This window comes from Haliotis cracherodii, unplaced genomic scaffold, assembly GCF_022045235.1.
Source record: "Haliotis cracherodii isolate W230 unplaced genomic scaffold, xgHalCrac1.p SCAF_11, whole genome shotgun sequence".
Taxonomy (NCBI): Eukaryota; Metazoa; Mollusca; class Gastropoda; order Lepetellida; family Haliotidae; genus Haliotis; species Haliotis cracherodii.
Window position 1 is genome coordinate 6,209,374 of NW_027266266.1, and position 58,770 is coordinate 6,268,143.

Consider the following 58,770-nt stretch of genomic DNA (forward strand, 5'->3'; position numbering starts at 1 on the left):
TGTCGTATATAAGATTCATAATCAATGGTATATATTTCTTTAAGCTATGTCGTATATAAGATTCATAATCAATGGTATATATTTCTTTAAGCTATGTCGTATATAAGATTCATAATCAATGGTATATATTTCTTTAAGCTATGTCGTATATAAGATTCATAATCAATGGTATATATTTCTTTAAGCTATGTCGTATATAAGATTCATAATCAATGGTATATATTTCTTTAAGCTATGTCGTATATAAGATTCATAATCAATGGTATTTATTTCTTAAAGCTATGTCGTATATAAGATTCATAATCAATGGTATATATTTCTTTAAGCTATGTCGTATATAAGATTCATAATCAATGGTATTTATTTCTTTAAGCTATGTCCATCAATGTCCTATGGTCGATCTGCTTGGTGTTCGGACTTCTGTGTGGTGCGCGGCCGGTATACGCAGGAACGACACGTGTTTGTTTCCTCAATGATCGCAACCCCGACCCCAGGGGTATCTGCAACAATGTCCCTGAACAAGTGTCGAAAATCTGCAGTGTATACGGGAGAAGCGTGCGTTCAGTTGGTAAGTTTGTGTCTTCTGTTTGTTTGTTGTTTAACGTCGCGATCAACAATATTTCAGCTATATGATGGCGGTCTATTAATAATCGAGTCTGGACCAGATAATCCAGTGATTGTTATCATGAGAATTGATTCAGGCAATTATGATACGATGACATGCATCAACCAAGTCAGCGAGCCTGACCACCCGATCCCGTTAGTCGCCTCTCACAACAAGCATAATTACCTTTTACAGCAAGCATGGGTTGCTGACTCGGATAGTCACTGGTAATGTGTCTACTATTAAAACAATCGGCACGGGTGGCCCAGTCGTCTAAGGCGCCGCGATTCGTTGTGCAGAGCTGCGTCCCTTGGGCACGCCAGAAACCTATGATTATGGGTTCGAATCCCGGTTCACCCCGATTATGTTTCTAGGTTTGTCAGCACCATAACCGTACTCGTGGGTTTCACCGAAGTGGTAAACGTCTGAGACCTGCATCACTTCGGGCTTTCCTCCCACATTAAGTAGACACGCCGTGCAGTTAAAAGCGGCGCTAAACCTAACTCACTCACTCACTCACTCTGTTAAAACATTTAGTGTCTAATGACTACACTACAGACAGGAGGCTGCGTGTGTGTATGTGTATGTAATTTTACAGTACTTTGAAATTAAGTAAAAATTCATTTCGATTACTTGTGTTACCTTTATCCAAAGTTGCGTATAGTCTGTGGGGTATATAGAGTTAAAACTTTAATAATTAATAATTAACTTGATTTAAAAAATAAGATAATAAAATAGAAGAAAGTGTGGTTTACTCGATATATATTACGGTAATGTCCCTTCCAAAACCTCCATAAAATTTTGTTTTGTTTTCGTAAAGTTATTAACATATGCTCGTTGCGAAGAAATCAAAACTGTTCACAACGTTTCTATTTTATTCACATAGTCTTACATTTTAAGTTGGTCGTAAATGAACAAAACGTCTTAGTAAGTACGTGATGGTAAATCAACACGAGGCCTCAGTAAGTACGTGATGGTAAATCAACACGAGGCCTCAGTAAGTACGTGGTGGTAAATCAACACAAGGCTTCAGTAAGTACGTGGTGGTAAATCAACACGAGGCCTCAGTAAGTACGGGATGGTGAATCAACACGAGGCCTCAGTAAGTACGGGATTGTAAATCAACACGTCTTAGTAAGTACGTAATGGTAAATCAACACGACGCCTCAGTAAATACGGGATGGTAATCAACACGAGGCCTCAGTAAGTACAGGATGGTAAATCAACACGAGGCCTCAGTAAGTACGTGGTGGTAAATCAACACGAGGCCTCAGTAAGTACGGGATGGTAATCAACACGAGGCCTCAGTAAGCACGTGATGGTAAATCAACACGAGGCCTCAGTAAGTACGGGATGGTAAATCAACACGAGGCCTCAGTAAGTACGTGGTGGTGAATCAACACGAGGCCTCAGTAAGCACGTGATGGTAAATCAACACGAGGCCTCAGTAAGTACGTGATGGTGAATCAACACGAGGCCTCAGTAAGCACGTGATGGTAAATCAACACGAGGCCTCAGTAAGTACGTGATGGTAAATCAACACGAGGCCTCAGTAAGTACGTGGTGGTGAATCAACACGAGGCCTCAGTAAGCACGTGATGGTAAATCAACACGAGGCCTTAGTAAGTACGGGATGGTAAATCAACACGAGGCCTCAGTAAGTACGTGGTGGTAAATCAACACGAGGCCTCAGTAAGTACGGGATGGTAAATCAACACGAGGCCTCAGTAAGTACGGGATGGTAATCAACACGAGGCCTCAGTAAGTACGTGGTGGTAAATCAACACGAGGCCTCAGTAAGCACGTGATGGTAAATCAACACGAGGCCTCAGTAAGTACGGGATGGTAATCAACACGAGGCCTCAGTAAGTACGTGATGGTGACTCAACACGAGGCCTCAGTAAGTACGTGATGGTGAATCAACACGAGGCCTCAGTAAGTACGGGATGGTGAATCAACACGAGGCCTCAGTAAGTACGTGGTGGTAAATCAACACGAGGCCTCAGTAAGTACGTAATGGTAAATCAACACGACGCCTCAGTAAGTACGGGATGGTAATCAACACGAGGCCTCAGTAAGTACGTGATGGTGAATCAACACGAGGCCTCAGTAAGTACGGGATTGTAAATCAACACGTCTTAGTAAGTACGTAATGGTAAATCAACACGAGGCCTCAGTAAGTACGGGATGGTAAATCAACACGAGGCCTCAGTAAGTACAGGATGGTAAATCAACACGTCTTAGTAAGTACGTAATGGTAAATCAACACGAAGCCTCAGTAAGTACGGGATGGTAAATCAACACGAGGCCTCAGTAAGTACGGGATGGTAATCAACACGAGGCCTTAGTAAGTACGTGATGGTAAATCAACACGAGGCCTCAGTAAGTACGGGATGGTAAATCAACACGAGGCCTTAGTAAGTACGGGATGGTAATCAACACGAGGCCTTAGTAAGTACGTGATGGTAAATCAACACGAGGCCTCAGTAAGTACGGGATGGTAATCAACACGAGGCCTCAGTAAGTACGGGATGGTAATCAACACGAGGCCTCAGTAAGTACGGGATGGTAAATCAACACGAGGCCTCAGTAAGTACGGGATGGTAAATCAACACGAGGCCTCAGTAAGTACGGGATTGTAATCAACACGAGGCCTTAGTAAGTACGGGATGGTAATCAACACGAGGCCTCAGTAAGTACGGGATGGTAAATCAACACGAGGCCTTAGTAAGTACGGGATGGTAATTCAACACGAGGCCTCAGTAAGTACGTGATGGTAATCAACACGAGGCCTTAGTAAGTACGGGATGGTAATCAACACGAGGCCTCAGTAAGTACGGGATGGTAATCAACACGAGGCCTCAGTAAGTACGGGATGGTAAATCAACACGAGGCCTCAGTAAGTACGTGATGGTAATCAACACGAGGCCTCAGTAAGTACGTGATGGTAATCAACACGAGGCCTCAGTAAGTACGTGATGGTAATCAACACGAGGCCTCAGTAAGTACGGGATGGTAATCAACACGACGCCTCAGTAAGTACGTGATGGTAATCAACACGAGGCCTCAGTAAGTACGGGATGGTAAATCAACACGAGGCCTCAGTAAGTACGTGATGGTAATCAACACGAGGCCTCAGTAAGTACGTGATGGTGAATCAACACGAGGCCTCAGTAAGAACGGGATGGTAAATCAACACGAGGCCTCAGTAAGCACGGGATGGTAATCAACACGACGCCTCAGTAAGTACGGGATGGTAATCAACACGAGGCCTCAGTAAGTACGGGATGGTAATCAACACGAGGCCTTAGTAAGTACGGGATGGTAATCAACACGAGGCCTCAGTAAGCACGTGATGGTAATCAACACGATGCCTTATTAAGGTTTCCACATGTATAAATGACCCGTGAAGATCCGGGGTAGAATAGGTCTTCAGCAGCCCATGCTTGCCGTAAAAGATGACTATGCTTGTCGTAAGAGGCGACTGACGGGATCAGGTGGTCAGACTTGCGGACTTGGTTGATGCATGTCATCGATCCCAATTGCGTGGATCGATGCACATTATATCAATCACTGGATTGTCTAGTCCAGACTTAGTAAGAACGTGACGGTAATTCAACATAGCTCCTTAGTAAGGGCGTGATGGTAAATCAACACAGCTCCTTAGTAAGGACGCGATGGTAAATCAACACAGCTCCTTAGTAAGGACGTGAAGGTCAATCAACACAACTCCTTAGTAAGGACGTGGTGGTAAATCAACACAGCTCCTTAGTAAGGACGTGAAGGTCAATCAACACAACTCCTTAGTAAGGACGTGATGGTAAATCAACACAGCTCCTTAGTAAGGACGTGCTAGTAAATCAACACAGCTCCTTAATAAGGACATGCTAGTAAATCAACACAGCTCCTTAATAAGGACGTGCTAGTAAATCAACACAGCTCCTTAATAAGGACATGCTAGTAAATCAACACAGCTCCTTAGTGAGGACGTGGTGGTAAATCAACACAGCTCCTTAATAAGGACGTGCTAGTAAATCAACACAGCTCCTTAATAAGGACATGCTAGTAAATCAACACAGCTCCTTAATAAGGACATGCTAGTAAATCAACACAGCTCCTTAGTGAGGACGTGATGGTAAATCAACACAGCTCCTTAGTGAGGACGCGGTGGTAAATCAACACAGCTCCTTAATAAGGACATGCTAGTAAATCAACACAGCTCCTTAGTGAGGACGTGGTGGTAAATCAACACAGCTCCTTAATAAGGACGTGCTAGTAAATCAACACAGCTCCTTAGTGAGGACGTGATGGTAAATCAACACAGCTCCTTAATAAGGACGTGATAGTAAATCAACACAGCTCCTTAGTGAGGACGTGCTAGTAAATCAACACAGCTCCTTAATAAGGACGTGCTAGTAAATCAACACAGCTCCTTAATAAGGACATGCTAGTAAATCAACACAGCTCCTTAGTGAGGACGTGATGGTAAATCAACACAGCTCCTTAGTGAGGACGTGGTGGTAAATCAACACAGCTCCTTAATAAGGACGTGCTAGTAAATCAACACAGCTCCTTAATAAGGACATGCTAGTAAATCAACACAGCTCCTTAGTGAGGACGTGGTGGTAAATCAACACAGCTCCTTAATAAGGACGTGCTAGTAAATCAACACAGCTCCTTAATAAGGACATGCTAGTAAATCAACACAGCTCCTTAATAAGGACATGCTAGTAAATCAACACAGCTCCTTAGTGAGGACGTGATGGTAAATCAACACAGCTCCTTAATAAGGACGTGATAGTAAATCAACACAGCTCCTTAGTGAGGACGTGCTAGTAAATCAACACAGCTCCTTAATAAGGACGTGCTAGTAAATCAACACAGCTCCTTAATAAGGACATGCTAGTAAATCAACACAGCTCCTTAGTAAGGACGTGATAGTAAATCAACACAGCTCCTTAATAAGGACGTGATAGTAAATCAACACAGCTCCTTAGTGAGGACGTGCTAGTAAATCAACACAGCTCCTTAATAAGGACATGCTAGTAAATCAACACAGCTCCTTAATAAGGACGTGCTAGTAAATCAACACAGCTCCTTAATAAGGACATGCTAGTAAATCAACACAGCTCCTTAGTGAGGACGTGGTGGTAAATCAACACAGCTCCTTACTGAGGACGTGATAGTAAATCAACACAGCTCCTTAATAAGGACATGCTAGTAAATCAACACAGCTCCTTAGTGAGGACGTGGTGGTAAATCAACACAGCTCCTTAATAAGGACGTGCTAGTAAATCAACACAGCTCCTTAATAAGGACGTGATAGTAAATCAACACAGCTCCTTAATAAGGACGTGCTAGTAAATCAACACAGCTCCTTAGTGAGGACGTGATGGTAAATCAACACAGCTCCTTAATAAGGACGTGATAGTAAATCAACACAGCTCATTAGTGAGGACGTGATGGTAAATCAACACAGCTCCTTAACTAAGGAAATGAAGGTAAATCATAACAACATCTCAGTAAGGACGTGCTAGTAAATCAGCACAGCACCGTAGTAAGGACGTGATGGTAAATTAACACGTCTTAGTAAGCACGTGGTGATAAATCAACACGTCCTAGTAAGCACGTGATGGTAAATCAACACAAGGTATTAATAAGGACGTGATGGTAAATCAACACGTCCTAGTAAACACGTGATGGTAAATCAACACAGCGCCTTAGTAAGGACGTTGTGGGTTTTTCAGCTTGGCTTCAGAAAACTTCTTCCTGTCTGGAATTGAAAAGCTGTACTTACTATCGATATGAAAAGTGTATTGAAAAGTACTCACACACTCACTCACTCACTCACTCACTTGATTTATTATGTTGATTTACTAATTGAGAATTAAAAACACTTTGTTGGCTTGTTGGTTTTGTTTGTTAGGCTTACAACTTTTTGATCAGCCCTCGTGTCACCTCCTTCCTATCACCTTTCACAACCACCCGTTCGTAGCGACCCCTACACATCTACCTCTGAATATCCACCCCTTTTTATGTGAATGTCTTCTTCAGATGGCGAGTCCGGCAAGGAATTAGTGAAGTACAGAGCGTCCAAGAAGTCTGCGTTCTCCTTCCTGGACAAGCGGACCGGGTCGCAGGGATTTATCTGCGAGTGTTGCTGGAACCAGTGTTCGGGCCGAGAGCTTGTTGAGTACTGCCATGCCGGTCAACAGTAACAGTGAACACAAGCGTTTACGTGACCTAAAGTGCCCTTTAAGCTGCAGCTTAGTGTCATACATATTCGCCAGACACCCTGTATAAATAGTCGACCATGAACACATTCGAACGAAGGTTGGTTGGAAATGTGAGTCATATTTAACGTGTCATTGTGTTAAATACACTGATAGTAATTATTTTTGTCAGTTGCCCAAATATACATGAACGTCTTAGAGGCAACGTTTATTACAAAAATGTATGTTTTCAACAAAGGAAATTTTGTATAATTGTTAAATGATTGCTATGAACGAATGTTACATGTCAGCCAGTCATACAGTCGTCTAAAGGATAAAACAATCCTCCACAAAAAAAACAAAAAACAAACAAAATATAACCACAAATTATTGAATTAAGATTATACTTATTAAAATAGTTTTAATACATTTTGAACAGTTTACAAAAGCCAATATTCTGATAGTAACACGTGTGGCCCACTCAACTTTGGCGCCATATATCGCTGTACAGAGTTGCCTCCCTTGGACGTGCCCGAATCTACATTCGTGACCAACTCATGCCATTCCGGGACAAGCACAATGTAGCCGTGTTGGCTACGGGAACATATCCGAGTGGTGTCGAATGGGAAATCTATTGTGGGTATGAGCATTTCTAGGTTTGTCACTGCTATATTCGGGCTTAGCGCTATGATTGACGTACGTCTATATTTAAGTATGGGAATCACGATCGACTTAGCGCTAAGATCGCTTTGTGGAACAGGGCCCTGCATGACTTCGGGCTTCATTCCTACCTGTGATGGCACGCTGTGGCATAACTGAAATACCCTTAGCGCCGGTAGAGCCAACTCCTGTAGTCATTCTTAAGCTCCACTCCAGAGCGTGATACCCCTGTTACCTTCCAGGTATCATAGTATGTAGAGAGCCCCGCGAACGGACTATGCCTGTGAGGAGCTCGAATGAGCATATTCTACTCTACTCAAAGCGCAACTGTTCTTATGTCGGTTTTGAGAATGTCAAAGACTGGGAAAGCTATAGGCTTTACTTAGTTTCGTTCAATATCCTATAAAAAAGCTATCCTTTAATTTTGTGAAACGAGAAATTCGATTCCGGAAAATGATTATTTCACAACCACGACCACTGGATCTGAAAACTTACGTGTGTGAATATTGTGTGCCAATAAACATGGATTGGACCATTAGTTACCTCCTAGCACTTGGCTTGTGTTTGCATATGAAGAGTGAGTGAGTGAGTTGGGTTTAACGCCGCTTTTAACACTATTCAAATTATATCGCGGCGTGTCAACTTAATGTGGGAGGAAAGCCCGAAGTGATGCAGATGTCAGACGTTTACCACTTCGGTGAAACCCACGGGCACGGGTATGGTGCTGACAAACCTAGAAACATAATCGGGGCGAACCGGGATTGGAACTCACAATCATAGGTTTCTGGCGTGCCCAAGGGAAGCAACTCTGCACAACGAGTCGCGGCGCCTTAGACGACTGGGCCACCCGTGCCCCTGACTATGAAGACAGTCTGCCAAGTGTGTAGATCGATGCTCATAATGTCAATCACTGGACACAAGTACGTGTACTTAATTTGATGATACTTAGAACAAAATAATTTGTGTCAAAAGTCCTGGAAATATATAATTTGGCTTGAGGTTTAACCTGAAAAGATGGGTTGTTCGCTGTACACGTCGGATCATGATGTCAATCACTGGACTGTCTGGTCCAGAGTCGATTATATACAGACTGCCGTCATATTGCTGGAATATTGCTTTGGTGGCGTTAAACAACAGATATTCAAACATAATGTAGACATTCAGTTGTGTTTTGGCCTGTATACCTCGAAATGCGTTGCAACAAAGCTGGCTATGGTGGTAAAATGAAGTAATTGTGTTTTACAAGAAAGACACAATTCTATGGATAACAACTTCTTTAATACTGTGAAAAGCGACGTTTCGGTATAGATCCTTATACCGTTGTCAAGCAAGACTGAATGAGGGTACTTACTTACTTATATTGGAGATTTAACGTGCGCTTTCCGACTGCAAGCGTATGTCGCACACGGGCCCGGCCAGGCCATTTAATGTGTTTCCAAAAAGGGGAAAAGTGAGTTTGTGCAACCCAGGAGGGGGCTTTAGGGGTTACTTATATAGTAATTTTGAAATTTTGAGATTTGGAAAGAATGCCAAGAGTGGGTGGGGGACGAACTAAGGGAGCTGTGTGTGTTGGGTGGTTATCTAATAAGGTAGTTTTGATTTTAATATTTTATTTGGGGTTTAAATGCGACTAATTAGTCCTGTTTTTATTAGGTATATGCCTAAGGCTTTGAATTTTTCTAATTTATTTTGTGGATTTAGGATTGATTCTAGTGTAAGTCCGGTTTTAAGATTTAGGGTGGTCTGTAGTGTTGTTCGATGTGTTTGGCAGTGTGTGCAGTGAATGAGTACGTGTTCTGGTGTTTCTTGTTGTTTGCAATGTGGGCAGTTTCCTGTTGTGTGTAGTTTAGCTATTTTACGGTGATTATTTAGTTTGGTGTGGCCTGTTTGTAGTTTGGTAATTATTCTGTCGATTTTTTTGGATGGGTGTAGTATTTTGGGTTTATTTAGGGTTTTTTTGAGTACTTTCCTGATTTGGCTATTTGAGTTTTGGTATATATTTTGCCATTTTTTGTTAATTTTTTGTTTAGTGACACTTTTGATTTCTGATTTTGAGCTGGGTAAGTTTAGGCTTATTTCTGGGAGTTTAAGGGATAATTTTGCTGCTTTATCTGCCTTTTCATTTCCAAAGATTCCTACGTGGGCGGGGATCCAAATGAACTCTATTTGTTTACCTACCTTAGTTAAGTTGTTTGAGCTATTGAGTATTTGATTTATTAGTTTGGGGCGGTTTTTAGTGTTTTTATTTTTGAGGGCTTGTAGTCCACTGAGGGAGTCGGTTAGGATGAGGATTTTTTGGTGTTTTTTAGATTGCTGATTGTGTAGTGCTGAGGCCATGCCCATTAGTTCGGCCGTGAATATGGATTGGTTGTTTGGGAGTCGGTAAGATTGTGTGTCTTTGGTTGGTTGTGCGATGTGGACTCCGAAACCTGTGTGTTTTGCGTTGCAACAAAGCTGGCTATGGTGGTAAAATGAAGTAATTGTGTTTTACAAGAAAGACACAATTCTATGGATAACAACTTCTTTAATACTGTGAAAAGCGACGTTTCGGTATAGATCCTTATACTGTTGTCAAGCAAGACTGAATGAGGGACATAGTACAGAATATATATAGTAGGTGGAGGATTAACAGTAGAGGATTAACAGTAACAACAATTGCATACATGAGTGGGATAACATTGGTAGGTGATTGGTGGGATGTTATCCCACTCATGTATGCAATTGTTGTTACTGTTAATCCTCTACTGTTATGCCTATCAAACAATTTAATTGTGTTTTATCTTGTACTTCTTTGTTTACATCGCACTCGGCAATATTCCAGACATATCACGGCAACCTTGAAGTGATCGTGTCCGGATAAACCATGAGTTGGTATAAAAAGCAATCCCCTATTCGAGGGTCACGATAACCTGCGTCAACGAAGTCACCAAGCCAGCACACCTGATCCCATCTGTTCGCCTCACACAACAAGCCAAGAGCGCCCGACTACCCTTAAACCTAAGGGCTACCTAACCCTAACCCTATAATCTAAGGGCTACCTAACCCTAAACCTAACCCTAACCCTAACCCACCTGATCCAATCTGTTCGCCTCAGACAAGAAGCCAAGAGCGCCCGGCTACCCTATAATCTAAGGGCTACCAAACCCTAACCCTAACCAACAAATCGGTGCATCGGGGTATCCAACAATTTCGGTTTAGTTTCATGTTATGTGTTTATATCCACTTTGATGTCCTACTTCTTATGCATTCGATCTCCTGTGTAATATTTAACGACTGGCTTATACTCGCTGTATATGATATGCAGTATCACAGCTGTGGCCCCCACTACAATGTTACCATGGCAACATGCCTGCATTTTGGTATGTTTCTTACTCAACTCGGGTGTTGACGTAATAACAGTAAAAACGCAAGTACTTAATTTGATCATATTTAGAAAATATAATTTGTGTCAAAAAGTACTAGAAAGATATTATTTTGCCTCAGGTTTAACTTAAAAAGATGGGTTGTTCACTGTACATGTCTTGACACAAACGTGCAAAAAAATGGAGAAAACAAATTTACGTTTTGAAGTATTGACCAAAATAGAATATGATGTGTCTAACAAACATTCCAAACTGCGGTTGAGCTGTGTGTATGAAAGCCCAGTATCTGATGATGCCCCGGACAGTGTCTTGTCCACCAAAACAACAACCTCAGTATCAAACTACTGTAGATTTAAGAGTTTTGCTCTGTGCACATTTACTAAAGTTTTATCGCTACACCAGGCACAGACACCAGACTATTCATGTAGTCAATCGTGAAGGCTTCAGACCAAAAGGGGGGCGGTCGGGTAGCCTAGTGGTTAAAGCGTTCGCTTGTCACGCCGAAGACCCGGGTTCGATTCCCGACATGGGTGCAATGTGTGAAGCCCATATCTGGTGTCCCCCGCCGTGATATTGCTGGAATATTGCTAAAAGCGGCGTAAAACCATACTCACTCACTCAGATCTAAAGGATTTTCATGGGAAGATGACGATGAACTCAGCCCAAGATGATGTAGACTCTCCATGCCGTGTTCCGTCTTTGACGGACCAGATGGAATAGTAAGACACATCATAAAAATATAGGTTTTGACAGTGTCAGGAAGGATGGTGTTGCTGGAAAGGTAACGCGCACCGTTAGAGCTACAGAGATGTTATATTCCAGTAAATAAATACAGAAAGAGCTATGAAATATGAAGACAAAATACCAGGATGGATCGGCACATGACGCTTTTGTTGACACATATAGAGTTCTGTATCACCAGATTGGCCTATGAGTCACCGCCTCTATGTAAATTTATGATCCAATATATCTCGGGTCAAGTTTCACTACGAAAGTCAATGCTTTTACACAATGCTTTTAAAATTAAATGGAGAGCCAATACTATTAAACATCTAGGTGGATTAAGGGTCGAAGTTGCGTGTTGGTCAAAAGGAGTTTCTGACTCCATTGACACTGGGTACACATGCCAACTCAGGCCTAACAGGGGGTGGCGTTTACACTCGCCAAATGTTGCAATAGCGCGGGTGCAAAATCATGTACTGAAACTCTAAAACTAAAACAACAGAACATTATGAAAAGTCCAAACTAATGTAACATGGTGTTCCCATTGTAGTAATATATTGTATGTGTTGTTGATAAGACAGTAGAACTGGAGTGTTCACCAGTGTGATGAAACCCACAAGCCTGGGTGTGGCGCGGACAGACCAAACCTAATCGTGTAGAATCTGAGATTCGAACCTTGGGTCAGCTGATCTCGGCCCTGCTGAAGGACACAATTTTGCGCATCATGAAATTGCGTCTCAGACAGCCTGGCCACCCATGACCTGAAATAGTAAAGTAGGACTTCATGGCTTTACCGACATACGAGTATACTGCAATACCTTTTCAATAGATACATATTGCAATATTTTGTTCTGTGTTCCGGAATATTGAGTAAACATAATGTAACAAGTTTGGTTATTTTGTTTTGTTTAACATAAACCCTTCACAGAAATGCTTTCACAAATGATGTTTCCCTTCGAAACTGAATGGGGGCGGTCGGGTAGCCTAGTGGTTAAAGCGTTCGCTCGTCACGCCGAAGACCCGGGTTCGATTCCCGACATGGGTACAGTGTGTGAAGCCCATTTCTGGTGTCCCCCGCCGCGATATTGCTGGAATATTGCTAAAAGCGGCGTAAAACAATACTCACTCATTCGAAATTGAATGACAAAATGGCGGAAACGAGGAAGGATTTTTCCCTCACGTTGGCGTGGTCAGACCATGCAGACTTTGACTTCGTAATACTAGTATTGACTTTACTGTGTAGCAAATATGACCTGCATGTACAATCAGTGTCAAAAGCTTCATCTCCCATTATATCGCAATACGTATCGCAGTACACTTCCGCTGGTGGTAATCCTTTGATTCGTGAGAAGTGACACTGAGTTACGTTTGAGACGAGCTTGTTTATTGGACATGTAATCCCATTCGATAAATATGGCGTCTGTGGAGGTCAGAGGTGAAAGTTGTGACTTCAAACTGTGAGTATGGCCTGTCAACCAGCGAAACGAAAGCGACACGTTACAGCACGCGAAAAAGGGAAATTTGTCTGTTTAAGGAAAAACACCCGTCAGCAAGTTTGAAAACCATCAGCAAGCATTATGACACTGAATTTGGACATACCATAGGAAAATCGACAATTGGTGACATTTTAAAAGACAAACAGAAGTGGCTAAATCTCCCGGGAAAATTCAAATGATCCCGTGTAGCAAAACACCAGAAGCTGGAAGATGCATTATATCTTTGGTTGTGTGACATGACAAGTCGTAATGTGCCCGTTAATGATGAAATGCTGATAGAGAAAGCTCGCGATTTTGGTGGCAAAATGGACATTTCTGACCTTGATTGCATATTACATATTTGAAGGGAAGTAACTCTTCAAGTAAGAAGCTGGTTTCAGTTATACGGAAATTCGTTTATACGGACGAATTGTGAAATGACGCAAGTGTCCGTATAAACGAGGCACGACTGTATATTGCAATATATTGTGTTTACCAACATACAGCCAGCCAATAATATAAGGAAACATACAACTTATACAGGTGACATGATTTTATTTTGTGCAAAGAGCGCATGTCAGCTCCCAGCCCTCAACATATGGTGGGCAAGGTAAAGTACCGCATTTAGAGTCGACCAGGTACAAGATATGACCGTTGGTGTTTGCCTTACCCCCTGCGATAGCTTCTGCATCGCCATCAACACAGACATAATCAGTATGACCAGTATATTGTTCAGTGGCTCCCCCGAAGAGGTACCCCTTGTATTCCAGGTGCCACCCAGGGAAGCACTCATTCCTGGCAGGGACCATGGCAGCACTCCTCCTGTGACGACTGTGACACACCACACACGGGATATCATCTTGAAACAGTTTATGAAGAGGCGCTGTCTCTGCATCAGTTTGGTACTCGGCACCATAGAGATCGCTTTGTGATCCTACTGGAGAATGGTTGGCGTAGATAGGCGCCTCGGGGAGGCACAGAGTTGTCCCTGGACCACCCGTGGCCTGGTAATGGCTTCCTCCTGCATAACCTGACATTAGCCCAACTGTATTTTAATGTGTGATAAGATAAAGTTGGTTTGTTGGTTGTTTTGTTGTTTAACGCCGCACTCCACAATATTCCAGCTATTTGACGGCGGTCTGTAAATAATCGAGTCTGGACCAGACAATCTAGTGATTGACATCATGAGCATCGATCTACGCAATTGGGATCGATGACCTGCATCAACCAAGTCAGCGAGCCTGACCACCCGATCCCGTTAGTCGCCTCTTACGGCAAGCATAGTCGCCATTTACGGCAAGCATGGGTTGCTGAAGACCTATTCTACCCCGGATCTCCACGGGCAGTTAAGATAAAGATACTATTTGACTATAGTAGTATGTTTTTTCTTATCTACCCGTAAAGATCCGGGGTAGAAGATAAAGATACTATTCGACTATAGTTATTGATTTTCATATTTATGAAATAATAAATACATAAATGTTACATTCAGTTTTGTGGAGTGGAATTCTGGCACAACTACTCATAAAACCATCTGAGGGAAAGTAACTCTTTCAAAATGTTTAATGCTAGACATGTGGAGAACATTTCCAAATCTGAAACATCAGTGATCAAAGTGATGTCAGATGCGATTCCTTGTATTGAGTTGCACCATATGTTCCCGTGTTTTTCCAGGTCAACAATTGACTTGCCTTTGCGTGTGTTTGTGACTGGTAACACTGGTGGGTAGGATACGCTGACCGTTTCGGGACCACCTGGTATTATCACTTTTTGATAGTGATTCATATGCACATGCTCATGATACAGTCGGAATCGTACACTCGACGTATAAAAGAGTTTTGTTACATTTTTTACCTTTATACATGACATCATTTCCTGACGGACATGTTGTCCTCCCCCACCGAGTGAACACAGCTCCTCCTTCTAGACATGGCCAGACAAAAAAAACAGATTTCAGTACATACAAATAAATGCACAATGTAAAGACGTTTTCCGGTGCAAAATGACATGGTTGTGAAACCACGTAAACCTTTGTTGATTTTTATTTGTGCGGTATGGGTTACGAAAGCCTAAACGTTTTCATAGTATTGTGTCATGTTGTGTCAAAAGACAAAGATAAGTTATACCCAGGTCGCTTCCATGTGGAGTGAAAGTTTCTGGTTGCAGAACCTTCTCTCCCAGATAGAGTCTCAGCAGTGACCTCAGATCATGCAAGAACCTCCGGTTGGTGGACGGATGTGTGTACGGATTGTAGATATCAGCTGTGAAAAAATAAACATATTCGGTGAAGGAGCTTCTCTAAGTTTAATTTAGTATCAGATTGTCTGACATACTCACATGATTTGTTCATATTGTAACAGGACATGTCATTAACATAACCACGTGATTTGTTAATATTGTAACGGGACACGTCAATAATATAACCACGTGATTTGTTCATATTGTAGTGGGACACGTCATTGATATAACCACGTGATTTGTTCATATTGTAGTGGGACACGTCATTAACATAACCACGTGATTTGTTAATATTGTAGTGGGACACGTCATTAACATAACCACGTGATTTGTTCATATTGTAGTGGGACACGTCATTAACATAACCACGTGATTTGTTCATATTGTAGTGGGACACGTCATTAACATAACCACGTGATTTGTTCATATTGTAGTGGGACACGTCATTAATATAACCACGTGATTTGTTCATATTGTAGTGGGACACGTCATTAATATAACCACGTGATTTGTTCATATTGTAGTGGGACACATCATTAATATAACCACGTGATTTGTTCATATTGTAGTGGGATACGTTATTATCATAACCACGTGATTTGTTCATATCGTAGTGGGACACGTCATTAACATAACCACGTGATTTGTTCATATTGTAATTGGACACGTTATCATCATAACCACGTGATATATTCATATTGTAGCAGGACACGTCATTAACATAACCACGTGATTTGTTCATATTGTAGCAGGACATGTATTTACCAAAACCACGTGATTTGATCATTTCGTAGCAGTTGACGCCATCAACATAAGCACGTGATTTGTTCATATTTTAGTGGGACACGTCATGAACATAACCACGTGATTTGTTCATATTCTAGCAGGACACGTCATCAACATACCTACATGATTTGTTCATACTGTAGCAGGACACGTATTTACCATAACCACGTGATTTGTTCATTTCGTAGCAGGACATGTCAATTAAGACGAAAATATACACCATGTGTTGTAGGGACGCTTATTCCTTGTTTCATAGAATGCCTGGATGTGGAAGGAAAATTGATAGTCGATCGTCTCAGTGTGAATAAACGAACACTTACCTTTGACCATCTCTGCCGCCAGGACGATGATGGTAGCATGCAGCGTTAACGTCATGGTTGTGGACTGAATACAACCCATGCGGTTGTGGTTATAAAGACGTATACTACACGGTTGGGACATAGACAGCTGGACATAATTTCAATATTTCCACTGTCCAAACACATCAAGGTGTTCCTCAATCAACGTTTTCAAAACACGCTGAGTACCAGCAAATGGAATGTTTATTTGCCCAGCTGTTGGTGCGCATTTAAATACTATATCTCTAAAGTGGGTCTTAATGCAGATCGATATTAAAGTTTGAAGACATCATATTGTGTGATTTATATAAGGTACATATATGTAAATATAAAACGTCAATGCAAGAGAATAACCAGTCTTGATTATCCTCCGAAACAAATTCCATTTGGCGTATAGGTAAAAATAGCTGCTAAAATATATGAATGGACCACTGAACCACTGGACCAGTGATTGGTCAGTAGGAGAGGCATAGAAAGGACATAACTCGCAATAGCCACTGGTGGCGTTACGATCGAGCCTACGAATTCCAGCCTAGTTCGGCAAGGGTGGAAACTGGACTTTTATAGTCAGTTAACTCCCTTGCCTCGGGAAGATGTGATGACACCAGATGTTCGCAAAGAGGGTAAGCATGTCCTGCCCTACCTGTAGGTAAAAATAACCAACGAAAGTTAGAGGCATGACGTGGCTTAACAGCTTGCGACGGCGGCCTGTGAATAAACCAGACAATCAAGTGATCGATCGACCAGACAATCCAGTGACGCCATAGCGCATTTACTGATTTCGTTGAAACAAATAAAGTGTGAAATACGCCTGCTGCGTACAAGTGCAGAGATTATATTACTTATATGTGAATTAGGTGAGGTGAGGTGAAATGGGGTTTAACGTCGCGTCCAAGATTATTGCACTTATGTAGCGACGTGCATGTGTGTGTGTGTGTGTGTGTGTGTGTGTGTGTGTGTGTGTGTGTGTGTGTGTGTGTGTGTGTGTGATTCTTTATGGTCTCAAACCTATCGTTTACAGAACTGTCTTGTCGTTTAGTCTACGTCTTTAAGCGTAGGTGTCACCCTCTTATCTGCCGCAGTTTCACATAATAACCCCACCCAAACACAGTACACTGACTCCGAGCCGACCAGTCCTTGTTTTATCCCCTCAATGCCGAGCGCCAGACAGGGTAACAACAAGTACCATCTTCGTCTTTTGGTATGACGCGGCCGGGGATCGAGCCCCGGACCTTCCGCTCTCCGAAGATAAACCTACTGTGCTTTGATATTGGATGTAGTCCCACTGCAGAGTCTTATTGTAATTTGGAACCGAGCAGTGTTTTCTGATGGACTTTCAAATCCCCTACGTTGGTGGTTGACTCAGATGACGATGAATATCGATCCCAGTGAGTGAGTTCCAGTTATATCGCGGCGTATCAGCTTAATGTGGGAGGAAAGCCCGAAGTGATGCGGGTCTCAGACGTTTACCATTTCGGTGAAACCGACGAATGCTGACAAACCTAGAATTATAATCGGGGCGAACCGGGATTCGAACCCACAATCATAGGTTTCTGGCATGCCCAAGGGACGCAACTCTGCACAGCGAATCGCGGCGCCTTAGACGACTGGGCCACCCGTGCCCCAATATCGATCCCATAAAAAGGTTTGTAAACAACATGTTATCATGAATAGTTTTTAAAAATAGTTTTTATAATGCTTTATTTTACCTTTATTGTCGTTTGTTTTAATGAGGAAATTACCGAATATGACCCAAAGCAGTTTTATTAACGATATCATTTGTATGCAAAAGATCTGTCTTCGTTAAGCCTTGTCATCTCGTCATCAAACCAGTAAGAGTTGCGGTATAGGACGTGAACATCGTAGCCAAAACATCCGATATCAAAGGTACCGTATTACACCTGTTAGGCGCCCGGGCGTCTATTGATTTCTCGAGCCGTTGACCCCGCGTGTATGAGAGACCCAGCGTGTATAGGTGAAATATCGTATACAGTTCTGATGGGCTATGGCCAGCCATTTATTTAAGGATGGATATGTATGCTATCTATGAATATATGCTTTGTGTGAAAAGGTTTAAAGTAAAAGAGGTCTCAGTAGGAACAAGGATGTCCCGTTTTAACCATTCAAAATGAAGCATTCTTCAATGTCATGGTAGAATAAACAATAATGACTTTTGTGAATTACAACTTCGTTCTTTCAGTGCGTCGCTTCCGTACCGACGGCGGTACCGTTATGGTAAACAGGTGTTGTCGTTGTACAAAGGCATTGAAAACTTCATATTAGCATGTCACATCAGGCCACAAGGTTGCGCTGAACTCAATATCTCGTGTGACCGCCCGGGCAGCAATGACGGTTCTTCTGCATCTCTTCGGCATTGACTGGATAAGTGTACGAATTCTGTCCTGCGGAATTCTGCGCCATTCTGCTTGTAACGCGTTGGCCAGTTGTGGGAGTGTCTGCGGCGTGGTCTGACGTTTACGTACACGTCGATCGAGTTCATCCCAGAGGTGTTCGATTGGGTTGAGATCTGGAGATCTCGACGGCCAGGGCGTTTTGACACACGGTTTGTCGAATATCAGGCCACAAACGTTTTCCAATAACATATATCCAATTAATATACCGTGTCTTTTTGTGTAGTCAAGTTCAATTCACTACTACCTGTGCGTTTCTTTTTTGGAAGTTTCATTTTTTTGTACGAGGGGCCTATTTATCTTGGACTATGTTGATGGAATTAATGCTTAATATTTTTCCCCATAATCCCCTCTGTGATCCACTGACTTCTGTAAATATAAGCGAACAAAAAAAACATTTCCATAATCAAAACAGAAATATCTGCCCAAAATTGTAGTCCATTGTATTCCGACCATATCATGATCATGTTTGAATAACTGTCAAATAGTGATGACACCAGGTGTTCGCGAAAAGGTGAGCGTATCCTCCACCACCGGTTGTACACGTCAAACACACATGCAAAGGCAAGTCAATTGTTCAACTGGAAAAAAACACGGGAACATGGTACATCTTAATACAGGGAATTGGATCTGACATCATTTTGGTCAGATTTGGAAATGTCGTCCACATGTCTTCCATAAAACTTTGTGAAAGCTTTACCGAAGCTTTTAAAGTTATAACCGTGATCGAACAACTTCGGAGCAAGAGTCGTATGACGGTCTTTGAAATCTTGGTAGAAAGAGAATGCTCAATAGCACCTCAAAAGTTGTGAAATGGGCTAGAACTGCAGGAATAGAGCTTGACATAAAGGGAAAGCTGTCGTTTGTTTGTATTCCAGGCGCCAATTAGTGAAGCACTTATTCCTGGCAAAGTCCACACACGTCATAAACATAAGGCGCTGCCTGTTAGACATCCATCAGTTTGGTTTAAACATATTTTATTTCAAAAGAAATCTGGATCAGTAAACAAGCCAAGCCTGCTTATGTAAATACCTCTCCAGGTAACAACTTAACAACAGCTGGTTATATATAAAATTGTGCTAAACATAAACATACCAAATGCACAAATGAAATACATGAAGCCAATACATTAAAGCAAGTTGAAGCCCTCAATATCCCAGTATAGTACAGGAAACACTGAATGTGTGCATAGCGCATATCGACGTGCTTACCTGTGCCTCGAGCTTTGTACCAGAACCGATGTGCGTGTCGCAGGGACGACGTCCACAAAGACGTTAACGAATAATGACACACAAATGTGTGTGACATTCAGTTTTAATGTCGACGAAAGTTGCGCGTAGGGTGAGTGAGTTGGATTTAACGCCGCTTTTAACAGTATTCCATTTATATCACGGCGTGTCAGCTTAATGTGGGAGGAAAGCCCGAAGTGATGCAGGTCTCAGACATTTACCACTTCGATGAAACCCACGAGCACGGGTATGGTGCTGACAAACCAAGAAATATAATCGGGGCGAACCGGGATTCGAACCCACAATCATAGATTTCTGGCGTGCCCAAGAGACGCAACTTTGCACAGCGAATAGCGGCGCCTTAGACGACTGGGCCACCCGTTCCCCCGTTGCGCGTAGAAAATGGTCCTGATTAGAGTCAGTCTCTCCTGGTGAATGGTTTACAAGAAGATAAGAGGGTGACACCTACGCTTAAAGACGTAGACTTAACGACAAGACAGTTCTGTAAACGATAGTTTTGAGACCATAAAGAATCACACGCACATACGCACGCACGCACATACGCACACACGCACGCAATGAGCACACACATATTACAAGATCCTCAAAGGCAGATGCAGTCAGCTTTAGAACGAATTAAGGATGTCAATGGTTGATCGCCCGGAAATGATACATTCGTGAAATGTTTGGAATCTCCCACTGCATGTACATACCGCCTCCGTGGTCTAGTGGTAGAGCGTCCGCCCGGAGACGTACCAAAAGACGTTAACAGGTGGTACTTGTTGTTACCCTGTCTGGCGCTCGGCATTTAGGGGCTGAAACAAGGACTGGTCGGCTCGGAGTCAGTATACTGTGTCTGAGTGGTGTATTCATGTTAAACTGCGACATGGTATCTCAGTGAGCTAGCACTATAAATCGGCATCAGTCCGGACTAGTACAAGCAGCCACACAAACACACACATGTACATGCACGTCGCTATATAAGTGCAATAATCTTGGACGCGACGTTAAACCCAATTTCATTTCATTTTGTGTTGAGGATACAACTTTGATCTCAAGGTACAGTCGCTATGCACGTTGTGTTCACTATACTTCATCCATTGACAGGAACGACAGGCACAACCAGGTGTACCTCATCACAGCTCTTTGACTTAATATGGTTTCATGTTCTGACAATGTGTCATTTCCCAACATTGCCAATGACGCCGGTAGCAAAGCAACTACATGATGAACACATTGCACGAGAACACATTTAATGCAAGTCTATAATGAAGGTCGGCCTAGTAGTACTGTGTCAATGGCTTGTCTACCCTTCCTCTGGGTACACGCTCAATCACTGACACGGTTGCTGACACATCCTTCATGGTATACACCAACAAGCAAACCCTTTTCCCCAAATTCCATACTTTCGAAACTCTCCCAGTCAGCCTAAAACTCATCCCCCTGGAACTCTTGTCAAGGGTAATCTCCTCTTCTAAGAGGGTTTGAGCTTTTATGTTTGCCTAAAGCAAAATCGCCTTTACTCTGTTGTCCGAGGTTCGACCTTGTTTCTCTGCCATTACGTGTGTAGATTCGAAATGTCATCGCCAGAAATCAACCAGTCTTGATTATCCCGCGATATGCCAAGGAGAGGCACGGGCCACCGAGCCATGGATGCCCGTGCCTGTAATAAAAACACAAGATGAGATTGGGTTAAATGGCCGAGGGTGTGCAGGTACTAGTGGGCTACTAAGCTGCTAGTTGTGTATACCAAAATGCTGCCGTTGCCATGGCCACTAGCGTGGCCAAAGGCGATTCGCAGCTAGCGCTGATGGCCTGAGACTGCTACCGCTGTCCGCCCCCCACGGTACCATATTTAAACGCTACTATTGCTTGGCAACTACCACGCTGCCAAAAGCAACTACCGCTGCTGACCTAAATCAGACTACCGCTGCCCGGCCCCAGGTAGCCGGCCAAAGCAGATACCACTGCCTGGCACAATTAGCAAAACCATTGTGCGACTACCGCCGCGGACCCAACTGTCAGCTACTGCTTGACAAGACGACTTCCGCCGCCGGGCCGATATACGTGGCAATTGGTTGCCCAACGTATGTTATTTTACGATTCCGCGGCTGAAAAGTCGGGAAAGACAAGGTTCCCACTGAGAAGCAGTTAACCCCGGAAAGGTTCCTGCTGAAAAGCAGGTGGCCTTAAGCACGAGTATTAATTTGGAAGCTAGTTACTTTGTTACTAGCAGTGTAGCCCACAAGAACTCCGCCACAAAGCAGTCTTGAATATCTGCCAAAACATTCCTCAGAGAAAAAAGCAGCAACATAATGATAAAAAGTATATCAACGGAACACTAAAATTCAGTGATGACACACGGTGTTCTCACAAAAAGGGAGCACGTTCATGTTGTGAAAAGCATCAGATTAACATTGACAACAGCAGGTAATAGATATTTTAACAAACAGATAATTGGATGAAGCCAGATGTCAAGTAAGAAGAACAAATAGCACACGGATAATGACGCCAGGTGTTCAGTAAGGATAAGGATTAAAAGAATTAATAGGATTAAACAGTTGTGACAAGCTGATTAGATCCTAATTAAAATATTCTGTTGCTTGATCAGATCTTCACTGGCAGACGGGATGTATTACCCACTGTTGATGAAAGGTTTGTGACGGCGGATTTCTGTAGCTTCTGAGAGTTTTCTTTCTTTTGGTGAATCTCTGATGTCTGGCTGAGAGGATTTTGACTTTGTTAAACTGATTTTGATGGCTAAGGAACTTTTGCTGGTGACTGATTTGCTGTCTGCTTTGGCTGTTGAAGTCTCATGGTCTTTGATGCGGGTATCTCCTGGACGGGAGGTTTCACCAAAGTATAGGCACCACAGTCACAATTAATCTTATAGATTACTCCTTTGGGGAGTTGCCTGTAGGAGGGGGGTTGCGACCATTAGCTTGGAGGATGGTTCTGAGGGATGGGGAGACAATGAAGAAGGTGTCGATGCTGTTTGGTGCTGTTTGGTAATCTGCTGATTTGATGAGGGGTCTTGCCAATGCTGGATAGGGTGACTGTGTTTGGGGCGGATTCGGGTCTGGTTGGTTGGTTGGTCTGGATGCCACACTTTGTATTGGGGTTGGTTAGAGTTTAAATGAATGTACTGGTCTGAATGGGTAGGTTTTCTGTAGACAGTGGTTTAGATCTTGCTGTTGGGGTCTCTGGATACAAGGACGTGTAGGAAGGGAGCTGTTGGTTGTTGTCTCTGTTGTGCTCTGGATACAAGGACGTGTAGGAAGGGAGCTGTTGGTTGTTGTCTCTGTTGTGCTCTGGCTACAAGGACGTGTAGGAAGGGATCTGTTGGTTGTTGTCTCTGTTGTGCTCTGGATACAAAGACGTGAAGGAAGGGAGCTGTTGGTTGTTGTCTCTGTTGTGCTCTGGCTACAAGGACGTGTAGGAAGGGAAGGGAGCTGTTGGTTGCTATCTCTGTTGTGCTCTGGCTACAAGGACGTCTAGGAAGGGAGCTGTTGGTTGTTGTCTCTGTTGTGCTCTGGCTACAAGGACGTGTAGGAAGGGAGCTGTTAGTTGTTGTCTCTGTTGTGCTCTGGCTACAAGGGCGTGTAGGAAGGGATCTGTTGGTTGTTGTCTCTGTTGTGCTCTGGCTACAAGGACGTGTAGGAAGGGAGCTGTTAGTTGTTGTCTCTGTTGTGCTCTGGATACAAGGGCGTGTAGGAAGGGATCTGTTGGTTGTTGTCTCTGTTGTGCTCTGGATACAAAGACGTGAAGGAAGGGAGCTGTTGGTTGTTGTCTCTGTTGTGCTCTGGCTACAAGGACGTGTAGGAAGGGAAGGGAGCTGTTGGTTGCTATCTCTGTTGTGCTCTGGCTACAAGGACGTGTAGGAAGGGAGCTGTTGGTTGTTGTCTCTGTTGTGCTCTGGCTACAAGGACGTGTAGGAAGGGAGCTGTTAGTTGTTGTCTCTGTTGTGCTCTGGCTACAAGGGCGTGTAGGAAGGGATCTGTTGGTTGTTGTCTCTGTTGTGCTCTGGCTACAAGGACGTGTAGGAAGGGAGCTGTTGGTTGCTATCTCTGTTGTGCTCTGGATACAGGGACGTGAAGGAAGGGAGCTGTTGGTTGTTGTCTCTGTTGTGCTCTGGTTACAAGGACGTGTAGGAAGGGAGCTGTTGGTTGCTATCTCTGTTGTGCTCTGGCTACAAGGACGTCAAGGAAGGGAGCTGTTGGTTGTTGTCTCTGTTGTGCTCTAGCTACAAGGACGTGAAGGAAGGGAGCTGTTGGTTGTTGTCTCTGTTGTGCTCTGGATACAAAGACGTGTAGGAAGGGAACTGTTGGTTGTTGTCTCTGTTGTGCTCTGGATACAAAGACGTGTAGGAAGGGAGCTGTTGGTTGTTGTCTCTGTTGTGCTCTTGATACAAAGACGTGTAGGAAGGGAGCTGTTGGTTGTTGTCTCTGTTGTGCTCTGGATACAAAGACGTGAAGGAAGGGAGCTGTTGGTTGTTGTCTCTGTTGTGCTCTGGATACAAGGACGTGTAGGAAGGGAGCTGTTGGTTGTTGTCTCTGTTGTGCTCTGGATACAAGGACGTGTAGGAAGGGAGCTGTTGGTTGTTGTCTCTGTTGTGCTCTGGATACAAGGACGTGTAGGAAGGGAGCTGTTGGTTGTTGTCTCTGTTGTGCTCTGGATACAAGGACGTGTAGGAAGGGAGCTGTTGGTCGTTGTCTCTGTTGTGCTCTGGCTACAAGGACGTGTAGGAAGGGAGCTGTTGGTTGTTGTCTCTGTTGTGCTCTGGATACAAGGACGTGTAGGAAGGGAGCTGTTGGTTGTTGTCTCTGTTGTGCTCTGGATACAAGGACGTGTAGGAAGGGAGCTGTTGGTTGTTGTCTCTGTTGTGCTCTGGATACAAGGACGTGTAGGAAGGGAGCTGTTGGTTGTTGTCTCTGTTGTGCTCTGGATACAAGGACGTGTAGGAAGGGAGCTGTTAGTTGTTGTCTCTGTTGTGCTCTGGCTACAAGGACGTGTAGGAAGGGAGCTGTTGGTTGTTGTCTCTGTTGTGCTCTGGATACAAGGACGTGTAGGAAGGGAGCTGTTGGTTGTTGTCTCTGTTGTGCTCTGGCTACAAGGACGTCTAGGAAGGGAGCTGTTGGTTGTTGTCTCTGTTGTGCTCTGGATACAAGGACGTGTAGGAAGGGATCTGTTGGTTGTTGTCCCTGCTGTGCTCTGGCTACAAGGGAGTGTAGGAAGGGAGCTGTTGGTTGTTGTCTCTGTTGTGCTCTGGCTACAAGTGCCTGTAGGAAGGGATCTGTTGGTTGTTGTCTGTTGTGCTCTGGATACAAGGACGTGTAGGAAGGGAGCTGTTGGTTGTTGTCTCTGCTGTGCTCTGGCTACAAGGACGTGTAGGAAGGGAGCTGTTGGTTGTTGTCTCTGTTGTGCTCTGGCTACATGGACGTGTAGGAAGGGAGCTGTTGGTTGTTGTCTCTGTTGTGCTCTGGCTACAAGGACGTGTAGGAAGGGAAGGGAGCTGTTGGTTGTTGTCTCTGTTGTGCTCTGGCTACAAGGACGTGTAGGAAGGGAGCTGTTGGTTGTTGTCTCTGTTGTGCTCTGGCTACATGGACGTGTAGGAAGGGAGCTGTTGGTTGTTGTCTCTGTTGTGCTCTGGATCCTTTGACAAAAATCTGCGGAGTCTGCACTATAGGATTTAGCGTTATGTTGCCATGGAGACAGAGAACAACCACAAACTCCTCTTCCAGCAACAATTGAAAACCTGATGTTTAGCCTACACGAACCTCCATCAGTATCGCTACTGATGTCTGGGACTCTGAACATGCATTGTAGAAAATAAAGTGCAGACATTACCGGCTCACATCACGGAAATGTGTGCAGTCAGTCGCCCGTGAAATTACTAGTCGTTCCAGTGTCGACTGTTTTGATGGTTATTACCATCACTTAACAAACCATGCCCAATAGACACATGGCGTGTTTAGCGGAGAATGGTACTTTCTGATTAGATGCTGTATCTGCAATTTGCTATGTTGCTTAGTGATGCCAGAAGTCCGAGCAAAGACGTGCATGGGACGGTTTGATCTAGGGCTGGGACGAGTCCAAATTCACTACCCGGGTACCCACCCCCCTATTACCCGACCCTACCCGGGTACCCACTGTGGGCCTCAGGAGATGTCTCAAAATGTCCGATTGGGAACATTTTTAGCATAGCCCTGGCAAAACGTATTTAGATAAACGTATTAAACAATCTGGTCATTCATACACCGAAGCTGAATTAAGTTATATCTTTATTCACCCATATGAAAAATCAGAAGAAATGGGTGCACAGTCAGAAAGAAATGCGAACATTAGTGACTTGTAGTGTAGCCATAGAGTTCTGGATAATTTTTGTCATAAAACAATATAACACGTGACTAACCACGGGTCAGGGTAGTCCTGTGGGTACCCGGGTCCTACTCAGTACCCACCCGACCCGGGTGCCCGAGTTAACCGTCCCAGCCCTAGTTTGATCCCAGTTTGCCTACTGAAACTACTGTAGGCACCCTGGAAACTCCCTATTTATGCAATTGTATTGGACCACTATTGAAGTCTTTGAAAGGTATTTAGAAGTTGGAAGAACACGGATACATGACATTCGTCATGTATAACAATTTGTAGTTTGTAGTCTTTGTAGGCCAACTTCTTGCTCCTTCTTCAGTTGAATAGAGTTAGCATGTAGAGATGTGAAATATTGTTTTACGCCGCACTCAGAAATATTCCTGCTGTATGACGGCGGTCTGTAAATAATCGAGTCTTGACCAGACCATCCAGTGATTGACATCATGAGCATCGATCTACACAATGGGATACGATGACCTCAACCAAGTCAGGGAGTATGGCCATCGTTAGTCGCCTCTTACGATAAGCATAGTCACCTTTTACGGCAAGCATAGGCTGCTGAAGACCTATTCTACCCAAGACCTTCATTGGTCAAATATTAAATAATAATACTTCAAGAGATAAATAATATGTTTACAAAAGGAACAATGTTTACATATGGCGGGAATAATGTACAAATATAACAATAAAACAACGAAGTCAATGAGATAAAGAGACATTACAATTAAGTACAATGAAGGTGAGGTGGGGTGTGGTGAAATGGGGTTTAACGTCGCGTCCATGATTATTGCACTTATATAGCGACGTGCAAGCACGTGTGTGTGTGTGGCTGCTTGAACAAGTCCGGATTGATGCCGATTTATAGTGCTAGCTCACTGAGATATCATGCCGCGGTTTAACATGAATACCCCACTCAGACACAGCATACTGACTCCGAGCCGACCAGTCCTTGTTTTAGCCCCTTAATGCCGAGCGCCAGACAGGGTAACAACAATTACCATCTGTTCACGTCTTTTGGTATGACGCGGCCGTCATCGAACTCCGGACCTTCCGCTATCCGGGCGGACGCTCTACCACTAGACCACGGAGGCGGTCAGTACAGTGAAGGCGTAGTGAAGGGGTTGGGTGAGATAACACGGAGCTGACTATAGTAACATCAACCATGAGGTAATCAAGATTTCGAAATGGGTTGATGATATGATTAAGTCACTGTGAAGTACACGCTGGTATGTATTTGTTGCCTGTGGGGTAACGGGTGGCCCAGTCGTCTAAGGCGACGCGATTCGCTGTGCAGAGTTGCGTCCCTTGGGCACACCAGAAACCTATCATTATGGGTTCGAATCCCGGTAAGCCCCGATTATGTTTCTAGGTTTGTCAGCACCATACCCAAGCTCGTGGGTTTCACCGAAGTGGCAAACGTCTGAGACCTGCATCACTTCGGGCTTTCCTCTCACTTTTTGCTGTCAGACGCCGCACTGCACTACCTCCGCCATGCGATGGAGGCCTGTTAAAAAACCGGACAATCAAGTGATGGACCAGCACATTTAGTGACGTAGCACATTTACTAATTTTGTTGAAACTAAAAACGATACATAAGAAATCTCTTGTAAAAGCAGAGTCGTTTGTTGATTCCGGCTAAAACATGAACATGTCAAATAGTGGTTATATCTGGTGTTTGCAAAACGGTGAGCGTATCCTACCCCACCGGCGGCACCCGTCACAAATACATGTAAAGGCAAGGCAAGTGTTAACCTGAAAAAAAGCACACAGGAACATATGGTACAAGTCACAATAGGGAATTGAGTCGGACATCGTGTTGGTCACTGATGCAACACATTTGGAAATGTATTCCACATGCCTCCTATTAATCGTTTTGAAAGCTTCACTGAGGGCGTGCATGTTCTTATCCTGATCAATCAACTTTTGAGCAAGAATTGACATCAAAGGCTGGGGCTGCTGGCAGATTGCTCGAGATGAAGCGAAAGTCATCACACTTGGCAAAATGGCAAAATACCCATTTTTTCATCATACAAGAACAGCTCCAATAATATACATATAGCATTTACACTATTTACGTTTACGAGAAGTCTTCCAAATTGAAAGGCAGAGGCTAACCCAGAAATTGGCACGCACAGTGCCAGTCCACACAAAACGAGAGCAAATGCTATGGATACCAGTAAACAGTATCACTGTACTTTAACACTATATAGTTAATACGGTAATTTACAGACTGCTCACTCAGACTGCCCACCCCCTCCTATGTAAATCCTTGGCATTTCTCTTTGTAGATGTCTTATTCTCTCTATTAATTTCAGAAGGCCCTCAAACTTGAAGCATAATCGTGAAATGCAGATAGTATGTGAAGAAATAACATTCATGTTAATTTTTACCCTGGATACAGAATTATATATATTGACTATTCTCGGTTAGTTTTATTGTTTTTATGCGATTTTCTTGGTACAGTAAAGTACGGTTTTAACAAACTCAAAGGGACTACTAATTTTAGTTCGTTATAACCGTAGTTCGTTATAAGCATATATAAAGCATAACTACAGCAAATAGTCGGGACCAAAAAAGTAAGTTCGTTAAATCCGTCAGTTCGTTATAATCGTGTTCGTTATAACCGTAGTTTACTGTATTTGTGTCTTGCCTTTCTTAGATGAGTCTGTGTAACCGAAAACACATTGTGTGATGAGTGCAATGCATCTTTCTCCCTGCATCATATTCTTCTTTATGGGATTCACATTGAGGCCACAGATTTGATCTACCTTCCATTCCCACTGAGTAACGCTCATGTTTCAAACAGTTGGAACTTCCGGTTGTTCCAGATGGCCGAGAAATCCGAGCACTGCGCAGAACTGATCTGAACATAGAGCAATACCAACCATACGCATACACTGGAAGTAACCAGTCATTACCACAGGATAAGGTCTGTTGGTTTAAGAGTTAACTACACAATAAACGAGAGGGTATCAAATGTTATTTAGACAGAATGTAACTACTGGTTCCGTACATTATCACCAATGTCGGACATTTGTGGGTAAATCGTGTTGTTTCGAGCGATTTGGCATTGGGTGTAACTCTACACTGTGGCGCGTTATTATTCCTCTCTTTGTCCTTGGGTGTCCTTGGGTGTCCTTGGCTGTTTGTGACACGATACATTGTTTTTGATGTCCCTAATTCGTGTTTTATTGGTGATAAATGACCAGATCACTATGCGTGGCACTCCAGCAATACTTCTAGTTCGATATATCAACACACCCTGATGGACTCACATACACGGAAGGAAGTGTTTCCGCACATTTCAGTATCAGTTTGGATTGTCAAGGTACACAGGACATATACAAAAAGGTCAGCAAAAAGCTTTGATTCTGTTCACCTGTTTGTCATTTCCGGGCCCATTTCCACAAAGCCATCTTAGCGCTAAGACGACCATAGCTCTCATTCTTTAACACAGAGTTACGACAACCGTATCGCTAAGCTCGCTTTGTGGAACGTGACCCCAGACAGAATAGGTTTGCAAGATGTTTTAAGAACTGACTTACAATTGAGTGTGACATGGCTGATTATGTCTGCGGATGGAGTTCGTTGCTCATGTAATAATCTATTTGTTTGTCTGACCAATACTCGATTATTCATCAGATGACGTGTCGCTGAAAACCTCTCGAAAGTGTCGTAGTTAAACATCCATTCACTCACTAACCTTTTTAATTGTATTGTAATAAAATAAATTCAAATTTTGTTAAATACGTATTCAAACTGATCGGGTTTTGTGAGGATCTGGCTTAGAATAGGTCGCAAGCAACGTATGCTTTTGTAAAAACCATCTAAGATGGATCGGGTCGGTCGTCTCTGTGACTTGATTGATTCATAGACTCAAACCACAAGGTACTTATGACCTATCCGGCCATAGCATCCCAACGTGGAGAAGAGTACCGAAACAGGATGTGGTTCGGGCAGGCAGACAGACGTTTTATGATAATCCCCATGTGGCAAGGTATTTTTAAAGACCGTCAGTTAACTGATAAATCTGCTAAAATCTGTTAAATCTGCGTAACTTGACTAAAAATCTAATCATGTACATCACGTGACAAATGTTAATATCCAATCTGCATTGTAGTATGGGCCTTGATATAAATTACTGAATAAGATGTCTGTCTGTCTGTCTGTCTGTCTGATTTATGATAAATTATTCTTTTGAGTTTCGTTTGTTGTTGATGTTGTCTTGTCCAGTCTAATGCAGAAATTAGTCAATTTCATGAATTGTTTAATAAAGTATGTATGATCAATCTGGAATTTACTTCTTAATAACACGGCTGTGAGGAGTTTCGTCACTTCTTGTTGTTTGTTTTATCACATCTTGTTGTTGTTTGTTTTTCTATGCCCCAGTCAGTTCTATTCAGTTATAGACAGCAGCCTGTAAATAATGTGCCTGTGCCTAGGAGCAACGTCGTTCACCGTCGGGGTTCCATGACAAGCGATCCGCCAAGTCGCAAAGTCGCCAAGCATGACCAACAGTTCCATTTAGTCGCCTGTTTTGCGAATAGAATAGTTTACTTGTCATTAAAATAAAAAAAGGTCATCGTTAAAAGAAAACCCTATCATGATTGTGATGAGATATATGAGGAAAGCACATACGCTTTTGTCAAGTCATAAAATGGTGCACGTCTTTCCTGTAGTTGAAGTAGAGCTGGCAAAAACACTGTGCCTTGCTGAGAATATTGCGGTGGCCGGAGATAGCACGAGATGATAAGCGACAGAACGAGGCGAGAAAGCAATAAATAGTTAAAGCAAGTAAGCGATAGAGCAAGAAAACGATAAAGCGAGAAAGCAATATAGAGCGAGAAAGCAATATTTCACATAATGCGGTACATGTTACCCTTTATACCTAGGATTTTGAACTTTGGTTGATATAGACACAGAATGCTATCTCATTTCGTGTGGATCAAACTGGCCCGTTGGCTAAATTCTCTCAATTTTCCGCTACAGGCCACATTAGAACTGTATTACCCTACTCACTCGAAGTAACTATCAACACAGATTTTCTGTTACAGATGCGGGCACTGCACATCAGCATATCCGTCCTTTCAACACTTTTACTTACTGAATGTTCTCTCGCCTTAGACGTCGGTGTGAGTAAAGCCTCGACTACGACAATAAACCACAGCACCCACTCGTCAACACCGACTACAAGGACAAACACGTCTACCTTGACGAATGTTACCCAGACCAAGCCAAAAGTCACTCGTCGGACAACGCCTGATAATGTACCCGGATTAGTCAGCGCAGAAGTGTCGAGAAAAGGAACATTCATCATTAATCTAATTCTTAAACCCATCTTGTGTATTTCCGGTTTTGTGATGAACGTCATCGGATGTTGTGTACTTCTCCACAAGTCGTTACGTCACTCTTCCTACCATTATCTGTTGGGTCTATTAATAGCTGACTGTGGGTTTCTTCTCTGTGGCATCCTGCACATGCCGACGCATATATCAAGAGAGTACGACGTTGTGTATGCAAGCTACCTGTCATCTGTGCTGGTTATTCCCGTTTGGCAATATATGGAAAGAGCCTTTTCCAAAGTGTCGTGCTACATTATCTGTATCTTAGCTCTGGAGAGACTTATAGCTATATCCTTCCCGCTCAAGGTCAAGACTTTGTTCCTCGTCCGCCATTCGGGAAAACTCACCACAGCTCTGTTTGTCATCATATTCATGTTACATATTCCACGCATATTCCTGATACGCTTTGTATGGAGATTCAGCCGACAGTTCAACGTATCCATGTATGTTAGAGAACCTAAAGCCTACCACGAGCCACTGAGGTCCTTTATGACAATTTACATCAATTTCGTCCTGAAAATTGTCATGACGTATATCCCACCGTTCCTTCTTCTTGTGTTTAACATCGGTATCTGGATTCAATTATCTGTCATCAGAAGTCGACGCAAGTCCCTCTTCGGTACGGTATCAGATGAGCAATGGAAAGTGACCTTGACCTTAATGATCATTTCTACGTTTTTTCTGATAGTTTACATTCCACTTATTGCAGTTAATGTTCTGGAAACACTGGATCCAGCACGATTTTCCCGCGTGGGCACAGAACGCAATTTTAGAGAACTATTCAGCAGTATCTCGTCTCTCGGCTGGACCATCAACAGCGCCAACGACTTCATCATCTACGTCGTCACCAACGTCAGGTTCAGGGTCACGTTCAAAAAAATGTTTTGTTGCAACAAGGAAACCCTAAACGTGACGCCTTCGACACAAATGTCAAGTTCAGGGTCACGTTTAAGAAGCTATGTTTTACCAAAACAAAATGGAAACCCCTAACGTGACGACAACTCCATCATCTACCTCATCACTAACGTTCAGGGCCAACGTTTTATTGCCATAGTAACAGGGACACATTGAACGTGAAAACTGACGACAGTCGAGTGTTGATTTGTGAAACTAGTGGCTCAAAACATGATGAACATTCTATGTCGTCGGCGTACTATGACACCTTGATAGCGTACTATGACACCATGACGGCGTACTATGACACCATGATAGCGTACTATGACACCATGACGGCGTACTTCGACACTTTGACGGCGTACTATGACACTTTGACGGCGTACTATGACACCATGACAGCGTATTATGACACCATGACGGCGTACTATGACACCATTTCGGCGTACTATGACAAGTTGACGGCGTACTATGACAAGTTGACGGCGTACTATGACACTTTGACGGCGTACTATGACACCATGGCGGCGTACTATGACAAGTTGACGGCGTACTTTGACACTTTGACGGCGTACTATGACACCATGATGGCGTACTATGACAAGTTGACGGCGTACTATGATACTTTGACGGCGTACTATGACACCATGACGGCGTACTATGACACCATGATGGCGTACTATGATAATTTGACAGCGTACTATGACACTTTGACGGCGTACTATGACAATTTGACGGCGTACTATGACACCATGACGACGTATTATGACACCATGACGGCGTACTATGACACTGTGACGGCATACTATGACACTATGATGGCGTACTATGACACTTTGACGGCGTACTATGACACTATGGCTACGTACATTGGCACTGTGACGGCGTACTATGACACTATGGCTACGTACATTGGCACTGTGACGGCGTACTATGACACTATGGCTACGTACATTGGCACTTTGACGACGTTCTATGACACTATGGCTACGTACTTTGGCACTGTGACGCCGTTCTATGGCACTATGGCTACGTACATTGGCACTTTGACTGCGTACTATGACACTATGGCTACGTACATTGGCACTGTGACGCCGTTCTATGGCACTATGGCTACGTACATTGGCACTGTGACGGCGTTCTATGACACTATGGCTACGTACTTTGGCACTTTGACGCCGTTCTATGGCACTATGGCTACGTACTTTGGCACTTTGACGGCGTACTATGGCACTATGGCTACGTACATTGGCACTGTGACGGCGTTCTATGACACTATGGCTACGTACATTGGCACTGTGACGGCGTTCTATGACACTATGGCTACGAACATTGGCACTTTGACGGCGTTCTATGACACTATGGCTACGTACATTGGCACAGTCATTGTAACCAGTGGCACCCGATCCACCGTGTCGACCCAATGATCAGCACGAGGTGATGCTGTTCTATTTTCCCTTGGGAATAAGAGAGTTGTATCCGGAATGTTTCGTAATGGGAAACAGAGAACACATGTGTACAGATTAAACCCCTTTGGTGACGTCACACTATTGTTATAGCAGTTGATTCTGAGCCATCCATTGGCCATTTTCAACAAATCTTTTACAAATATAACTATCGGTCATTATGCACAATTATAGAACAATTATATATCAACCATGACATAGTTTCAGTCGGAGAAACCACGCGATTTCTCAACACAGGTCATGCACAATGTGAGTGAGTGAGTGAGTTTGATTTTACGCCGCTTTTAGCAATGTTCCAGCAATATCATGGCAGGGGACACCAGAAATGGGCTTCACACATTGTACCCATGTCGGGAATCGAACCCGGGTCTTCGGCGTGACGAGCGAGCGCTTTAACCACGAGGCTACCCGACCGCCCCCATGCACAATGTAACACCCGTACTCTTCCCTAACATTAATCCTAAAAGAGGGTTCGATGTCAGAATGTGTCGTGTTTGTCTTCAGATACGACAGAAATGGGGATTAGTGGCCAGGCTCTGTGACGAGGTTGATTTCGTACCATCATACCCAACAGCTGTGTCGCTGACTATAAAGTACAGTCCGCTGTGATATGTCTGCAATATTGCCGACTGTGGCGTTAAACATCATTCACTCACTCAATAACCACATATCATATATCACGGTGTAGTGGTTATGGTGAATACGATGTTGGATAGTTCACTTGCTGTATACACGCGTTTAGCAATAGAAGAATTATTTAAACAAAGAAAACTTGATTAAAAGGAATGAACTTGAAGAAAATAAATTAGACAAAACAATTAAGTAGACATGTCACGGAATAGTTTGTTCACATTCATCCTATGTGAGCATAAGGCAATTCTGCAATGTACACAGCTGTGTCATATTTGTCCACTGGGCCCCATTAATGCTCTTGTCTTGGTATGTATTCTAAAACCGCAGTTGTTGATATTTAAGTTAATTTAAGAGCTCTATAATATGTATACTCTGCAAAAAAAGAAACGCAAAACGTCTTAGAGACGTACGGGTGGCGCTGTCGTCTGAAGCGCCGTATTCGATGTGGATAGTACGTCCCTTACAGTGAAGTAGTGTGCCAGAAACTCATGATCGTGTGTCTGAATCCCAGATTAGCAATGATTATGTGTGTGTCCATTTGTCAAAACATACAGGAAACTACGGTTATAACGAACTCAAAGGGACTACTAATTTTAGTTCGTTATAACCGTAGTTCCGTACATATAAGCATGACTACAGCAAGTAGTCGGGACCAAAAAGTAAGTTCGTTATATCCGTCAGTTCGTTATAAGCGTGTTCGTTATAACCGTAGTTTACTGTACATCAAAGTGGTAAGCATCAAAGATCGTGAAGCCTAACATTGTCTCGCTCAGTATCTCAGCAACTGAAAGTACTAGATTGGACAAGTTACAACATTCAGTGCCTCAGTAAAGCTTTCAAAAAGGTTGATGGAACATGTGGTGGACACGTCCATATTTTAATGCATCAGTGACAAAAATGATGACCGATGCAATTCTCCCGTTTGACTCGTACCACATTTCCGTGTTTATTGTTCAGTTTGAACAATTGCCTTGCCTTTGCGTGTGTAAGTGGCGGATGGGGCAAGATAAGCTCAACGGGAATCTTCGCTATGTGATAGAGATTCATAAACACTCGCTCGTAATATATTTGGAATCGTACAAACGATGTTGCTTTTAGGAGAGATTTCTTAGGAATATGGAAAGGATTTTGTCACTTTTATTTAAGTCACTGTTCCAGAAAGAAGTGTCATATAAACCAGTTTATCATATATTCGCAATAACTGAGTAAACTTGTCATCTATAAGTTTTTTCAATCCATTTACATTCCAAGAAAGAAGCTTAAGATGTTGTCTTTCTCATGTACTTTGGCCTTGGCCACTCCCGATCCACTGGCCCGTTGCCCGTGATGGTAAGGACTAACTACCTTTGGCTACCATCTTAGATGCTGTTTAATCAAAGGCCTGCACTCGCCCTTTCACCACAGTGCAGTCATACTGGGTAGTCACAGTAGCCTCCTCTAGCACTATCATGGTATTGTCTCCAAAGATACATGGTCTAGTGGTAGAGAGTCCGCCCGAAGGGTCCTGGGCAGCGTCATACCAAAAGACGTTAAAAGATGGTACTTGTTGTTACCCTGTCTGGCGCTTAGCATTAAGGAGCTAAAACAAGGACTGGTCGGCTCGGAGTCAGTTTACTGTGTCTGTGTGGCGTATTCACATTAAACTGTGGCATGGTATCTCAGTGGGTTAGCACTAAAAAATCGGCATCAGTCCGAACTAGTACAAGCAGCCACACACACACACACACACACACACACACACACACACACACACGACGCGACGTTAAACCCCATTTCACCTCACCTCACCTCACCTCACCTCACCTCAATAAAGATAAAGGGGATAAGATATCCTTTGCGTTTATCTCTGACGTCACTACACATGTCCACTTTTATGGCGACAGGGGGTTCTTTGGGGTATTGCTCTTTGAAAAGCTTGCGGTATTTTATGTACGCTTCTAACACTAAGGACATGTGCTTCAGTGTTTATATGTACTACATCCTCAAATATTGATTGAGCGATTTTAACATTTCAATGAAGGTAGACTTTTTATAACTTCAGAGGCGGTCGGGTAGCCTCGTGGTTAAAGCGTTCGCTCGTCACGCCGAAGAACCGGGTTCGATTCCCGACATGGGTACAATGTGTGGAGCCTATTTCTGGTGTCCCCCCGGCGTAAAACCATACTCACTCACTCACTCACTCACTCTGATAACTTCGTCCTACTCATATGGTCACGTGATCGGACCTCTGTTGTCTTCTCTGGTAAACCAAAGTTCGCAGGTAGACTAAATGTTACAGGAAGATGTTCTGATCCACTTAAAAAATGTATTATCACACTTCATAATGAGTATCACAACAATCAGGATCAATAACAGACAATATTTATTATAGATTTTCCAAATGTGTTAGTTTGTGAGTCAACATTACCGATATTATACAACCGTGGTAAAGAAGATGTGCAACAGACACTAAGTTGCTCGATTTTCAATACATGTATATTCGCCACACAGTACAATCTCATTAAAATCAGATCTATGACCGACCACTGAAACTACTAACAAGAAGTCGACATCAGCAAATTAGAAAGCAGCTTTCTCGAGCTTTACGGCACTCGTTTCAACCTGGCAACTTCCATTTCAGACTACGCTTGAAAAAATATGTTGCCACAGTTCTCGATTAAAATTTCGAAAACTGAACAAAAGAACATTCCAGAATGACTAATATATGGGTGCGATTGTATGACAGTGTTTCCCACACACTGTGCAACGCCGTTCAAATGTTTATCCCACTGAAGCGAGAGATAGACGATAATTTTGACGGAATTAACAGTCGTTCGGAATACCCTGTGTTTACGTTTTCGAGGTTGCGTGATTAGAAAACCCATTCCGACTGTCACTTTCACGATCTGGTAAGCGACGCTTTGATTGGTCGGATGAAAGGTCGTTCTGACGTGACCCGTAATTGGATGTCCTCAGATCTTTGTTCAACGTTAGCGAGAACTAAGATCTGATTATAATGAGATTGACACACATCATATATTAAAAATTAATTACAAAAGATGAAAATAATAGATAAAAATATTTGTACTTTTTGTGGGAATGAACCGGAGAAAAGAAACATCTCTTTGTTTCCTATGAGCACGTGAAGCGATCGGACTGGAACGACCTGACTCTGTTTATTACAGGCACCTTGATATCAATGTTATTTTCACTGGTCTCCTCCCATTAGTAAGACAGCCCAGTTGTGAGACACCTTAAAACAACAAGGTCATACCTGGTTGCACATGTTAATCAGGTAATTAACCCCTATCATGAAAATGGACTTGTCTTATTATAGACTGACTTTGAAATACACACAAGGAATTAACACCGGCCATAATTTCTTCAATAATAGTATGTTATCTGAACAGGTATATCTATATCTCAAGTATCAAAAACAATAAACCTACGCTTTCTTAAGAAAGATTAACGATAGTGTTCACGTGGAACAATTTATTACAAGAAAGAACCGCTGTGTTGCATAGTCTGAGGCAAAAAGACCAATGCAATTACTGAAATAATTTAATAAGAAAACGTTGCCAGGGATGTAAATACGCATTTATATTCATTCTCCGACCAATATTACACTTTGTCCTTATGTCAAGAAATATGATTTTTGTCTGTACAGTTATACGCATTCAGTTCGATCTTAAAGTCACATACTTATCCTGACAATGCACGTGAAAACAAATATGCCTGAACATGTAACATGTAACATGTAACATCCTACTGGAATGAATAAAAAAATGGATATAAATGACTGAAATTATCATCAGTATAATCACCAAGTTGTCCGGTTCTATCTTTTAATACCCAACAATGTATAGTTTCTACAGGTGGCAAGTTAGCCGCCAATTCAACATAAGAACCTAAGTTTAATCAGTGCAATGTTTCGAACTCTTATCGTCATACAGTCAAGACCCTTCTCGTTTAACATCTGAAAAGATACATGTTTTCTTCACATGAGAACAGATTATTGTCATACAAAGTGAAAATAGGATTTTAAAAATTTCGAACACTTTAATACATTTTGAAATATTATCTCTTTTTAACAATAGTTAAACCACTCATCATTACAGATGTAAAATCTTGAAACGTAATTTTCACCACCCCTTGTAGTTGCGACTTAAAAAGTAGTTCCGAGTTTCCAAATCTTTAAAAATATAAAAAATTGTAATAAAAATATTTGATCATACATTTGGATATGATCATATAACAGATGAACTAAAACATATCTTGAAAGCTACGAGACTGCTGTGGGAAGCGAAGGAATGCACGCTGGTCAAGTAACAAAGGTGGCGCTTTGCGAAACGGACAGTCTCCATCGACAAGTGAATGAGAATTTTACAGTTTGAAACGAAACATTTTCAAGAGAATAACAAACGTCAAGAAGCGATATTTACTCCATAAATAACCATCTGTCATTAGTTGGCCTTGTTAAAGTATCATAGTACGCCGCCAAAGTGTCATAGTACGCCGCCATAGTGTCATAGTACGCCGTCAAAGTGTCATAGTACGCCCTCAAAGTGTCATAGTACGCCCTCAAAGTGTCATGTTACGCCTTCATAGTGTCATAGTACGCCGCCATAGTGTCACAGTACGCCGCCATAGTGTCAAAGTACGCCGCCATAGTATCATAGTACGCCGCCATAGTATCATAGTACGCCGCCATAGTGTCATAGTACGCCGTCATAGTGTCTTTGTATGCCTTCATAGTGTCACAGTACGCCATAAAAGTATCATAGTACCCCGTCAAAGTGTCATTGTACGCCGCCATAGTGTCATAGTACGCCATCAAAGTATCATAGTACGCCGTCATAGTGTCATAGTACGCCGCCATAGTGTCATAGTACGCCGCCATAGTGTCATAGTACGCCGCCATAGTGTCATAGTACGCCGTCATAGTGTCTTTGTATGCCGTCATAGTGTCACAGTACACCATCAAAGTATCATAGTACGCCGCCATAGTGTCATAGTACGCCGCCAAAGTGTAATAGTACGCCGCCATAGTGTCATAGTACGCCCCCATAGTGTCATAGTACGCCGTCATAGTGTCATAGTACGCCGTCATAGTGTCATAGTACGCCGCCATAGTGTCATAGTACGCCGCCATAGTGTCATAGTACGCCGCCATAGTGTCATAGTACGCAGTCATAGTGTCTTTGTATGCCTTCATAGTGTCATAGTATGCCGTCAAATTGTCATGTTACGCCGTCATAGTGTGATTGTACGCAATCATAGTGTCACAGTACGCCGTCAATAGTGCCATAGTACGCCGTCATAGAGCCATAGTACGCCGTTATGGTGTCGTAGTATGCCGTCACAGCGTCATAGTGTCATAGTTCGCCGCCATAGTGCCATAATACGCCATCATAGTGTCATATTACGCTTTCAAAGCGTCATAGTAAGCCGTCATAGCCTCATAGTACGCCGTCATACTGTCATAGTACGGTATTAATGTGTCATAGTACGCCGTCACAGTGCCATAGTACGCCGTCATAGTGTCATAGCCGCGTCCTAATGGCATAGTACGCCGTCAAAGTGTCATAATACACCGTCAAGTGTCACAGTACGCCGTCATAGTGTCTTAGTACGCTATCAAAGTCTCATAGTACGCCGTTATTGGGTCATAGTACGCCGTCACAATGCCATAGTACGCCTTCCTAGTTTCATAGTTCGCCGCCATAGTGTCACAGTACGCCGTTAAAGTGTCATAGTACGCTATCAAAGTGTCAAAGTAGGCCGTCATCGTGTCATAGTACGCCATCATAGTGCCAATGTAGGTAGCTATAATGTAAAAGTACGCCGTCAAAGTGTCATAGTACGACGTCAAAGTGTCATAATACGCCATCAAAGTGCCATAGTACGCCGTCAAAGTGTCATAGTACGCCGTCAAAGTGTCATAGTATGACGTCATAGTGTCATAGTACGCCGTCAAAGTGTCATGGTACGCCATCAAAGTGTCATAGTACGCCGTCAAAGTGTCATAGTACGCAGTCAAAGTGTCATAGTACGCCGACGACATAGAATGTTCATCATGTTTTGAGCCACTAGTTTCACAAAACAAGACTCGGCTGTCGTCAGTTTTCACGTTCGATGTGTCTCTGTTACTATGGAAACAAAACGTTGGCCCTGAACGTTAGTGATGAGGTAGATGATTGAGTTGTCGTCACGTTAGGGGTTTCCATTTTGTTTTGGTAAAACATAGCTTCTTGAACGTGACCCTGGACTTGACATTTGTGTCGAAGGCGTCACGTTTAGGGGTTCCTTGTTGCAACAAAACATCTTTTTGAACGTGGCCCTGAACCTGACGTTGGTGACGACGTAGATGATGAAGTCGTTGGCGCTGTTGATGGTCCAGCCGAGAGACGAGATACTGCTGAATAGTTCTCTAAAATTGCGTTCTGTGCCCACGCGGGAAAATCGTGCTGGATCCAGTGTTTCCAGAACATTAACTGCAATAAGTGGAATGTAAACTATCAGAAAAAACGTAGAAATGATCATTAAGGTCAAGGTCACTTTCCATTGCTCATCTGATACCGTACCGAAGAGGGACTTGCGTCGACTTCTGATGACAGATAATTGAATCCAGATACCGATGTTAAACACAAGAAGAAGGAACGGTGGGATATACGTCATGACAATTTTCAGGACGAAATTGATGTAAATTGTCATGAAGGACTGCAGTGGCTCGTGGTAGGCTGTAGGTTCTCTAACATACATGGATACATTGAACTGTCGGCTGAATCTCCATACAAAGCGTATCAGGAATATGCGTGGAATATGTAACATGAATATGATGACAAACAGAGCTGTGGTGAGTTTTCCAGAATGACGGACGAGGAACAAAGTCTTGACCTTGAGCGGGAAGGATATAGCTATAAGTCTCTCCAGAGCTAAGATACAGATAATGTAGCACGACACTTTGGAAAAGGCTCTTTCCATATATTGCCAAACGGGAATAACCAGCACAGATGACAGGTAGCTTGCATACACAACGTCGTACTCTCTTGATATATGCGTCGGCATGTGCAGGATGCCACAGAGAAGAAACCCGCAGTCAGCTATTAACAGACCCAACAGATAATGGTAGGAAGAGTGACGTAACGACTTGTGGAGAAGTACACAACATCCGATGACGTTCATCACAAAACCGGAAATACACAAGATGGGTTTAAGAATCAGATTAATGATGAATGTTCCTTTTCTCGACACTTCTGCGCTGACTAATCCGGGTACATTGTCAGGCGTTGTCCGACGAGTGACTTTTGGCTGGGTCTGGGTAACATTCGTCAAGGTAGACGTGTTTGTCCTTGTAGTCGGTGTTGACGAGTGGGTGCCGTGGTTTATCGTCATGGTCGAGGCTTTACTCACACCGACGTCTAAGGCGAGAGACCATTCAGTAAGTAAAAGTGTTGAAAGGACGGATATGCTGATGTACAGTGCCCGCATCTGTAACAGAAAATCTGTGTTGATAGTTACTTCGAGTGAGTGGGGTAATATAGTTCTAATGTAGCCTGTAGCGGTAAATTGAAGAGCATTTCGCCAACGAGCCAATTTCGAGGATAATCAAGAAACTGCAAGTCCCGAGGCTTGAGCTTCATCATAAATTTCACAGAGGACACATAATCCGCTTTTTCGCGGTGCCAGTCAATTATTTCACACAAAAAAACATTTATTCGTGAATTGGGAGCATGGGTGGCCTTGACGTCTAAGCCGCCGCAATTCTGTGTGCACACCAAAACCTTTGATCGTAGGTTCGAATCCCGATTCGCCCCGATTATCTTTCTAGGTTTGTCAGTACCCTACCCGTGCCCTTAGGTTTCACCAAGTGGTAAACGTCAGAGACTTAAATCACTTTCCTCCCACGTAAAGCTGACACACCGTGATATAACCTGGAATACTGTTCAAAACTCACTCACTCACGTTATTCATCAATTAAGCTTATAAAAAACACTACTTAGTCGTGCGCAATACATAAGTGTGCTCATTAGATAACGGGAAACTTTATTCACATGCGCCATAAACGGATAACTTGGCTCCGCCCATTAAGACAGTGACGGTAACACGGACATGGGAAGGCTGTTCTCATTGGATAACTGTAAGGGTCATGTTATAACGATGGTTGCCGTGTCAAAATTATTTTGTCTTTTCCAGTATTAGATCAAATATGTTCGAGGTTTGATTAAGTACCCGGTTTGGTCATGGAAAACTCTGGGTAATATGCTTGGGTCAAATAATTTTATGAGAGCATTTAAGCAGTGAGGCAAACATAATTATACAGTTCAAAAACTACAATGTTTGTCTTTTCTGTAGTCTGTAGATATATGGATGTTCAGCACATATGCAAATATAGAAAGGGTGGAGGTTACTTTTTTCCAAGTATATGAATAGAGGATATTTGTCTTTTCTTGTCGAATAACATATTTATCACATCAGGTGACCTGGAAATGTTTCTACTGTACGAGTGACTCATATATGAGTGAAAACATCATCTTTGTCGGGTCACAAGTTGAAACAATAATATTATGTGAAAAGACAAATGATCTGCTTCTTATGTATTTTCAAACACGATCACGCTGAATAACTTAGTGTCACTGAAACCGACTGAAAGGAGTTTCGGCGATTCACTCGAGTGAGGTATCAATTTCATTGTTTCAGATAAATGCACATATAGTATTTCATCACTTAATGACTGATACAATATCAATGTCTACCCAACAAAATGAAAAACATCCACCTTTTAAATTGTAATGTTGCATTCATACTGAAACATCTTCCCGAGGCAAGGGATTTTACTGTCTTTAAAAGTCCAATTTCCACCCTTGCCGAATTGGCTTGAAATTCTAGCGCCACCAGTGGATATTACGAAGTATGTCCCTCCTACTGACCAATATTCCACTTCTCATATCTCTTGCATTTACTTCAAACAAAATGGCGGCGCCCAGTCAAGACGATCACATCGATAATAAAGATCTTTATTGTAATAAAGTGCGTCTTACTTCACGAAGTGCATCAAATCACTTGAGCACCTTGATTAAAAATGTGAAAAAAATGGAAAATATGTTTCGACGCCCAGTTGAAGGTACACGTGCTCTGCAAATCCTGTAATCGAACGAATTCGCCATAGTGGTTGCCATGTTGTTTCGGAACCGGATGTCGATGACGTATTTTGATTGCATAGACTATGCATAGACTCGTTGGTCCAGCCAAAATATAACTCCATAATTCCAACCTAGTTCGGCAAGGGTGGAAACTAACCCTTACCTCAGGAAGATGATTTTGAATGGACTTACTAAACTGCTCATTTCCAAATTAATATAAAGAGGCATATTATCTTCCACCACCTCACAATAAGATAACCCAGTAGGTTTTTTCTCCTAATTAACCCGATTTACTTTTGAAAATGTGACTAGTTGCACAACCATTGCCCACAGAAACACCTCGAAGAATGTCTTAATACTTCCAATGTTTAGCTGAAGACAAGCCGGCCCTGTGATGCGGATCATTAGGTCGATGTTTTCATGCGCAAGTTTTAGTGTGAAAAGGCATGTTCATATTTAGGTATCGAATGGAATTACATATCTGATTTTGACCAATCAGAATCGAGCTTTTTTCAGCGACAGGGAAGAGTTAGTATTCATCCGGGAATACAGCCACACATTGTTTGGAGTACTGGTGAATTCAGAGTGGTGCTATTTGTCGTGGCAACGACACCTCATGCCCTGAGTGAACACACAAGATCATTGAGCATGTGTCACTTGTCTGGGTAAACCATTTGTGATTTTTCGTAAGTTTGATTATCGGGGTCGACGATAATAAGAAAGACTGGAATTAATCTTTTTTTCACATTGCTGATTTTAAGGGTCGGCAGGTCGGGAAAGAAAGTAATAAAAAATATAAAGCCTCATCCGAGCTGGGAATGTGGGGATTTTGCTCGTTCCGAATCGTTAGTCACGTGGCGATGTCACGCGAGAGTGTCTGGTGGTCAGGCTCGGTGACTTGGTTGATTCAACGTCATCGAACCCAGACTGCTGTTTGTTGCTCAGTTAGTGATACCCCATAAGTCAGACACCCGATTAGTCAGACAGTTTAGTAGGGATGGCTTATAAAAACATGCGAGGCTTACCTGTTGTGATAATGGATCAGTCCTAGATTTAAATAGACTGGTAGCTATGTTTAAGAAGTAAAATCAGTAAAATGATGAAATACTGAGACACAATGTCATGCGGTAAAACTCTGTGTGGATATAGAAATATAGAAGTACCAATATAAACTAGAAAATGTGCAACAATCATAATAGATTCTAAATGTTTATTAAAACATATGTACATTGGGACATATTATTATATATAAACTATAACAGCATTATGTATATATGTTCTGTGGTGTAAAACTTCATATTTCGTAGATAGACATACTATATTTACCTACAGATTAAACGGCGCAATACATACTGTAATAACAGAATGCTCATGCACACATAGATTAAAATGATGGACAGTTTGGAACACTTTAAATAGTATTCCGATTGTTGGTGTGCTTGTTTTCCAAAAGCTTCCAGCTTCGGTGTACGGCCAGGCGTATGTTGTAATACATAAATACCGTCTTACATAAAGTGAAACCCCAGTCCTCCGGACGGTGTTGTTCCTTGTGAAATCATCCGGAATAACAAATGTGTTGGATTATTTTACAGGTGCATATGTATGTAGACTGATATCAATAGAGAAGCTATGGTCACATATGAAAACATTCAACATTCATTAAATTTCTGGTCTTGGTGTTAGTTATTCTTTGACTAAATAAAGGTTAATAAAAATACTTTCATTCCATGTTGTGTGAATAGTGGAATAAGTTAGATGTATAAACGTCTCGCTACATGAAACCGCCATCGTTTTACTGCATGATACATTCTACAAGGTAAAGTATGGCCACTTGTGCTATTTCCTTCCATATCTCTGTATTTCACTGTATTTCCTTCTACATGCCCTGTACAAATACACGTGCATACCTCCACATAACATGGGTATTGTTGCAGTTTGTGAACATGAAAGGAAAGCATGTGTACAAAATTCCTATCGCCTGTTCCACTAGTCACGGTTCACATAATCCACAGCACGAATCCACATCTATAAACTCCGAGGCTTGCTATATTTGATCTGAAAATACACGAGGGTAAAATACTACTTATCTTCCGAAATCATTCTTCCATTTATTTCGGTAGTAAACAGTGTCTTTAATGTAAAAGGTACAGCTATCCAGCTGAAGTGGCAGAAAGAGTTGTGACGTCATTCAGTTGTGATGGCGTGATAACGATGACGTCACAGTGGTCTGCAAAGCCATGTGATATGGTTTGTTATCGCCCACGCGATAGCTCGTGTTAAAAAAACAGTTTTGCATGATAAATATGCCTCTCAGTTGTATCTCTTGACTGTCCTAAATAACTAGTCCTGCTAAAAAATAACAAAATGTTCGTTTCTTCCGTCTTGCAATGGAACTTTGGCCATGATGCTCTCAGCACCGATGCAACAAACGCTGCACTATAAATTATAGCGCAAGAAAGATGCAGACAGTTTCTGAACAACTTTTGGAAAATATTCATTGCCCATCTTATGAGAACAAGAATCCTGTTTTCACATATCTCAATATCACACACAACTTTCAGTCGTATTCTCAACCAAATATATCTTTCCCATTGATTTTTTAAAATTTGTTTCGCTCTGTCGCTCACTCTGAAGTGTAGGGTGGAGATGTAAACACACTGAATATTGGACGACCTAATAGGATTCGTGATTTATAGCTTCTTGTCCCTTCAACCCTTCAGGATGAATATTACTTGGTTGTCCCCAAACGTTATCACTATCTTTCACAACGGAAGCGATGTCACTGCGCGTGCTCTGTGGAGAGTTGCTGCCCGTGTGACTGATGGTTGAAGGACTGCAGCCCTTCTTCGGGCCCAAAGGACAGCTGCGTCTCTTTCCCATATTCCTTCGCCTCCCACAACACATTTTGTAAAGGGCCAGCCTGAAACGATCGCTGGTCCCCAAATAAACGGTGAAGTCGATGGCAGCATTGATCGACCAACCCAACGAAATGAACGATGGAAAGACCATCACGAGGTAATGTTCACGCTTAAAGGGGCGATAACCCGGATCGTTTTGTGTTAGGTTGCGGACCGCTATCAACGGAATGTAGACCATGAGAAAGAACCCCGATATGACGAACACGGTAATAATTAGTTTTTGTTGTTCAATATTATTTGAATACGAAGTTTCGGCCATTAAGCGCTTCCTGAAGTTGCGGATTTTCTGAATCTGGACTATTATGCATATGTTCACCACACAGATGAACACCGGGGGAAGATACGTAAACAGGATGTCGTATGTCATGTCGTAAACAGTCAGCACGGTGGCCATGACGCTTCCGTCTTCGTGCCTGACAGGTGTTAACCCCGTGAAGCTCATGTTCAATTCCTGATCAAATAGGGTCGCATATTCGAAGTTGGTGACTTTAGGGATGTGAAACACCAAGATGATGATACCCACCGTAAAGGATATGGATTTGGAATGGCGGGATAGGACAAAGTCTTTGACCTTGAGTGGCCGAAAAATGGCGATTAATCGGTCCAGCGAGAACAGCATGATGCAGTAGGCGCCTAGTTTACAGAAAGCGATCTCGATTAGCTTATCTGGGTAGGGTATGATGGTGTTTTCTATATTCGTAGCTTCAACTGGGTCAAAATATCCATAGAACTTGACTGCCGAGCGGAGAAGTCCACACAGAAGATATCCCGAATCAGCGATGGACAATGCAGCTAGGTAGACGTAAAACCCGTGCCGTAAGGCTGGTTGAAGAAGTACACATATACCGATGACGTTTAACACAAGTCCTACCAGGCAGACGATTGGTTTGATGACGATGTCAAGCGTGATTTTTATTATTTTGTATTGTTGACGAGACACCAAGCCTCTGTCGATGAGAGGGGGTTCAGTTGGTTGAGTGGTGTTCGACTCTGGGTGTGTTCTTGAGACATTGCCCCCAGCTGCATCATTGACATACGTGTCATGCTGGTCTTCGTTTTGTCTACTTGGTAAAGGTGATGGGTCTTGGCGTGGAACGTCTGTTGCTTCGCAACCGTGTATGAAAATGATTGCAGTCAGAACCAAGGTAGCTAGATAGGTTGTCATGGTGGCCGCGTTGTGGGACTATGAAAATAAAACAGGATAATAACCGATATAATATGAATGTATGAGAACATGGAAAAATGAATATGTCGTAAATACATTATGTATCACGCAATGCAATCACGGGCGCGGGGGAACCCTTTGTACTTACAGGGAGTTAGATAGTTATATATGAGAGCATAGTTTCACTGAGGGGGCATGGGTGGCCCAGTCGTCTAAGGCGCCACGATTCGCTGTGCAGAGTTGCGTCCCTTGGGCACGCCAGAAACCTATGATTGTGGGTTCGAATCCGGGTTCGCCCCGATTATGTTTCTAGGTTTGTCAGCACCATACCCGTGCTCGTGGGTTTCACCGAAGTGGTAAACGTTGGAGACCTGCATCACTTCGGGCTTTCCTCCCACATTAAGCTGACACACCGTGATATAACTGGAATACTGTTAAAGCGGCGTTTCACTGAGTGAGGGAGTCAAAGCTTGAACAGTGTACAGTTATAGACTATAAAACGACAAACGTCAAACCTAGAAACATAATCAGCGCGAATCTGGGAATTCAAACCAACCACCATAAGTTCCTGGCACGCATAAGGGACGTAACTCTGCACGGCGATTTCTGGTGCCTTACATCCCGCATCTACGGAGGCTCTTACTCGGATGCTAACTTAGCCGAATATACCACTGCTACAATAGACCCACGTGCAAATAGACGACTGCATCTGTCCTGAGTACCTTTTCCCAGGAAGTTTATTCAGATGTAATCTTGTATTTTTTTAATGTGAAGTTTGCCCGATATGCGGCTTTTCCATTGGACGAGAAGTCGGTGACATGACCAAAAATTGACGTTCACAAGTGTATGAATGACACAATTTGACGTTCATACGTTTATCAAGAGACTGTATTCTTGAAATGACGTTAACACTGACGGACAAGTTTCACATTCCTGGGGAATCCCCTAGGAATTCCATTGCAAAAATACACACATAAGCGTTGTAACTGATCATGTAGACCCTTTAATCTTGAACTCGGCGTTTTAACATACATTGAGAAAAGTCAGAGAGTTTGACTGAATGATCGTTCACGAATATCCTCGCTACGACTCATACTAGTGAACAAAACGAAAAATGCCCTTGCAAACGTTCTTAGTATCGACATCCTCCGTGCCTTAACTAACAGTGACAGTATACATAAATCTATTAATTAACCTTAGTATCTATTTGACACATCTTTATAATCACCTTTCAATTATCGGCCAACTGATCAATGATGACCAACATATGCAACTGCTACATAAACAACTTCGGAAATCTCCCCCGTCTCGTGTATCGTGTCGGTCATTGTGACGATTTGTACTTGATGTAAATGTATTATGACGCGCTGTCATTGTTACTGACTTACTGAGGGAGCTCTTAACAGTGAGTGAGTATGGTTTCACGCCACTTTTAGCAATTTTCCAGCAATATCACGGCACCGGAAAATAGGGTCAAGCATTGTACCAATGTGGGGATCCGAACTCGGGTCTTCGGCGTGACGAGCCATCGCTTTAACCACTAGGCTACACCACCGTCCCTAGCTCTTAACACACCAGCCCCGACGGTCAATTCTTAAGTGTATACTCTCTGTATTACCCGCCGAAGTACAGCTGCCATGGCTTTATCAGGCATGGTGTCTAGGACCATGTTCTTTCAGTGGCCTTGATGGTGTGGAGGAAATATACAATATCTGCCCCATCTCTGTACTGAATCCTTCCTTACAAAAATAAGTTTGTGTAAATCGTATCTACAGCTGTCCACCATCGAGGAATATGACATTTAAGAAATAGATTGAGAAAGATTGCGTCACCTGACCCAGCTACAGTTTATCCCACGGCACCCTCGGAGACTTAGAGAGACGTTAAACTAATGTAAGCAAGGCTGTTCGACGGACTGAACAGATGTTCATAAGGCAAAACACAACGCACAGTCGAGCATAATATAGGACACTTAACCGGGGTAGTATAAACCTTGGACTGCAGTGTGAGAGAAGGCATTCTTCATGTATTGGTAATTTCTTGAAAGTTAATAGTCGTCTCAAAGATGAGGTGAGGTGAAATTGGGTTTAAGGTCGCGATCACTGAAAATCAGTGATGACACCAGGTGTTCGCGAAAAGGGCAAGTATGTCCTGCCCTACCTGTAGGTAAAAATAACCTAGTACGAAAATTAGAGGTACGTACTGAATCGCGTTTTTTTTATTCTCTTCTCAGATAATAATAATAATAATAATAATAATAATAATAATAATAATAATAACAACAACAACAACAACATATTATGATGATACATCATCATCATCATTATTATTATTATTATTAATACATTTTCATGTTCAACATTTTAATTTTACTCACTTTAGAAAAACCTCGAAACGATGCCGACTGACCTCAAGGTAGCGCACGTATCTCTGCAGATACGCGTGGCGTACATGGAGAACCTCCCCCTGCCTATATGTGTACACAGAACTCCCTTCGGTAATATAACGGGAGGTACATGTCTGCCTGCTAAAGTAGACTGGCCATTAATCACACGAAATCCAGGTAACCACATCCAATCTCGGCGAGATGAAACAATATGTTTATAGACGTCGGATGGATAAACGATCCGATTATAAGTACCATTCCATTAAATGAAAAATGATAATTTGCGAAACAAGCTTCCGAACAAAAGCGACATGGGAAACTAAGAGCCTGATAATGAAGAGCAAATCCTGTATTAATTCCCGCGTGGTCTGACTAGCACCAGACAAACTACACATTGTTCTTGTTCGTTGTTTGATGGCGGTATGGGCAGTTTACAGCGGGGTATATGGGAACTTGCTGAACGAACATATATTAAGTTTTTCTCCCTACTTGTAAGCAGCAGAATATCTGCCCTTGCCCAGCAAATGTAATTAAAAATTAACATGTCGGTTTTTGTATCAGCAAAATCAATAAATGAGCTATCATGTTGCTGGATTATCTTGTCAAGACTATTGTTTACGTGCCGGTGCCGTAAAACTGTGCGGCGTGAGGCAACGAAAACAAACAATTACTTTTTATTTGATATGCTCCAGACTGTTGAAAAGAAAGGAAAATGTCTGTCACCAAAGTTACTTCGTAGCAAGGTGATATTCTTTAAATAAAATTCAGGCTGAGCGTTTTAAAAAAAAGAAGCTGGTTTTGGTGCTGTAGCTATAAAATAAATCTAAATACAGTAAACTACGGTTATAACGAACTTAAAGGGACCACTAACTTTAGTTTGTTATAACCGTAGTTCGTTATGAGCATATATACAGCATAACTATAGCAAATAGTCGAGACAAAAAAGTCAGTTCGTTATATCCGTCAGTTCGTTATAAGCGTGTTCGTTATAAACGTACTTTACTGTACAAAACAAAATCCCGCCATTCCAGCCTAGTTCGGCAAGGGTGGAAGCTGGACTTTTATAGTCAGTTAAGGATAAGGATAGGTTTTATTCCGTACTGAAAGGCCTCAGGCCGATAGTACAATTCTGTTTTCGGGAGTGGTTACAGATCTGTTTAACAGGTCATATTCTAATTGACATAGCATGATAATTCCCTTGCCTCGGGAAGACGATATTAAGAATACACAAATACAATAGTGTAGATAAGATGAATCAACAAATAATAAAAAGTATCTACCACTCACCCTTGATAAAAATATTTCCTGCGGTAAGTCAGTGAGCCGTGGTCCACATGCACAGTGATGCAGACAACATCACATTGACATGACATGCATAACCTCAGTGACATGAGCCAAATAACATTCAGTGTCGACATAAGGGTTTTAACAGAAGCGACAGGCCTGTTGGTCGTAATTACACCCCTTTGTTCAACGTGTTTTATTTTGATGAAATGTCTGTCAAGCCATTGTTGCTCCATATGGCCCTTTCCGATCAATTGCAAAATTGAGGTTAATAAGTCCGGAAATTCATATCTGTATAATTGAAAACTTGTTTGCAGAATATGTATTTGATAGGGAATGAATGCTGTCAGATAATGATTATAATAAAGGTCCCCAACACAACTGTAGCACGCCGTCAATGGTATTTTTGTAGCACCGTGAAGAGCCATTTGTACATAGCCAAAACGTATTTTCCTGACGACGTATTGAATGGAACATATTTTAATGGTTTTAAAGTACGTGAAAAATTAAATTTGCTTTATTTGTCATTTGATCTTTAAATCTTCCTCAAGGCAGCATTACGTTAAAATAATACCCCCAAATTATATGTTGATGTTACCAATGGGGAAGTCCGGTATTTCATTTATTGTTTTCTCATTAAACTTCAGATGGCAGGAAACGATTGATTAAATTTTTTTAATAGACATCATGTTAAATTCAGCCTTGAAATCTGCATTGTTGAAGGAAAGGATATTATCGCAATATATATTGCAATGGTTAAAATTTATGATATTTTACAATGAATACACAATGCCTTTTAGAATGTGGTCAAATTTAATAAACTTCTTTCAGTGGCATTTAGAAGTTGGTGTGATGAAGAAAGACAAGTTCTATGGATGAACAACTTCTTTATTACTATTAGTGCGACGTTTTAGTGTAGATCCTAACACCTTTATCAAGCAAGTAATATCATTTGCTTGCTAAAGGTGTTAGGATCTACACCGAAATAAACCCCTCCTATTCGCTATCTACAGTTGCCATAAATCCTCCATATAACAAGGCGATAATTTTAAAAAATCCCAATATCATTAAAATCAGATCTTAGTTCTCTCTACGGCTAAACAAAGATCTCAGGACATCCCATTAGGGGTCACGTCAGAACGACCTTTCATCCGACCAATCAGAGCATCGCTTACCAGATTATGAAAGTGACAGTCGGAATGTGATGCAACCTCGAAAACTCCGAACGATAGTTACGGGTTTAACGACTGAATCCATACAATCTAGACCATCTATAAACCATTCCAGAATGTTATTTTGTTCGGGTTTCAAATTTGTAATCGAGAATTTGTCAAAATATGTTTCGAAGCGTAGTCGCCAATTTGAAATTAGTGCCGTAAAGCATGAGAAAGCTGCCTTCTGATTGGTCATTCCATTGGTCGGTCAAAGTTCGCGCAAGGTCGGCCTGACGTGACCCGTAATGGGATGTCCTCAGATCTCTGTTCAGCGGTAGTGAGAACTGAGGTCTGATTTTAATGAGATTGAAAAAATCCTCTCCTTCTCGCTATCTAAAGTTGCCATGAAACCTCTAATACAACAAGACGATAATAAACAAAACTCTCCTACTCCCTATCTAAAGTTGTCATGTATCCTCTTTACAACAAGACGATAATAAAAAAATCCTCTTCTTCTCGCTATCTACAGTTGCAATGAATCTTCTATATACCAAGACGATAATAAAAAAAAAATCCTCTCCTTGCTATCTACAGTTGCCTTGAATCCTCTATACAACAAGACCATAAACAATCCTCTCCTTCTCGCTATCTACAGGTGCGGTCGGGTAGCCTAGTGGTTAAAGCGTTCGCAATGTGTGAAGCCCATTTCTGGTGTCCCCGCCGTGATATTGCTTGAATATTGCTATAAGCGGCGTCAAACCATTCTCACTCACTCGCTATCTACAGCTGCAATGTATCATCTATACAACAAGACCATAAACAATCCTTTCCTTCTCGCTATCTAAAATTGCCATGAATCCTTTAGATAACAAGACTATTAACAATCCTCTCCTTCTCGCTGTCTACAGTTGCAATGAATCCACTATAAAACAAACGATAATAAATAAAATCCTCTCCTCGCTATTCCCAGTTGCAATGAATCCTCTATACACCAAGACAATAGCAAACACAACTCTCCTTCTCGCTGTCTACAGTTGCAATGAATCCTCTATACAACAAGACAATAGCAAACAGAACTCTCCTTCTCGCTGTCTACAGTTGCTATGAATCCTCTATAAAACAAACGATAATAAATAAAATCCTCTCCTCGCTATCACCAGTTGCAATGAATCCTCTAAACAACAAGACAATAGCAAACAGAACTCTCCTTCTCGCTGTCTACAGTTGCAATGAATCCTCTATAAAACAAACGATAATAAATAAAAGCCTCTCCTCGCTATCCCCAGTTGCAATGAATCCTCTAAACAACAAGACAATAGCAAACACAACTCTCCTTCTCGCTGTCTACAGTTGATATGAATCCTCTATACAAGACAATAGCAAACAGAACTCTCCTTCTCGCTGTCTACAGTTGCTATGAATCCTCTATAAAACAAACGATAATAAATAAAATCCTCTCCTCGCTATCCCCAGTTGCAATGAATCCTCTAAACAACAAGACAATAGCAAACACAACTCTCCTTCTCGCTGTCTACAGTTGCAATGAATCCTCTATAAAACAAGACAATAGCAAACAGAACTCTCCTTCTCGCTGTCTACAGTTGCAATGAATCCTCTAAACAAGACAATAGCAAACACAACTCTCCTTCTAGCTGTCTACAGTTGCAATGAATCCTCTATACAACAAGACAATAGCAAACACAACTCTCCATCTCACTGTCTACAGTTGCAATGAATCCTCTATACAACAAACGATAATAAATAAAAGCCTCTCCTCACTATCCCCAGTTGCAATGAATCCTCTATACAAAGCAATAACAACATCAACTCTCCTTCTCACTGTCTACAGTTGCAATGAATCCTCTATACAAGAAACGATAATAAATAAAAGCCTCTCCTCGCTATCCCCATTTGCAATGAATCCTCTATACAAGACAATAGCAAACAGAACTCTCCTTCTCGCCGTCTACAGTTGCAATGAATCCTCTATACAACAAGACAATAGCAAACAGAACTCTCCTTCTCGCTGTCTACAGTTGCAATGAATCCTCTATACAACAAGACAATAGCAAACAGAACTCTCCTTCTCGCTGTCTACAGTTGCTATGAATCCTCTATACAACAAGACAATAGCAAACACAACTCTCCTTCTTGCTATCCCCAGTTGCCATGAATTCTCTATATAGCAAGACAAAAGTTTACTTTTTTCTCACCTGTTACAAGACGCTATGATCTTCCATGAATCAATATACAAAATAGAGTTGACAACACACACATATATATCACAGCCATACAAAACGTCTGATGCCATTGGCTAAGTTCTGTCTCATTAATTTCGTGCTGGATCGTGCTCACCAAATTATGTTGAAATACCAACTAAATGTTCCTATAAACGGCGCGGTTCAAGATGTCTTTAACCGTGTCACACGTGTGGCTCAGCGGACACTGGTCACGTGGGAAGAGAGGACTCAGTTGTTATTGTGGAAGAAATTGTATCCAATCCTGAATACCGACGCAAAAATATATTCACACCAAGATCATCGTTGTTTTTAGGACAATCCGATGCCATTTTTGTCATGACCAATCACACAACTTATTTACCACTAAGATTGGAATTTGAACGCGTCATATGTTTCGTGATCCACCCATGCTTATTTCCGTCACATTACTTACGCAGACAAGTCCCCAACCCAAAATAATTGTCATCGTGTGGGAAACGTGTTTACAAACAGACACAAGAAAATAACATCTTAATTGTAAAACGATTTGACTTTGCAACCTTGTACACCGTCTTAAAGTATTGTTATAGTTTGCCATTTGCTCTTGTATTCCTTAAAATATATTTTGCTATTTGATAAAATATAATTGTGTAGACATGCTCAACATATTTGGTCTATTTCTTATTTCTCTTATTCAAAGTGTTGCACAGCTTTGTCTAAGTTATAAATCAGTGTCACTCTTGAAAAAGCAACGCCCCAGGGACACTCAATGCAATGACCAAGCCTTTCATGCAGCTAGGGTCGTCACTATGTGTCACAGTTTTAATCCCTTGAACAAATGGCCGCCTTTTGCTTCTTTGTTTAAATGAATTCAAGTCTCCTTCCAATTTTAATTTCTCAGGTTAACTATGTGAGCATTGTTACAAATGTTATATTAGGGATAAAACTTTCAAAGTCAGCAATCTAACCCACTCAGCCACCGAGGCTTCCACAAAAATGAAAGTCCGACAACTGGTAGTCTAGATCACGTACTTTGTGTACCCCTCTGACAATTGTAAATTGACACGGCTCCAATGGCCGAAAGCTATGAAAACACAATGCCATTTAGAAAGTGGTTAAATGTAACAAATGTGTAATGACGATTAGGTGCCTCACTCTGGCAGTGTGGGTTCGAATCCCGGAGTCGGACGGGACTCAACCCAAACAAAGTACGAGAATCTGTACTTTACTAAGAACGTGTTATCCAAAATATAACATTTCTGACATTTGACCACTTTCTAAATGACATTTGCTCGTGAAGATCCGGGGTAGAATAGGTCTTCAGTAACCCATGCTTGCCGTTAAAGGTGACTATGCTTGTCGTAAAAGGCGACTAACGGGATCGGGTGGTCAAGCTCGCTGACTTGGTTGATGCATGTCATCGATTCCAATTGCGTGGGTCGATGCTCATGATATCAATCACTGGATTGTCTGGTCCAGACTCGATTATTTACATACCGCCGTCATATAGCTTGAATACTGCTGAGTGCGGCGTTAAACAACAAACAAACAAACCATTATTTATGTTGAGAATGCTAACTTAACTGCTAGATAATAAAAATTGAGAAAAAAGAAAATTCGCAATGGCAAATATTTCAATATTGTCGTAGGGACCGATTCAGGGTAACCTTTGTCAGAAAGAACATTTAATTGCAAATACTTCTTACCATGTATATGTAAGATTCACTTAATTGCTATTGATGCCTTCGTCAATGATTAAAATATGGAAGAAAAACTGAGAGCAACGTCCTACAAATTGGGATAACAACTTAACCTGATGAACCTGTTGAATGTCTCTCAGAGTGGAGGTGGCACGGATGGCCCAGTCGTCTAAAGCGTCGCTATTCGCTGTGCAGAGTTACGTTCCTTGGGTACGCCAGAAACCTATGATTGTGGATTCGAATCCCGGTTCGGCCGGATTATGTTTCTAGGTTTGTCAGCACCATACCCGTGCTCGTGGGTTTCACCGAAGTGGTAAACATCTGAGACCTGCATCACTTCGGACTTTCTTCCTACATTAAGCTGACACGCCGTGATATAACTGTTAAAAGCGGCTTTAAACCCAACTCACTCACTCACTCACTCTTTCAGAGTGGGCCAAGTCAGTTGTAGAAAGCACAAACGGAAAAAGAGGAAACTTATTGTGACCCAGGCCGCTGTCATTCAAAAACCGTATGCACTACATGAAACCTTTGGTGTTGTTCTCACTGACATGGCCTCAAATAGCAATACCATAATATGTGAGAATCACTACATTAATTGTTTGATCAAAGAACCTGGTGTAAGTGACATATGAACTGCCAAAACCATGCATCCGTGCCATCAACGTTTCAAAGACTTGTCCATTCCTCTTTTGTTCTGGATTTCAAATCTCCATAAATATCCGTACAAAGAGAGATATATTGTTGGGTCCAACATCTCTGTCACAATGATTAACCATAATCCCTAATACTTTCAAGGAACTGTCTTTATATTCGCAGACGTATTTGATACAAGTGGAATTAATACCATCTAGATTCTCAAAAACACAAAGGATTTGCTCGACTGTTTACAATCCCAGAAAGGAACCAAGTTCAATTGTGACAAAACCATTGATTTCCAACGGTGTACACCTCTCTCCCACATAACAAACTTAAGGGAAAAGGCCTTTCCTCGATCCACGGGGCGTTTGTTGTAAAACGTGTTTACCATAGACACAGTTGTATATTTATCTTTAGAGGTTAAGGAAAAGTTATGAAACATGAAAGCAAATGCCATCTGAAGTTTTACCGGTCTACATCTAAGTACGTTAGACATTTAAGCGAGAAGTAGGCATCCCCTTGGGCACCAATTATGATCCCCCCCCCCCCCCCCCCCCCTTCCTGCTGATCTGTTTCTTCATGCATATGATTGGGTGAGTGAGTGAATTGGGTTTAACTCCGCTTTTAACAGTATTCCAGTTACATCACGGCGTGTCAGCTTAATGTGGAAGGAAAGCCAGAAGTGATGCAGGTCTCAGACGCTTGCCACTTCGGTGAAACCCACGAGCACGGGTATGGTGCTGACAAACCTAGAAACATAATCGGGGCGAACCCGGATTCGAATCCACAATCATAGGTTTCTGGCGTGCCCAAGGAACGCAACTCTGTACAGCGAATCGCGGCGTTTTAGACGACTGGGCCACCTGTGCCCCCTAATGCATATGAATCGAATGTCTGCTCGGATTTGGAAAGTCAAAACAAGGCAGTTTGGACAAAAAGTTTAACTGAAGCTTCAGGTATATCAGAAGTGATGTCGTTCAATAACCATCAACTAGCCAAGTCCTTTCCACTGATTTACCCACCTGAACAAGAGTGCATGAGTGAGTGAGTTGGGTTTAACGCTGCTTTTAACAGTATTCCAGTTATATCGCGGCGTGTCAGCTTAATGTGGGAGGAAAGCCCGAAGTGATGAAGGTCTCAGACGTTTACCACTTCGGTGAAACCCACGAGCACGGGTATGGTACTGACAAACCTAGAAACATAATCGGGGCGAACCGGGATTCGAACCCACAATCATAGGTTTCTGGCGTGCCCAAGGGACGCAACCCTGGACTAGAAATAAGGAGACAAGTGAAACAACATCATGATGATCTGTTTCAAATCTAAATCTGTGCTTAAAGATTCAGAGTGACAAAAAACTCTCCACAAGACAAGAGGCATGACTTCAACTTTCTAACAGTAAACTTTCCATAAAAGTATAGTTTTGGCAGAGTCCTTT

At 42.3% G+C, this 58,770-nt stretch overlaps 9 protein-coding genes across 9 annotated transcripts; 3 read left to right on the plus strand and 6 right to left on the minus strand.

Moving 5' to 3' along the window:
- The first annotated feature begins 375 nt into the window (after positions 1–375).
- LOC139455307 (molluscan insulin-related peptide 3-like) lies at positions 376–6,822 on the plus strand. The gene is made up of 2 exons (XM_071236859.1): positions 376–568; positions 6,659–6,822. Exons 1-2 carry the CDS (start codon positions 376–378, stop codon positions 6,820–6,822), a joined length of 357 nt encoding a protein of 118 aa, XP_071092960.1.
- A 6,749-nt stretch (positions 6,823–13,571) lies between these two features.
- LOC139455308 (uncharacterized) lies at positions 13,572–16,474 on the minus strand. Its single transcript, XM_071236860.1, has 4 exons — positions 16,381–16,474; positions 15,163–15,297; positions 14,891–14,959; positions 13,572–14,066 (listed from the first exon to the last, which is right to left on the minus strand). Exons 1-4 carry the CDS (start codon positions 16,457–16,459, stop codon positions 13,591–13,593), a joined length of 759 nt encoding a protein of 252 aa, XP_071092961.1. The 5' UTR covers positions 16,460–16,474; the 3' UTR covers positions 13,572–13,590.
- Positions 16,475–23,500: 7,026 nt separating this feature from the next.
- Positions 23,501–25,821, minus strand: LOC139456050 (polyhomeotic-proximal chromatin protein-like). The gene is made up of 3 exons (XM_071237559.1): positions 25,816–25,821; positions 24,232–25,413; positions 23,501–24,115 (listed from the first exon to the last, which is right to left on the minus strand). Exons 1-3 carry the CDS (start codon positions 25,819–25,821, stop codon positions 23,501–23,503), a joined length of 1,803 nt encoding a protein of 600 aa, XP_071093660.1.
- Positions 25,822–31,464: 5,643 nt separating this feature from the next.
- LOC139455309 (probable G-protein coupled receptor B0563.6) lies at positions 31,465–32,742 on the plus strand. The gene has a single exon (XM_071236861.1). The coding sequence runs from the start codon at positions 31,465–31,467 to the stop codon at positions 32,740–32,742; it is 1,278 nt and encodes a 425-aa protein (XP_071092962.1).
- A 149-nt stretch (positions 32,743–32,891) lies between these two features.
- Positions 32,892–34,073, plus strand: LOC139456051 (uncharacterized). The gene has a single exon (XM_071237560.1). The coding sequence runs from the start codon at positions 32,892–32,894 to the stop codon at positions 34,071–34,073; it is 1,182 nt and encodes a 393-aa protein (XP_071093661.1).
- A 5,245-nt stretch (positions 34,074–39,318) lies between these two features.
- On the minus strand, positions 39,319–39,918 carry LOC139456052 (probable DNA repair protein RAD50). Its single transcript, XM_071237561.1, has one exon. The coding sequence runs from the start codon at positions 39,916–39,918 to the stop codon at positions 39,319–39,321; it is 600 nt and encodes a 199-aa protein (XP_071093662.1).
- A 432-nt stretch (positions 39,919–40,350) lies between these two features.
- On the minus strand, positions 40,351–40,788 carry LOC139456054 (uncharacterized). Its single transcript, XM_071237562.1, has one exon. The coding sequence runs from the start codon at positions 40,786–40,788 to the stop codon at positions 40,351–40,353; it is 438 nt and encodes a 145-aa protein (XP_071093663.1).
- A 149-nt stretch (positions 40,789–40,937) lies between these two features.
- Positions 40,938–42,215, minus strand: LOC139455310 (probable G-protein coupled receptor B0563.6). The gene has a single exon (XM_071236862.1). The coding sequence runs from the start codon at positions 42,213–42,215 to the stop codon at positions 40,938–40,940; it is 1,278 nt and encodes a 425-aa protein (XP_071092963.1).
- Positions 42,216–46,540: 4,325 nt separating this feature from the next.
- On the minus strand, positions 46,541–47,950 carry LOC139456055 (probable G-protein coupled receptor B0563.6). The gene has a single exon (XM_071237563.1). It carries the CDS (start codon positions 47,948–47,950, stop codon positions 46,541–46,543), a length of 1,410 nt encoding a protein of 469 aa, XP_071093664.1.
- Positions 47,951–58,770: the final 10,820 nt, after the last annotated feature.

What these genes read in the sequence shown, in the direction of transcription:
- LOC139456052 (XM_071237561.1), bottom strand. Translation starts at nt 39,918, where the DNA reads ATGACTGCGTACTATGACACTATGGCGGCGTACTATGACACTATGGCG.
- LOC139455307 (XM_071236859.1), top strand. Translation starts at nt 376, where the DNA reads ATGTCCATCAATGTCCTATGGTCGATCTGCTTGGTGTTCGGACTTCTG. An exon ending in GAGAAGCGTGCGTTCAGTTG is followed by an intron (nt 569 to 6,658) that starts GTAAGTTTGTGT and finishes TGTCTTCTTCAG; the next exon opens with ATGGCGAGTCCGGCAAGGAA.
- LOC139456054 (XM_071237562.1), bottom strand. Translation starts at nt 40,788, where the DNA reads ATGTCGTCGGCGTACTATGACACTTTGACTGCGTACTATGACACTTTG.
- LOC139455310 (XM_071236862.1), bottom strand. Translation starts at nt 42,215, where the DNA reads ATGCGGGCACTGTACATCAGCATATCCGTCCTTTCAACACTTTTACTT.
- LOC139455308 (XM_071236860.1), bottom strand. Translation starts at nt 16,459, where the DNA reads ATGGGTTGTATTCAGTCCACAACCATGACGTTAACGCTGCATGCTACC. An exon ending in TCCACATGGAAGCGACCTGG is followed by an intron (nt 14,960 to 15,162) that starts GTATAACTTATC and finishes GGCCATGTCTAG; the next exon opens with AAGGAGGAGCTGTGTTCACT. An exon ending in AAATGATGTCATGTATAAAG is followed by an intron (nt 14,067 to 14,890) that starts GTAAAAAATGTA and finishes GGCTAATGTCAG; the next exon opens with GTTATGCAGGAGGAAGCCAT.
- LOC139455309 (XM_071236861.1), top strand. Translation starts at nt 31,465, where the DNA reads ATGCGGGCACTGCACATCAGCATATCCGTCCTTTCAACACTTTTACTT.
- LOC139456055 (XM_071237563.1), bottom strand. Translation starts at nt 47,950, where the DNA reads ATGACAACCTATCTAGCTACCTTGGTTCTGACTGCAATCATTTTCATA.
- LOC139456050 (XM_071237559.1), bottom strand. An exon ending in CTCCCTTCCTTGACGTCCTT is followed by an intron (nt 24,116 to 24,231) that starts GTAGCCAGAGCA and finishes CCCTGTATCCAG; the next exon opens with AGCACAACAGAGATAGCAAC.
- LOC139456051 (XM_071237560.1), top strand. Translation starts at nt 32,892, where the DNA reads ATGTCGTCGGCGTACTATGACACCTTGATAGCGTACTATGACACCATG.